The sequence below is a fragment of the Phragmites australis genome, chromosome 6 (genome assembly GCF_958298935.1).
Source record: "Phragmites australis chromosome 6, lpPhrAust1.1, whole genome shotgun sequence".
NCBI lineage: Eukaryota > Viridiplantae > Streptophyta > Magnoliopsida > Poales > Poaceae > Phragmites > Phragmites australis.
Window position 1 is genome coordinate 13,868,774 of NC_084926.1, and position 69,534 is coordinate 13,938,307.

A 69,534-nucleotide genomic window follows, 5' to 3' on the forward strand; every position below is an offset into this window, starting at 1 on the left:
CTGTTTACAATAGATATAGCAAATGCATACGAATAATTTATATTGTATTCAACCTTGTCCATCGGTTTATGTCCAATGAGCCGTTTGGCAACATGTGTTGTAGGCTTCCATTGATAACCTCATCAGTTTTGCTATTCATTTTGGAAAATTAATCAAGTTTCTCACGGTTTGATTTTGTGCCACAATCCATATTCCAACTTGCCTCTAACTTCTATCTCCAGTGAAGACCAAACAAGTTAGGATCTAGATTCATCGAAATCTTTAATAGTAAAAAAAAGAAAAGAGTAGATAAATGGTCGTTAGACATGTGTAAGGATGACAAATGTGATGAGTTAAGAGATAAGATAGATGATTGACATCATTTGAACCAGAGCCAAGACGAAGGAAGGTGTAGGAGAAGGGCAAGACACTTGCACCGCTCTGAATCTCGAGAAATGTGTTGTTAGGTTGGATTTTTTTGAGGGTGAGGGTGTTGGTGGGGAAAGGATGGGTGGTCCTTGCTTGATAGGAGGAACTAGTTTGATTGGCGTGCGTACGTCACGTTTATTTTTATTTTACTGTATAAAGCACGACAAAGAAGACTAAAAAATTAAGTTCCCAAATTTTGTACATTTCAATATTTATTTATAAAATTATTAATGTTAAACACATTAAATTAATTATAGAGAAAATAATAGTACTTTTATGCATGCACATAGTTTTAACATGTAGGTGAAAGTAATACTAACCTAAAAAAATTTGTTTCATATTTTTTTGAGTTTTAGATATTTTTCTTTGCATTTTAGATTTTTTCAGCTGATTTATTAATGTAACTAATATTCATTTCAATATTTTTCTAGAATTTTTTGGAAAAGAAAATTACATATGTATGTATATAAGTATATATATACATGTATATATATGTATACATATATACCTATACGTATATATACGTGTATGTATGTATATGTACTTGAACTCACTGCTACAGTAGCAGGGTGTCTGAGAGAGCGTCGTTTCCTTCACCGTTAGGATATAGATATTGATATGTTGTTTGTCTATTTACTAGTGATATAACTATTGATTTTTCATCTTACAATCAAAATATAATATTATTTTAATATTGTGCATCTGTACAACTTACAAATTGAAGCCAAATCAAGATGCAATTAGCTTCGTGTAATCAATTCTTGTACCGGCAAAGTCAAGAAACCCAGTAAAATTGTCCTATTGCATGCAGTATATCAGATCTGAACCACTTCGGCTGCCCCAATCCTGCTCTCAAATTGCACCTGGAAGAAGTTATTAGACAAAACCATATGGAGTTTTATGCGATTTATAACGCGTTTCCATGGCTCTTTGGTCTGCACGGAAATACTTCAAAAAAAATCACGTTCGCGTTCTGCCAATGAATAGCAATGCGCACAGATCATACCAAGACACAGATTGCAAGAATCACCGCAGGGCTAGCATTCTGACAGCTGCGTGTAATGTGCTGAATCCTTATTGAAACACAAAGCTACAATACGCTACATCGTCAGAAAGAATCTCAGATGCATGCTCGCTTGCTTGTTCAGTTGTTTGGAACCGGAACACATGAGATGCAGAATTGCAGATAGGCATAGCAGGCTGCAGTGTGTGTCATCTTTCGTGTAAAAGCCTTCACGATTCAGACGACTTGACGACGAAGTTCTGGCGGCTGATCGGGTTCATGGCGACCGGCGGCCCAGCGGTGCGGGGCCACGCCTGGAACTTCTTGTCCGTCTCCTGCCACCACTCGTTCGTCGCCACGGTCCGAGGAGTCGTGCCTGCAGGTTTGTCAAGAAACAAAGCAGTCAGGTCAGGGTGCCTTTTTCTTCCACAGGTGAAGAAGAGAGCCGCAAGAGATTGAAGTCATCTCAGTGATCTCACCTCCAAGGACCTTCCTGTCGGCGACGTAGACGCCGCAAGCGTAGGCGAAGGCGAAGGACGCTGCCACCGATCCGATGATGTACTTGGTGGCCATGTGTGATTACGGTGACGAGGGCCTGCTAAATGTACCGCATTTTCGCATGAACTTACGAAGCATCAGATATGGCAGTACTCTGCCAAATAAATGTTTCCAAAAATCACATGTAGAGTACCAAGAAAAATGAACATCAGAGCGACTGGCTGAGCACTCACCCGGGCAAACAAGGGCGATTACAGAGCTGCTCCAGTAGCAATAGAGCAAAACGTTGGCCAGTCAAGGACGCCTTGCTTCTGACCTTGTGAGGCGTTGGTAGCGTACCGTGCGGTTTATACTACAAGGCAGCAGGCCAACTTGTAGCTATCATATTGGTTTCCGATATCTTAATATCTGTTTGTTTTAATTTTATATTGTAAGAATTTAGTCTAGTATGTAGAATTTATAAGAATTATTTATAATCAGATTATAGGTTGTGGCATTTTATAGTATAATTTAACTTATAGAGTGTGAGAATTAGTTTTTATATTATAATTATTTGTTTTTTACTTTTGCTTTTAGATCTAGAATTGATAATCAAAATAAAAAAAAACATACAAGCCTTTTGGTCCAACGAAACTGTACCTGGTATGCATAGTTCGCAACCTGTTGTTCATGATGTCGCTTTTGAACTGTCTTTGGAAACCAGGGGCGCCCGCTGTATCGTCGAGGATAAACAAATTAGTTACCAGCATCGTTTGCAAATTGTTTAGTTGCATCATCCTCGCTATTTTCGTCAAGGTTCCACGCATTTCTCTCGGTGAAATCATGTGGTTAGCTCTGCGAATTCCAGTCGATCCAGTCTTTGACTCTCTCTCTCTCTCTCTCTCTCTCTCTCTCTCTCTCTCTCTCTCTCTCTCTCTCTCTCTCGACGAGTGAGCGCGCCCGTTTCTCGATCGAGCACCCTTTGGTTGCTGCTGCCGCCCCGCGCCCGCGCTGAGATCGAGCCCCCGTCGGCCCGACGTACCCGCTCACGAGTCGATTCGCGGCGCCAGCAGCGTGGTCTCGACTCTCGCGGGCCGTGGCGCCCGGGCACGAGAGCGTCTGGACGACCGGTGGCCTCGCCCGCGTGCGTGCAGACCCCGTGCGGCGGCGGTTGAAGCATAAGCTGCGACGCCGGGACGAGGCCGGCCGGCGGGCATGTCACGTGGATATACGGCTGCCGGTGGGACCTCCGTGGGAATGGGATATCGGTGAAAAGCACGGACGGATGGTACATTTTGGTTAGGTTTCTGCAACGTCTGCATCGAACAAGTTTACGGTAGGCGTACTTCTCATTCTGGCACGTATTCCGAGCCGTCGTCGCACCTACGGTTTGAAGAGATAATTAACCAAATCAAGCCAGACCAGAAGCTTTGGCAACGAAGTTTACAACGACTGGTGCTGAAAGAGTTAGTACTATATTTGACGCAATATTTGCAGTGCATGTTTTGCTGTTCCGAGCTTTACGGTAAAAGTGATTAATATTAATAACAGGACTAACCTTAATTTTTTACGATAATATTTGATTAATTATATTTTACATGAACTATTTATTTAGGTATTTGAATTTTTCAAAGACTATATTTGATATGGATCTTTCTTTTTACTATTCTAACTCTAATTTCAATTATTATTTATTTTATTTCATTTGAACTTTTATTTAGATATTTGTTTCCCAAACTATATGAAAATCAAACTGCTATTTTTATAATTTTTATTATTTATTAATCGTATTTGATATGAACTCTTTGATTTAATCTAGATCATTAGATGTTTAACGATAAGTGGTCTAAATATTTTTCTTTTTTGATTAATATGATAATTTTGTGATCTTAAAAATAAATATAGCGATTCCTTTTAACACTTAAATAACAGTATAATAGATCCGAGAGCGAATTCTGTTGTCTTGAAGTGTTGCACTGTACATGGCGACCATTTCTCCAATTAACTGATTTAAAAAATCGCAAAAATACTTGATTCTTTGTTCGACGATGACTCAACTGATGTTACTTGCTGGCCCATCTAATCTGCATCGATCTGCAGGAGAATTGAAGAAGGTGGGTCAGTAGGTGTTGCGCGTCAGCTCGGCCCCTCTATCATTGTGGATGGTTTATTCCCCGGGAATATGCTCTTACCCCGCTGGCATCATCCGCAGCATATATGCTCAGTCTCGTCTTCCAGCTCGGTTCAGATAGGTGCAGAGCGCGACGCTTTCTTTGCTGTTCGTCTAACTGGCTAGCAGCTTCGTCCCACCGTTTCTTTCGTTCCTCGCTGATCGAGGAGGTTACTGCACCTCCGAACTTGTTTTGTTGATGGTCATATAACCATGTTTACAACGCAGATGATCATGATCACGCATGCATGCATGGTTAGATGACCATCAGCAAACATGTTCATGAGGCATGCAAGCAGATCGATGGTTTCCTACTACTCCTGATCGCACAGTTCCTGAAGATGGCGTGCTAGTACTGTTCATGGTTGTAGGGTAATATATACGGATTTAATCTCTTTCTTCTTCTCAACGTTACATTCCTTGGAAAAGGCAAAGGTGATCGAACTCTTTGCGTGCTCGTGTCGTCAGTTTTGCTTCTCAGTTTTGTGCTTGTTGTGTGCAGATGCAGTGTGTGTGTTCTGGAGATGCGAGTAGCGCTTATATCACTTGCACCCCCCTTCAATCCATGGAAATTGTTCATCCTTGACCATGTAGCTACATCTGAAACAGGGAATATCTCTTGTTTTCCCCGGGTTATCTCGGAGTAGTTTGATTCTCTTACGGATTCGGCGACGAACTGATGAGCAATGTGCTGCCCCATGCTTATGGCAGATGCTCGATTTGAACTAGATATAGTTTGAGCACAGAGCGTGTTGCTATGTACAATCATGCAGTGACACAGATGCAGTTAGTTAACCTGATATAATGATGTGCGGTCAGCTTGCAAAACTGGTGAAGATCTGCTTTGTTAGATGTGGAACATGAATGCTGATTTTCCATATGAACTCTCAGTTATGTTTACACTCGTAGCCACAAAAGTATGACATCTATAACACATAGAATTCGATATCAGTATGTTGTGCTTTTTTAGTGTAAGTAAAAATTAGTGGCCATTGGATTAGTATAGAGATTGATGTTGTTTGATCGGATGTCGGTCCAATGGATAAGACTGTAACTTAAGCTTGCTATCAGAGATACATTTCTAACGTTATTAGAAATGAAACTCAGTTTGTGTTGTTAGAAAATATATAATGGCGATAGAAATGACATAAAGATGCTCCTTTGAGTAACATCAATTGGCACATCAAACATGGGCATGCATTGCAACAGGTAAAAGTTTGAACTACAGGTAGAGTTGATGCAGCCTGTTAAGGTATTTCAAAACAGATATGCACAACAATTCGATTTCACCCCCCAAAATGGACCAGATAAGGGCACAATTTCCATGTTACCAGACTAGTGGCACGAGACATTGCAGGTCACATCAACAATACACCGAAGAGGTTTCAATGAGGCTTTGATATATATAATGTGGAACATTAGGAAAGAATGAAATCGATGTATTTTTTAAGATTCATTCGGAAAAAAAAGAGATGGCTTGACTCATTATAGATGACATCGATATGAGATCGCACATAATGCTTTTAGAGGGGAGAGACGTTTATTTTACTGGTTTATTTGTGCACTCTGTTTTGTAGGTCTCAAAATAATAGAGGTTGTTCACTAACTGTAATTAGACTTTATATTCCCTTCCTCTTAATTAATTTAGACAGAACTTCTACCATTACCCGAAAAAAAAAACACAATTGTGCTAAGCATATCAAAATTAAGATATCCATGTATTCCATTGCATAAGCGTTTGTTTTGAGAACGGTTTTTTGTGATATTACGCAACTATTTATCTTATATCATACAATTACAATGTGTCTGTTTTGTAGAGCTTATATAGTTGAATCAGTAAGAGTTTTTGTTAAACAGTAATTTACAGTTTTCAGTTTTTAGAGTGATTCGGTAGAAATAATTCTCTGAACTTAACTTGTTGAGGGTTGTCCATGATAATGATACTGGGGTATACTTAATGATGGGCGTGTGATCCGTGACCTGGGGCCGTATGTCCTAGCTGCGTGCGTGTGATGAACTCAAGAACACCAGAGCTTATCCAGGTTCGGACCTCCTTTAAAATAATAATCCTACATCATATGTATTTTTTTTAATATAAGTATGAATAAACTAGATACACTTACCTTCTTCTCTATGTTTCCCCCTTTATATATTTAAGGAAGAGAGAATTTACATAGGGACCCAAGCTAGATCCAGATCTACCTGATCTTTCTAACATATGCCTATCATTACAGCGAGTGGTCGTATTCCAATTGCCATGTCGGTCTGCAGGGTTTGTGCCATCGGTCTCACGCTCGCACCATCCTTATCGCCTGGTATGCCAAGTCTCGTCTCCACGCGCTGTCTGCGCTCATATAAAACCTACTGTCATACTTTGTCAGGTCATCCGGTAGTGTTTAATGCTATGGGACGGGACACGGCAAGTCTATGCCTTTTACGCCTAGGTCGCTCAGAAGGATGACCTAGGTAAGAGATAACACTTGAGTGAAAATGTATGTAATGTAATTAGACTGATTATGTAACGTAATTAGACCAATTTTACAAATTAGAGAAAATTGGTCGTGGGGTTTCTCTCTAAGATCTGGAGACTAGTTGGAGAAACTGATCGTGTGGTCGTTGGTTGGACGCGCCAGGGACCCATATTCCTGCCCAATCATAACATGTAGAAAAGTTTGATATTGACTGTTGTGGGTCCCTTGCTAGGGGATTATATTATACTTTACACCGACAGAACTAGATGCTGAAAGCTAAAAAAATCAGTTTTTTTTATTCATTTTTCTCGTAGAATTATTTCTCTCTTAATAAATTGAATTAGAAAGAACCCTAACAAATACATCCTATAACTGCTCCCTTGTTCATTATGAAAAATTAACTTAGCAACTCTAAGAACAATGTAATAAGCATACTTTTTAAATATTTTCATGGAAGAGTACAAGATCTAGTAGCAATGACAGATGACAAATAGCATAGTTCCATTTTTTCCAAAGATCCACTATGGAACATATCCGACCCAATCGATCAAGAATACCACCAATTGGATGATACTTATGCATTTACTAATAGGTTGCTCTAATATTAAAAAGTTGAACTTTAAATAACGGATCCAACAGGTGTAAAAGAGGGTAGATAACAAAGCTTGAGTGGAGTGGAGATCCAACCCACAACCTCACACTTGTCCTTCACCTCTCCGTAACTTATCCGGGCTCAGTTCATATATACCGGAGTCATGCACGAATTGATCACAGATAGTGACAGACGTGAACTCGGTAGGTATTTTTTTTTTATCTTTCTCCTTTATCTCTAATCTTTAATAGAGTTTTAGCTGATAGAGCCCGTAGATTTGTCACTGAGCATGAAAGCATTACAAAGCTATAAAAAATCAAAAGGCATTGGAAGTTTGTGACTTTTAGAAGGGCTCGTATCTTTTTTAAATAATAAAGATCGAAAAGGCATTGAAAGTTTGTGACTTTTAGAAGGGCTGGCATCTTTTTTAATAAAGATAATACTTCCTCTATTAAAAATAATAGACGTATTTTTTGCTCGGTTTTTAAAACTAAATTTTAACTAAGATTTTTTTACAAAATATATTATTTATAACTACAAAATCTATATAGCGTGAAATTATTGTAAATTTTGAAGTTAGTTGTATAACTTTTATATACTAGATATTCTTATAGTTTAATTAAATGGTAATTAAAATATGTAAAGTTTGATTTTTTTTAAAAACATTTATTATTTTTGAACTGAGGGAACGGACTTGCGTTTTGCAAATAGACTCCCGTGCCTCATGCGACAATGTCAAAAGAAGCTTACATCACATGCTAACGCATAAGATATTTTATTCGAAGACCATATAACGAGTAAGAATTTCCGTTTTTTTACACATCCAAAATTTCAGACCCGATTCACGTTTGAAATCGTGTTAAAAAAGGCCGTCACCTCATGAGTCACACCAGGACCCAAAGCTATATTAGCGCAACCGAGTACACTAACATTGAAAGCATTAGAAAAAACATCTCGGCTATTAGAAATTTAATTTTACTTTTTCTACATCATATAATCTTAAATATATATAGAGCCTGGCCGCTGAGTCACACAAGTACAGTACAAATACCAGCTGCCAGCAAGTAGGGCTGTACTCAAGAATAGCCAATTATCCCAGGTCCTAAATCTAAAACCACCGACCGAAGATTCCAAAGGGCCTGTTTGTTTCAGCTAGAGATTCTGAAAAGTAGCTTATAAAAGCTGGATTGTAAAAAGCTGGATTGTGAAAAGCTGGATTGTGAAAAGCTTTTAGACTGTAGATTCTAAAAAAATTTAATGAACAGTTTAGTAAAATTGACTTTCACAATCTATCAAAAGCTGAGGAAAACCAGCTTCTCAGATTCTTACAATCCAACCAACAGATTTTAAAAAGCTATAACCAAAAGTTGTCTGTTTGTTTCAGCTTCGGATTATAAAAGCTGAAAGACAGAATCCGAAGCTGAAACAAACAGGGCCTAAGCCTCCCGAACCCCACCCCCGAAAATTTCCCACTTCCCTCGTCCTCCATTCGATTCTTCCCACTCCGCCGCTTCGCCTCGCTTCCTCCGCCGCCCCCCATGGCCGACGCCACCGCCACCACCGCCCAGAACCCCAACCCCCTCAACCTCACCCTGCCCCCATGGCTAAGCGGGCTGCGCTGCCCCTTCACCTTCCTCTGCCCGCCCCCTCCTCCCCCTCCCCCTCCTCCCTCGCCCCCGCCGCCGCCGCCGCCCCCGCCCCCGGAGCCGGTGGTGCCGCGTTCGCGGGGGCTACCGTTTCTGCGCGTGACCACGGAGTACGACAGCGAGGAGGGCGTGTTCTCGAACAAGGTGTCGTGCAAGCTCGCGGGGGGGCTCGCCAAGCTGCGACTCTCCTTCCAGAGCGACCCGCAGGGACAGTGGCAGGGGGATGGGGAGCAGGACCTGCGGCAGCAGCTCTTCGCCGCGCCGCTTGTGGGGCTCATCACCAAGCACTTCTCCGTGCTCTTCGACGTCGAGGGACGCAACGCGCTGCTCCGCGGCGACGCCTCGCTCCCCGGCGGTGCCGTTCAGCTCCGCGCATCGCACGATGTCAAGGTGTCTCGTTGTTGTTTTGATTATTAACGTGCTTCCGCCTTTTGATAGTGGTCACTGGTCAGCTAATGATGTATGCCTATGTTAGCACTTTACACATTAATTGCGTACAAATTCCTTACGTTTGGTTTATCCAGATCATCCTTCCCTTCGTTCCCTTGACCATATGTATACTCTGTTGTGCTGAGGTACTCACATCTTTCTTCCGTCGTTTCTAATGGGGCTTTCATTGATTTCTCAGGAGCAACAAGGAGAAGTTTCAGTGATAACTAGGTTGGGTGATCCGTCTTATAAACTCGAGCTATCATCCCTGGTGCCTTACAGTAGTCTGGTGAGTATCTAGGTTCGTGTACAGGTGACTTTTTTTTTCGTCAAATAGATTAAGCGATTCCAGCATGGTGCACTTGTCCCCTCAGTTTGCAGTCATTGTTACACCTTCAAATAGTTTTTTGTTATTTTCTGATTATGGAAAAATAGTATTAAGTTCATCGCTTCTATCCTTGAGAACTCCTAGAAATGCTACTTCAGGCAAACCAAAGACATAATACTGAAAATGTCTATTCAAATGTTATTTTGATAATTTGAAAGTTCATGTTGAACATATTGATCATTGCACTTCTCTATTTTTATATCTCTTGCATGCTATTTGAAGGTTTTGTAATATTGTAGACATTTATGTTTTAGTAGCAAGGACTCATAAGTTTTTCTTTTGGTTAGAAGATGGGATGTAAACCGTGTTAGATGTAACATGAATTCTTGTAAAAAAAATTTATGTAGCCAAGGGCGACATTCCACTTTCCAATTGGTCAAGTTTCAGTGGAAGAGAGGAGAAATGAAGACGAGGAGAAAATATTGTCTATATATGGGATTGCAAAATCTGATTTTTTGGATGGTGTTCTTACTGCACAGTACAATGAGAATGATCTTTATCTAAGATATTGTTATAAGGTGATCTATCTTATTTTCACGTTTGTTCTGTTTTTTCAAACTTCCTGTTTAATTTGATTATATTCATATGTTTTCTGTGCCAGGACAATGAGTTAACTTTAATTCCAAGCGTCTACTTGCCTTCCAATGCTGTATCCATAGACTTCAAAAGGCGTTTTGGTCCTTCTGATAAGTTGAGGTCAGGCTACTGCCATTTTTCTCATGGCCATTAATAAATGTGTCCACTAGTGATTTTCTTGTCTCGAAGTCTCTACACTCATATGCTGAGGTCTTGAATTTCTCGAGTTCCTTCTAGTACACACTATGTAAATCGCATTTGCGCTCTTTGTGCTGCAAATTAGCAAAGCTTTCTTGACAATGGTGTACTCATTGGCGAAAATATCAGTAAAATTTCAGCAAAGAAAGTAAGAATAGTTTGATGTGTTTCTTCTTTCTACCTCAAATTCAATTACTGTATCTGCATGAAATGTTTGTTTCATTAAACCTGAAGGATTCAAACTATTTATAAAAGCATGTTTGCATGGAAATTCTGCTTAAGCATGATCCCCCGAGGCATTCTATGTGAGCTCTTAACATTCTTCTCTCAAAATTTTGCAATATGTAAGCTTATCTTCAGATTCTTGAATGTAAGCAAGATGCTCTACATGGAGGTTGGTGTTACCTCAGTGTTCTGTCTGTTAACTGTTTTGTTACAAAGCATAACTTAAATAACAACTACAAATGTAAATCCGTGTCTCTATTAATTGTCATTTCCCCCCTTTTATTGGTTAGTTTCATACAACTTGTTTAAGTTAACATTACAATCTACACAGTTGGTAGCACTTAGGAACATCGTACTGTCAATGGAAAACTTGAACCAAGCTAGTTGCGATGATTACCAAGGATTACTGCATGGTGCATCCATTATCCTATGATTGTTTAAACAGTTTGCCTGTTTCCCTATGGATCTTTGTAATGTTGATTCCCCGTTCCTTTCAGCTATCATTACAACTTTGACACTGATAACTGGAATGCTGTTTATAAGCATACAGTGGGTAAAAATTTCAAAGTGAAAGCTGGTTATGATTCTGATGTGCGAGTTGGATGGGCTTCCCTTTGGGTATGTGCACTACAGTTACTTCTTTTGCTACAGCAGCATATCACTAATGGAGCAGACAAATTTGAAAATTGGCATTATTTTACGCTTTCTTCCTTCTTAGTGATTGCACCCTTTGTTACACAAATTGTATTCAAGGCGACAATATAGGGGGAAATTTTACGAAACCAAATACGACATACTTAAAGAAGTTTGCTAATTCGGGTTTATTTTTGCTATATAAAGATTGTATTTGTTGACGAAATTCCATAGGCTGGCAGGTTTCAGTTATGCTTGTCCTTTATTATCTTATATAGAGGAAGCTGTTATACTAGTTACCGAGTTCTTTTCTTGTTTGAACCCTGAAATAAGGATACTTGCTGAGCCCTATGATGCCATATTGCAGTTTCTCAATTTCGCCTGGTGACTACTGATACTTTGGTCACTTAAAGACGTTTTTTACATCCTGCAATGCATTTCCTTTGGTTTTATGCAAATATAATAATGGGTACATTAAATATTAGCTATGTTTTGCACTGTGTATGGTCTTCACTCGATGATGCCTGTGGTAAAACTACGTTTTGAGAATATTGTATACTATAAGAACGATTCATTATGACACAATTCTTTAAAGCCTAAGCTTGCAAACCCTGACTTTGCATGAACAATTAGCGGCCTCTCCACCGAAGCTGTTGCCTTCAAACAGCTCGAATTGCACGTGACCTGTCTTAGCAAATACAATAATATATGAATTTTATGGCATGTTATTGGATCTTAGGTTGGACAAGAAGGGGGCAAAGCGAAGACTGCACCAATGAAGACAAAACTTCAGTTTATGCTTCAAGTACCTCAGGATAAGATCCGAAATCCTGCTTTCCTATTTCATGTGAAGAAAAGATGGGATCTGTAACCTGGTGCACCTATCCGTTCGTATGGAGACCCCGGCGCTTGGTGTTGAGGCTTAGGCCAACTTTTTGTTGTAAACTGCATAGGTCAGCACTGGCTAGTCATTTCATGAACCCTTCCTATTTATTCATGTACTTTCACATGTTGTGCATAGTATCCAGCACCAGAGGCAACCTGACTTCATAAAAGTAGTGTATTGTGGATCGAGGTACAGCCCGCACATTCTTTTAAGCATGATTGTCTTGGCCACTGGGACGCCTTGTTCTTATTTTTTGACGCTTTAATCGGTTGGGCTCAGAAGCTGAGGCTCCATTCAAATCAGGAATTATGGGGTCTATGTAAGAAACTTATGTCTGCCATATGGTATTACTTTTTGTCCAATTGTAAAATGATGCATGCTTCATCATTTTTCAAATGTGCATCTCTCGTCCTAGAAAGTAGCAACTTCCGTCGTTCATTGCAGTAGATCAAATGAAGTTATTTTCTGTTTCCAAATTTGTTCTAAAGAGATTAGTCCTGTGGGACATGAATGGTGTCTGTCGCTAGCCAGCGGCTTGAAATATCAAGGGGGTACCGAAGCGAATTCTTCCACAAGGCAAACCAATATGGCAATTCGATTGGGGTCTCTAGCTAATCTCACCAAGAAATAAGTGGGGCCACAACAGGTCCCAGCAACTTTATGAATGTTTTAGGTTACCCTGAGAAGATACTTCAAAATGAAACAACTCATCTCATTCAGTGCAAAATTTCCAATTATGTGCTAAACCTAAAACTCTGAGAAATTGTACTGCCAAATTCTATGGCATTTTTGTGGTTATTGAAACAGAACCGAACAACAAAGAGAAATAAGGTTCCAGGATAACAGCAGTGACCATGACAGTGGACAGTGAACATTTTCTCATCCAAGGTATCTCATAAAGTTTGCAGATACATTGGCAAATATGATAGCATAAGATACTTGTACAAATGCACATGCTTATCAAGGCTCTCGTCTGAAACAGGAGGAAATGCACATATTATAGAGTAGAACTGGAGTTGAGGTCCAAGTATGGTGATTGAACACCCTCAAACCTGCCTAGCAGAATATATTTTTCTGCATCATGGCCAGGCATGATTATTCTGCGTTTGATGGGCTTGGAGGTTTCTCCTTTGGATGCTTTGAACCATAGTGATCAATCAACTGTTTTTCATTAGCCAGTTGCACCTACACAAATAGCAATGTTGCATAAGCTGATACATTCGTCCAGTGCTACTCACACAAAAAAGCATACCATCCTGAATTATAATGAACCTATGGTTTTTACCGATGAATTCAAATGGAATCTGAAAATGGGGAGATGTGAATCAATATGCAATAATAGTCTGTGTGTTATGCTATCGAGAAAATTTTCAATGATGAAAGAGTACAGCTGAAACTTGTTTAGGCAAACCCACACAAGATTTCACTTCTTCTAAGAAAAATGATTTATTCTGGGTGGTCAATTAATGCTAGTTTGTAGCAGCAGTTCATGTGGCACCTTCTCTACTAGTTCGTGCTGGTCCCAGTAACACATTCTAATCATCCTAGTTTTGGTCTAGGTATTTATTGCTCGCAGCCCCTTTTATCTTCTAGTACAAATTTTGCCAAATAAAGCGATCCACTAGCTCTTGCAGAGCAGTTCTTGCCGTAACGCTGCTGGTCTAGCGCCGCCTTCTTGAGCGGCTACTCTGATCTCTGTAGCTGCACTGCTCCGTGTATCTGCATAGTACCCTAGTGCCTGACGAAAAGAAGAACAAAGCGCATCTAGACCCAATTCGACCAAGAATTCAGGTTCCGGATGAAGACGGCGCCCGTTCTTGGTACAGAGGCGCTCACGGATCGGCCGGATCGACAAGCAAGTGCGCGAGCTGGCAGGAAAAAGGTGAGGGGAAAGGAGCTGTGGTTACTGGATTACCTTGCAGATAGGGCAAACGACCTTGAGGCCACCGGCGCGGGCCTCGAGCTGGGACCCCTTGGACTTCTGGTTCCGCTCCGCGTTCCGCCGCTGCGCGTCGATCTTCTGCTTCCCACGTGTCATCCTCCTCCGCGATCTCCCCTTCCTCTCCGATGACCGTGATTGGGAACTTCTGGTCGGTGCCCTCGAAGGAGTCGTCTGGATTCTTCTTCGCTTACCGTCCAGGTTCCCCTGATCCCCCTCCTCCCGTCGTGGGCTCTCCTTCCCCGCCCCTTTGGCAGGCCACCTCGGGCAGCTGGGCCTCAGTTGTCGAATGGAAGCCCCAGCTGCGTTGGCCCGCGGCGACCCACCGAACCCACCACACGGGCGCGTTAGCCGCCATCTCCGCAAGACCGGCCGGCCATCGGCGTGTGCAGCTGTCCAAGTCCCGCAAGCGGGGAAGTCAATGCGCGGCGCGCTGGGCAGAAAGCATCCTGGAGCGCCGCGCATGCACAAGCCGCACGTAAAACACATCTGGCGACAGCCGCGAGCGCTTATTATTCCGCTGCTCCACACGACCACGCTTTTGACGATAAAAATCTAAAATTATATAATATATCAGATCATATTTATAAAAAATAATAATATGATATTGTATTTACAAATATAGTAGTTGTATTTGGTATATGATGTGTCGAAGTATTTCGACACATGGTATGCCGAAAATATATAGGATAAATAGTATTCGACATACGGTGTACCAAATATGTAAAACCTTAAGTGTATTTGGCACACCGTATGTCAAATATATATAGATGTCCTGTATTGGGTATATGGTGTATCGAATACGAGCAATAGTGACATATTTGATATACTATATACCAAAAATGGCTTGCTCTCTGTCTTGTCTATCGGTCGGCTCTCTCCTGTGTTGAGTACAATGTGCTTCTGTCGGTCGGCCCATCCTGTCATAATTCGGTAAAAGCACAGCTCGAAGTTGATGTCAAAGGAGAAAAATATCGCAATAGATTGTTTAAGCCACAAACAATAGGATCATATGCATAGTGCATAGTGTTAAATATCTAGATCATCTCAAGAAGATGGTGGAAAGTGACGACGCAAATTAGCAGAAGAATGTGAGTTGTGCCAGTCAATGCTATCAGCGTAAAACAGTTGTCGTCTCTAATATAGTGATAAAAAGTTGTTAGGATGGGTACAAGAAAATCCATTACCATCTTCAGGGTCATCAGTGTCATTTGGAGATAGAGGTCTCGGAGGGAGAGGCCATTGTGGTATGAAATTATTGTCGTCGTCGTGAACTATCACGATAGGAGAACGTTATATTTTCTTCTTGTTTGTATGCCATCTCGATGTGATACGTGAACATCCTCTTGTAGTATTCCTTGAACCTTCTCATATATTATTACTAGAACATCGATATATTAGTGGTATGAAATCATCATCCTCACCGTTCTTATCATTTTCTAGTTGAATAGTAGAGGATGCTCCTGTACCCATTAAGTTCGCTGATCTTCGTCATGTTCTACATGAACCAGGCATCATATCCCCGTCAAATAGCATATACATCAACAAAAAGTTTAGGATGTCTTTGTTGATCAACTCTGCGTTTTTCGAGAACGCCTAACGCAAAAGAGGAGCATTCGAATCAATAAAAAAAGGTAAGTAGGGTGACCAAATATAAAATGACGAACGTGAATATGGGATATATATTGATGGGGCAATATTACTATCCTTCTTTGCTTCATAGAGAAACCTAGCATAAAAGGATAGTCGGCTAGTTCGCACACCATAAATTATTTTTGATGCCGCTCATGCAAGAGAGCCCTAAGGTCGTTGATGGTTACATATTGGAGCGGAGAGGTTACCGCAGAACACAAGTGTCTTGCATGCAATTTTGATGGCTTGCACCATATCTTCACGTCCAGAGCACCATGCCATTGCTAGGAACACGCGTGATGGCTCGCCTTCGTTCATCATCCATCGTAGTGTCGCCGCGACGATCTCCACCCTCAGTCATTGCCGTTCGCTATCGTCATGCCTTTTTGTGCCGTCTCAGGCCAAGCTGAGACCGCCTTCATCTTCACCATGATCGTGCGATGCCGAAGCCCCACCTCCCTATCGTCCATGACCACTGAAGCCCTGACATCGCCGTCAACCCGAAGCGGCGATCATCGATCCCCTCGCATCAGTCACGTGCCACCACCCTGGGTGAGCTGGTCCGTCGGGAGGTGATGGCAAGACTAGGTGAAAGAAGAGGAGGTCATTGAGGCTGGCAACAGGCGAAGCCATACGTTGATGCAGTCGGCGTGGAAGGCGTGCACGCACAACAATAGCACGTGAAGTTCGTCACCGTTGGCGAACTCCAGTAGGCACATGACGCCATTGCCAGGAACTGTGATGAGTGAAGCAATTTGATGGCCACATCGTCAAGGCCATAGTAGACCAAGAAGGTATTGTTGGCTCACCAGGTGCGCATACAACACAACCATCAGCGCCACGCCCACCACCACTAGCATCGTGAGGAGCGGCGGGCTTAGGGTCCCTCTCTACTTCGGCGTGAAGAAAGAAGAAGAAGAAAGGAAAGAGAGAATGACATGCGGCATCGCTGAGGATGAGGAAGCTGTTGAGGAGGTGGTCAGAGGTGACGAAGCCACTTTGAAGAGCAACATGCGCCTCGGGGTGGAGGAGGAGCTCAATGAGCGTGGTGTGGAGCATGTCGAGGTGGGTGAGGCTCGAACAGGCGGATGTGGGTTTAACAACCCAGGCGCAGATGACCCGAATGCTGTTCTGGAGTAGCTCCATGTACGAGCTTCTCAAGTAGCCACTGGCGCTGCCTTCTTCCTCATGGCCGGTCATGTGTGCCCATCGCTACCTTCTTCCACACCAGCTCGACCTCGTCCCATGATAGTGGAGGTAGGAGGGTTCCTGATAAGGAAATAAGAGGAGATGGTGCAGGCAGGAGGGTGGCCTGGGAGGAGGAGTAGGAGGTCAGCGGGAAGAAGCACATGGGTGGTGGATTGACAAGAGGCTGATAGGCAGTGGTAGTTGGAGTAGATTGAAGGCACGGGATAAGTATGGTTAGGGTATTTTGGTCTTTTTGTTTCACTAGAATGAAGTTTTTTATTTTGTGTCATCACCGAGGTGGTAAAAAAGCCAGGTTGGAGTCAAAATCATAGCCATGTCACCTGAAAACCGCTTTGGGCGAGCTTGGGGTATAAATTGAGCTGAAATTGATAATTGGGGGTCACAGTTACACTGTTTTGTAGTTCGTGGTCAAAATAAGACAAACTCATTATTTGAGGGGCCAAAAATGGACAATTTCCTAGGGTTTATGGGTGATGAATGAAATGACGAGTTTAACCCCACAACCCGAGAGGCTATCGCTGGGAGTGCGAATTGTGGGAGGGAAATGCAACTCCACATCTGTACCCATGGCGTCATTCATCTTTTCTACCTAATACTAGTATATTCGTTGATTCTCTTATTTGTCTTATAATATTTTTTCACATACTATTGTAACATGAATCTCAATAAAGAAATCATGGTAAGGTGTGCGTATGAAATTTTCATTTTTTCGCAATGGATCACATCAACCACGGGTGGTGGCCCACGCGGTTCCACGGATTCCATCTGGTATTTTGCCGATGTTGAGCTGATGATCGAGTCGCGCATTTCGTGGGAGCGGCACATTTTGTCCCATTCACTATCGTCTCATGCTCTATTCCGTCGTGCACCCAAGCGAAAAGCGTTACATGCATTGCAAGGTTTCTGGGTTGCATCACATCATTAGGAGCAGATCAGTGCGTTGTGCACCACAGTGGCTAATCAACCTGTCCTCTAAAGTCATGACATGCAATCACCCAGATCCATCATCCATTGTATCCAATGGTCCCTATCTCTCCCTAGCTTTCACAGAACATTACCCTCACGTCGTTGTCTCCTTTCCTTCGCGGGCCAACACATGGGAGCCGCAGTGGCGCACCTCGTTGCTGTGGAACGATAGCTTGGTTCAGACGGCCGAGGATAGTAGTAACTGCAGCTCAAGAAATCGAAAAACCTACCCTTTGAGTGTTCTATGTGTCTGGCGGTTAGACCGCCAGGGGTCGGCGGTCTGACCAACATCTGCGCAAGGGGAAGGTTCCAAGTATTATATATTTGCAGTCTAACCATGGTTATGCTGGTCTGACCACCATAGGGAACAAAGAGTTTGGACTATCTGTTTTGGCTCGTGGTCTGACTGTGGACATGCCGGTCTAACCGCCATGGAAAAAGACAGTTTGGGATCTCTATTCAGGGCTAGCAGGTTGACCATGATTAGCGGTGGTCTGACCACCATATCAAAAGTTGTGTTAGAATTAGAGCAATAATTGCTCTGAAGTAGCTGTTAGGCTAGCAACGGTCTAACCGCTAGGGACTCAGAATTGTCAAACTTCAGATAATGGCTATATTGTGAGTTGTAGCTTATAAATAGTCCTCTTGCTGGTCCAAGAAGGCTCTCTAGCATTTCTATTCAAATCTCTTGAACACTTGGCACTCTCCTCTCTCTCTCTTGGCTTAGTGATTGTATTTTTGAGAGTGTGAGAGCATCTAGTGTATTGTTTTATAGTGTTTGAGTTTTGTGGCACTAGTGATCCTTCAAACAAGTGTCATTGACTTATTACTCTTAGAGGTTACCACCTCCTAGACGGTTTGAAGTTGGTGGCACAGTTGAGCCCTTCAAAGTAGATTGTGAAGGAGCTCCGATGGTGATTGTGAGAGGTTTTGAGCATGCTTCACCAGAGTGGTAAAGTGCTACTATAGTGAAATTGAGGTATTGAATAGTTTATTATACTAATTCGTGTCAAGATCAAGTTACTTGTGGTGAGCCTCTTCTCTTATTGAGAATTGCAAACTTGATAGAGGAGCGGTTAAGAAGTTAAACTCACCTCAACATGTATTAAAGGTGATCAGTAAATCACTGATACCATGAGATAAAATTTATTGTCTCTTTCGTATGATATCTTTTGTGCTAAATTTACATTCATGCAATTTACGTTATGCAATTTATTTTTGTAGAATAAAAATTATTTCATGTCAACCTATGATTAAAAAACTTATCCCTTTTCAACATAGTTGTAGTTGCTTTATCTTCCTCTAGTGGTCTCTAGTTTAAATTCTACAAGTTTTAATGATCACTTAGCAATTAGTTTTTTAAACCACATATTCACCACCCCTCTAGTCAGTATCCTATATCATATAATATGAAGGCTTTGTTCCTCCCTGCATTTGAGCCACAATCCCTGATATACTCTTTGGGTTACTTGGGGACAGTAATTGGAGGTGGTGTCCTCCCTTTTTTAGCAATTGACTGAAGCTTATCTCCCCTCATTGGAAACCGCCCCCACCTTGTTCGACTTGGACAACTTGGAATATTCTTTGGGCTCTCCTACTCGCCTTTTCCAGTTTCCTCTGATGTTCCGAAATGTTCATCTCTTGTGAGGGTCGAGGATCCCCTTGCACTTCATTGTGACATGTCGACCTTCACCGCCAAAGGTGGCATCGACAAAACACAAGAGGAGGTCTTACGATATTGGTCGAGGGCCCGTCGAAGTGCTCGACTTGTCTTGAAGTACCTAACTGCTTTCGATGGATCACCTCCCCCACAACCTTTTATACTCTCCCGGATCATTTCGGCCCGCCCTTCAAACTTGTGTGTAGCCGTTTGAGTCGTTGGATCTTGCGAGCTGCTCTGGAGTGATGTTGTGGTTTTCTCCTCTATGTTGCCTCTTGTAGTTTTTTTTTGGTGCTCTAGGTAGAGCTCTTTAACTTAGGTTCTTAACCTGCTCTGTTGCATGGGTTTTGCTCGGTTTATTCTTAATTAACCGAGGACTTCAGTTGATCAAATTTTTTTCTTATTAATATAAGAGGTAGCTCTCCCACCGGTTTAGTTTCAAAAGAGATAGTTATGGTGATGTGCAATGTGATGGAAGGGGTAGGCTTGACTATCTTTATAATTCTTTTCAGGCTGAGGTAGTTTCGGCAATACAAGGTGTTCAAGCGGCTGTTAATCCGGGTATTGCTAGTGTTATTGTGGAGACTGATGCTTTGTTAGTGAAGCAAGCAATTCAATCGTCGAAGGATGATCGTTGTCAAGCTGGTGCGCTCGTTTGTGAGCTGAAATTTTTGTTGCATTCGAATTTCATTAGTAAGAGTTTTCAGTTTAATCATAGAGAATGCAATAATGTAAGCGCATGCTTTAGCTACGTTTGGGAGTGTGTTGCAGAAGTTGAGCCGTTGTTGGCCAGTCTACCGGTTTGTATTCAGGGATCTGGTTGCTCACGATTTAGTGGCACCGACTGGTTAATGGAATTCTGGTTCCATATAAAAAACTACGGCGTTGTGTTTTAGCATTGGTTAGGCTACTAACACAGGTAGCATAAACATGCCTACAACTAAAAAAAACCTTCACTAAAAGAACAAAAAAAAACTCTTTCCCAAAAGAAAAAACAACGTAAAAGTCTACAAGTCTTCTGTTATGCGAACTTTGCATCATCCTTTAGAAAGCTTCTTGGGAGAATGGGAGTCGTCATCGCCGAGACCTAGATGGCGACGGTGTGTTTGTTCAGATTTCTGAACCAATAATTATCGCGGAAGACTCTCTGAGGAACGAGACGACTTTGCTTCAAACGTTTTCATCTTCCATGGCCCGCCGTTTTGGTACGTACTACGTACGAGTGCACGTCACCCTCAGAGGCATCCCAAATTGATCAAACGGACAACGATAATCCACCAAGCATCATTGCAAACCACTCACATGTAATAATAATATCCATACTACTTTGCGTTTTACGAAAGATCGCACTACTTCTCCAGATCATTATACTGTGCTGGTGGCGGCGGTGGCCGAGCTGAGCCCACAACAAGCTGCGCGCATGATTTTCCACAAAACGTTGTGCTCGGTTTGCCAAATTCGCCTTGTGAGCAAGGTTCGTAGATTCGTTTCAACCTCGAAAATCAATCCCGGTGGTAACCGAAAATATACGGTTACTGTAAAAACTAGTAAAAATTCGATAATCGGACAAATTTACTCAATCAAATTTGTAATTTGGGATAAAGTCAGACCAAATCGACCGAACGATAACCGGTCGAATTCCACCGGTAACTGACCTAATTGACCAATTTATCGATCGGTTTTTTCGTATTTCCCACATTTACCGGTAACCAGTCGAATTTCCCGATTTACTGAGCGCATTTCTCGGCAACTGGTGAAGTTTAACAAAAAAAAAGCTCAATTTTCTAAAATCAATAACTAATTCATTTGAGCTTCAAATCAATAAAACAAACTTTTTGATTTTTTTAACAAGATCTACATGATAAAAATATTTATACTCATAAAAAAATTAAATATTTTTTGTGAGAAAATGTATCTGTTAAACCTAGTTAAATGCATAGTTAACTCTTTGCTAATCCAAAAATCATGAAGGTAATTTTGCTAGTCTTCTTACATGATCATATATCTTTTAAAACTATATTAACTCATGAATTAGTTATTGTAATATGCAGGATTGTGTAAATGCATTGTAACTAGATTAATTTATAACTAATTCATCACACCTCCAAAATTAGTGAAACTATTTTTATTAGTTTAATTATACTATGCTTTATGTAGGAAAAATAATGGTACACATGAATAAACTAATTACAGCGTTGTTTCTTATTATGTTCACTTTCTGCTTATGAACTTTGTAAAAAACATGGAGAAACTAATAAAACTCTAAATAAAGTGAAACCAATTTTAAAGATCCTATTAAGATATGTCCTACACGAAAAAAATGTGTTGTCATGTTAATCTTTTCCTTAATATAAGTTAATAAATGAGCTGGGCGCTTCAACTTTTTTTTTTCTTTCAAACTTTCTCCCTGTAGAATATTATGCAAATGAATTTTTTTTTGAATTTTTTCACAGAGGATCTTAGAATCATCTTTTTTTTTTGATTTTTTTAATTTTTGATTATTATTTTTGAATTTTTTGAATTTAAATTTGAAAACTGGCTGTATTATGAAATAAGTGTGAACTGGTAAGCTTGGTAATCGTGATTATCAACTGATAATCCATGAATTTTTAAACCCTGCTTGTGAGACATACAATAACAACCGAGGACTGAAACTTAAATTACAAGAGATGATATTTTTCAGGCAACAACTTTTTCTTTATTTTTAACCGACGTCCTTGACATTACGATCGGCATTTGACCGTATATATATCTTTTTCAACCTCTTGCCTCTGCTCTCTCACGTGATATGTCTCTCTTGCGCAACGACCTCCCCTCGCCCATCGTGCTCACCCCAGTCGTCTCTGGTGGCATCCCCACCATGCTAATATAATTTTATTGGGACCGTCCACTTACTTCCTCCGTCCAGATTGGTCCATCCGATGATCCTCTATCACCTACAACTAGTGGTGTCCCTGCCATCTTGTCGTGCCACTCCCACGCATGCCTCCTCTACCGGACTGCTCTGTTGCTGATGACCTCCCTCAAGGTCGAAGATGGAGAAATCCTATGGAGAAGTACGTCATGCACATTTACATTAGTTTACATATCTCGACTAAGAAGCCTCTTCTCTTATATTTAGTCGTCTGAAATTTAAGAGGACTGTTAAATTATACGTTGGCTGGCTGTGCAGTGCTGCCGCTGTGCTACGAGAGTGAAAGGACCGGCGCATTCGCCGAGCCCCGGTGCGCTCGCTATCGCTCGCGACCGCGACGCGCGCGGCCGACATGGCCACGGGCGGCAATTATCACGAGGAAGTCCAAGCCACATCCGACATATCTGTGCTGAACTGCTGATCATCCTAAGCCAGAGGACACCAAGGACTGGCTACTAACGTCGATGGCAAGGAAACCGCCACCCAACGCCAGGCCCACCTGTCGAGCTGCCATTAACAGACTACTAGTAGGCTGCAAGTCTGACGAAGAGCGAGTCCAAGTCTATTTTGCTTCGTCGCTTGCTGGAGTACTGTTGCTAACATTGCGGTTGCAATTCGACCCTTGCTGGAGCGGATCTGCACTCAGAACTGCGACGCTCTTTCTCCTTTCAATTTGCCAGTGCTTTTCTTAGACGCGCGCTAGAAAGTGCGTCGTCGGCTAATCAGATCGAGCCCACTCAGCGATCCCCATGTCTAGACACGGCAGTCGGCAACCACTTTTTCAGGCGCGCTGAAACAAAAAGAATCCCGGGAAAAGATCGGGCACAGCTCCAGAAGCTTTACGTGCTCCCCACCTTCCCTCTTTCTGAAGATTCCAAGCAATGAATGGCCAGGACCATTGTACTATAAGGCCCTGTTTGTTTCAGCTTCGGATTCTGGCTTTCAGCTTTTATAATCCGAAGCTGAAACAAACAGACAGCTTTTGGTTATAGCTTTTTAAAATCTGCTGGTTGGATTGTGAGAATCTGAGAAGCTGGTTTTCCTCAGCTTTTGATAGATTGTGAAAGTCCATTCTACTAAACTGTCCATTAAATTTTTTTAGAATCTACAGTCTAAAAGTTTTTCACAATCCAGCTTTTCACAATCCAGCTTTTAACAATCCAGCTTTTATAAGCTGCTTTTCAGAATCCCTAGCTGAAACAAACAGGCCCTAAATAGGTAGGAATGCTACCAAAACCACGAATGCACAGGCACTGGGGCTTAAAGAGAAAGTTACAAAATCTCAACAAAACCCAATACCAACAGCGAAGTTAGTGATGGCATTCAGATTCGAGCGAACGCTGGGTACCTTCTTGGCAGTTGGATCACCAAATATATAGTAGTATTAGGTCTGTTTAGTAGAGTTTTTTTTTATTTAAATTGTTTGCAGCGAGTGGTTTTTTTAATGAGAAGTGAGTATGTAATTGAAAATGGTTCTCTAGAATAAACTATATGAAGAAGTAATTCTATACGAAAAATAAATCAGAAAAGCTATTTTTTTACTCCCTAGCTTTTAGCTTATTTCAAAGAAACACTCCTACGAATTCTACTCAGTAAACTAAAAGCTGAAAGCTGCTACTTATCAGAGCCCCTAATTCCAATCGGAAAACTGCTCAATAAGCTCTACCAAACAACACTTAGTATTGTGCAGCAGTAAGAACTTCAGTTTTCAAACCATGAATAAGAAATTTAATGGATCTGCAGAAATAGTCACACCTTTTTTCGGAAAAAAGAAATAGCCATATCGAGAAAATTCAGCAGACAACAAAGTCATGGATAGTCACATAGCCCATCCAGCATTCCAGCTGGGCAAAATAAACAAACAACTGGATTACAACTGGAGTATGATACGAAGCAAAAGACAGAGAGAGAGAGAAAAATCATTGGCAAGCTTTCTCACGAAGCGAAAAAACAAACCACACCCCGAAACCCACATCTACTCTCGCCGTCAACGTACCCACTCCGAATCCGGCCCCACGTTCAGTGTCAGCCGGCTCCCCGCGTCCAGGTTGGTGACACGAGGATGCGTTTTAAAAACCCTTCTACCTCACCGCGCTTTCCCTCTCCATTTTATTCCCCCAGCTGCACGCACGCTGCTCGTCGCCTCGCCCTCCTCGTGAGAAAGCTGCTTGAGCGCTACCACTACCCCCCGACGTCCAACGCTCCCGTTTTTATATTAGTCGAGACTGGTCTCCGGTAAGTCCCCGCCCAATTGCCATTCGGGAATCGGGAGCAGAGCGTCGGCCACGCCGCCCAATCATCCGTCCCCAATCCCCAAAGGCACCCACCCCTCGCGCAGTCGAGAGATCGCACGCGCACCGACCAACCCGCGGGCTCTTCTCCCCCGAGACGCGCCGGCCGGTCGTGGTGGCTCGAGAGCGATGGACGCGGCGGCGGCGGCGAGGAAGATGACGCGGAGCATCTCGCGGCAGCTGTCGTCGGGGGCGGCGCGGCTGTGGCGGCAGCTGTCGCTGGACCCGCACACCCCGCCGGGCGGGGCGGGGCCGACGCGGTTCGCGATGGCGAGGCTGTCGTCGCTCGACCCGACGCCGCGCGCCGCGGACGATGGGGCGCAGCAGCAGCAGCTCGCGGTGCCGGAGAATCTGGACGCCACGATGCGGCTGCTGTTCGCGGCGTGCCAGGGGGACGCCGTCGGAGTGGAGGAGCTGCTCAGGGGCGGGGTGGACGTCAACAGCATCGACCTCGACAGCCGCACGGCGCTGCACATCGCCGCCTGCGAGGGCCAGGGGGAGGTCGTGCGGCTGCTGCTCGACTGGAAGGCCAACATCAACGCCCGCGACCGGTGGGGAAGCACGGTTCGTAAAGTCTAGTACTGCATTAGGTCTCTGTCTATCTCACGCGCGCGTCGCGCATGTGCGCGATCGTTCTAGTTATTGGTGTCTTGTTCTGCTCTGAATTGGATCCTATGAACACTTAGGACTTCTAATTTCGGTGTACTTCAGTTCGTAATGCGATTGGTATGTGCATCGGCAAACAATTGCGTACTTTGAACCAAACACTTATATTTAATGCATTTGTACAATTATGTCCTACCAAGAGTACACCTAGAAAGCAATGTTAGATCAATGCAGCACATGCTAAACGAATTTATGGTTTAACCTATGGAAGTAGTTACTGAAAAAAGAATAGTGAACGAGTTTGACTAAACTTTCATGATAAGAGGATGTACTTATCTAACTGAATTTAGTCTCTGCCCACCTGTATTTTTATGCGTGATTCCAGCCAGCTGCAGACGCCAAACATTACGGCCATTTTGAAGTATACAATCTTCTGAGAGCAAGAGGAGCGAGAATTCCGGTACTATATTTCATTCTCTCGAGTTTTGGAGCTATTCCTTTCACAATTAACAATAATATTTAGCACGTGTTTGTTTTGCTCCTAGAAAACCAGAAAGACTCCAATGGCTGTGTTAAATCCTAAAGAAGTTCCAGAGTATGAACTGAACCCACTTGAACTTGAGTTCCGAAGAGGAGAGGATGTCACAAAGGCATGCTTTTCTTAACTTTCTCTTTATTTTTCACTTTGATCTGTTCTTCGTGTTTTCGCGAACTTCTGGTTTTGGGTATTTAATATTACCGACATCCACTCAAGACTGAGGATTGTTACAAGCATATATATATATATGTTTAAACACCTAATTTCTATCTGGAATTACACAGTAGCAGATTATTCTCCACGTAGAAGCTCAAGCTTATGGATGATTTTTAGTATTTTCAGAACTACTTATTCTCAATATATGTGTTATATCTTATAAATTACGTTTAGCCCAAATGTGCATCTGTTTATTTTAAAGTTTGCACAGAATTTTGACAATCCTACTTGCTATATAAATTTTTCAGGGTAACTATGTGGCAAAGTGGTATGGATCCAAAGTTTTTGTTAAGATACTTGACAAAGACAGCTTCTCTGATGCAGATAGCATGTATTAGCTGCCTCCCAGAACTTTTATCCTGCGTAACCTTTGATCTCAGAACCTTGATCTTCTTTCTTCCATACCTTGCTTCATGTAACATGACATTGATTAGTCATTATTAAGAATTCTTCCTTTTCATCCAGTGAATGAAAATCAAAATATCCTTCATGCATACCACCATTCTGGCAGATGAAATTTATTATGGATGCATCTCCAAAAATGATTGTTGGGGATGTTATACTAATATAGAGCTTGATAGTAGTGTGGTGTGTATTCTAGCTTGTTATCCACTGATGTTTCATGTCGGTACTCCAAGTGTGATTATCATGTAACTAGTTCATGGTATAACCTAAATGAAGTTTGAAGTTTGGATATTTTCGATTTCCTGTTTCATAGTGGTTGGCCTAGTATTTTTAAAATTTGAACTCTGCCTTTTCATTTTCCATGCAATATCTCTAAGTTCTGTCACTATGTCAACTCAGAAATGCATTCAAACACGAGCTTACCTTACTTGAGAAAGCGCGGCATCCCAATTTGGTCCAATTTGTGGGAGCTGTTACACAGAATGTACCGATGATGATTGTTTCTGAATACCATCAAAAAGTAAGTAACGGTGCTTGATTAACAGGACAAATGCCTCTATCCACTTTTGAGTATTTCCAAGCAATTCTCATTCAAATAATACACTTTTGACTATTCACTTTTGACTGTGTCTGGTTTTCTTGATTAGGGTGATTTAGCTAGTTATATTGAGATGAAAGGTCACCTGAAGTCCCACAAAGCTATCAGATTTGCTCTTGACATTGCAAGGTGTGTGGGAACTCATGATATCTCTCTTTTTGTATCCCTGCCCTTTTATTAAAGCTGTATTTACCATGCAAACTGTTAAGTGCAGCACATTCTTGTCAGCACGATATTATAGTCTCACCTAGAAATGAGTTACTCTTTCCTTGCCTATTGATCAGAATGGCAGGATAGTTAGTTTGTTTAATTGTGTCAATAATAGATGAGTGTTTTCAGATTTTCAGTTTTATGTTGTTTCAGTAGAATACAAATGAAATCACACGAGGAACTTTCGTTTCTTCTAGTTTTGAACTCACGATGTTCTACCATTACACCGGAAGAACGTTTCTTCAGGATTTTATTCTTCTTGTTTAGGGGACTAAATTATCTCCACGAATGCAAGCCTGAGACAATCATCCATGGCAGTTTGTCAGCAAAGTAAGCTGGCTAAGCATTATTTCATCTTTAAATTTTAGCACACTTTAAATTTAAGTGTCTATATGTACACTGTACGCTATGATACTTTGGTAAGGTTGCAGAAACATCATGCGGGACGATGAAGGGAAACTGAAGGTGGCAGGTTTTGGATCACTTAATGTGATTAAAGTCTCAGAAGATAAACTACAAATGGCTCAGCCAATAACAACATTTGACGGTATGTTGCACTTATTATAACTTTTGTTGTTTGTGGAATGGCTATTGTCATAACTTTGTGGTTTCTGCGTTCAGAAAAATAAAACTTGAAGTTTTACATGTGCCATTGAACCCAAATGTCAGCATATTAAAGATTAGGCCAATGCATATGTATACTACTACTGTTAATCCTTCTAATCAGTCCTATTTCTTTATTATACTATTGTTGTGGACAATGTAATTTAAGTCTATGAATTTGTCTAGTGCCTTTCTTTCTCAAATATGTAGGAGAGTTGTGTATCTTTGTATTAAGAAGAAGTAGTAAAGTTACAGAAACTGAAACAACGACCCTCATAGGGTCAAAGGGTGGCCTAATCCAGCATTCATTTCCTTAAGAGATTACAAGAAAAGGAGGCAACTAGGCATAGCCGGCATAAACGTTTAGACAACTGTGCCGAAGCATCTCAGCTGCTCCGTGATGACGATCAAATTGTTTGCTCCGGCCTCTCGCCAGCGGATGATGTCGTCATTGATGAGAGCCACCAGGTGATCCGAAGAGATTTGGTGATTGTTGAAGATTATGTCGTTGCGTGAAAGCCAAATTCGCCAGCAGGTGAGAAGGATGAGGGAGTACAAACCCTTGCATAGCTCTTTAGCTACTTGTCATCGTAGTTCAAGCCACCAGCCGATGAGGGGGGACACTATCACAGGAATTTGAATCCCAAGAATATGCCACCAGGTCTCTCACGCCAACGTATAGTGGAGTAGCAAGTGATCAGTAGTTTCAGGGAGCTAAGAGCAATGTGTACAGGAGTCGCCGGATTGAAGTCCAAAACGTCGTCGCCTCGCCACCGTCCAAAGCTGGCCATGTAACCCTAGCTAGCCAAAGAACTTAACTTTCTGGGGAGCCCAAGTATTCCAAATTAAACTGGCACCCTCGAAATGGATGACACCTTGAAAAGGTGCGTCGATTTAGCTGAGTTTTGGTCAGTTCTTGTCCATTTCCAAATCAATCGGTCATTGGCTGAGGTCAAGTTGACAGATTCAAGGTCGCCCCAGAGCCATACATATTGTGCTATAGCTAGTAATCTCAGAAGACCGGTGATATCTCTGATCCACTTGCGATCTTGCAATGCCTTCCTTACTGTTCTTTTCTTCGAGGTTTTGGAAGGCACACGTCTGAACAGATCAGAAGCAACGACTTTGATAGCACGATCGTTAAGCCAAGAGTCAGTCAAAAGAAAGTGGAGCAGCTATTTCCAACTTCGAATTTGGTTGAGGCGTTGAAAAGACTGACCACGTCTTTGTCATGATGTAAAGGAAGATTTACCCACGGTTTGTAAGAGCCACTCCGCCGCCACCACAACCATCTAAGGCGGAGAGCAATCCCGGCCAAACGCAAATCTTGGATGCTAAGGCCGCCATACTCCAAGGGTCGGCAGACTCTAGGCCAGGAGAGGGAGCACCGACCACCTGTCGTAGCTTTGTCGCCCGCCCACAAGAAGACCTTCCTAATCTTGTTGATTTCCTTTATGACCCAAGGCAACACCGCAATGGAGATGAGGGTGTGCAAAGGTGTTGACGAGAGGACAGACCTTACCAAAGTGGCCCTGCCCAGCATGGAAATGAGCTTGGCCTACCAAGTTGGCAATTTGGCGGCAACGCGGTCCACCAAATGCTGCAGATGAGGTTTGCGGAGATGACCAGTTGAGAAGGGAATACCCAGGTATTTAATGGGGAAGAAAGAGCAACCGCATGGGAGGTTCTCGTTGATAATTTTTATGTCTGTCTCAGCACAACCGATTGGAATGACAATACTTTTGTCCAGGTTTGTCATAAGGTCGGACGACACCCAAAAAAAAAATTAAGAATGGCTAAGTGAGCCTGGATGTCCTGCTAGGTTGGCGATAAGAACACCACCATGTCATCTGCGTAAAGGGAGCAACGATGTAGAATTGAACCGTGTCCCGTAGAGTTAATCACGCCTGTCTCGTCGGCCAAGGTCAACAATCAAGCAAGAATGTCCATGACCAAGACGAACAGGAAGGGGGAGAGTGAATCTCCTTGCATCAGTCTTCTAGCATGGAAAAGAGTAGGCTCGGGAAAAGAATCAAGGAGGATTCGGGTTGTAGAAGAGCCCAAGATTGCTTTGATCCAACTGCACCATCGGGGGCCGAACCCCCAATCCCTCATGACCTCTAACAAGAAGGACCAATTGACAGAGTCAAATGCCTTTGAGATGTCCAACTTAAGCAAGAGCTTTGGCCGCTTAGCCTTCTTGAGCAACCTTGCGGTGGAGTGCACCAACTTGAAATTGTCATGTATGGAACGATCGGCGATGAAGACGCTTTGGTTATCAAAGATCATTGAATCAAGCCAAGGAGCAAGCCTGAGAGCCATAATCTTGGTGATAAGTTTGCCTACACTGTGAATGAGGCTGATCGGTCAGAAATCTGACACCGCGGAGGCTTCTTCCTTCTTTGGCAACAAGGTGATGAGAGCACTATTTAGACGAGATAAGCACCTACGAACACCGATGGCAAAGGAGCATATAGCCAGTGTCAAATCCTCCTTGATCGTAGGCCAAGCCGCCTGGTAGAAATTAGTTGTAAACCCATCAGGCTCAGGGGCTTTATTAAGCGGCAAGCTCCTTATGGCCGCCAAAATTTCATCGCTGCTGAAAGGCACATCTAGTGTGCTCAGGTCGAGGCTGGAGATTCCAACCTACTGCAGATCAATGGTGAAGTCTCGTGCAGGAGCAACTTTGAGGATGGAGTTGAAGTGGGAAAACAATGTATCCTCCATGGCATCATGGGAGGAAACATGGCCTGCTACCGTGGACAGGGAGTTAATATGATTCCTATGCGTGCATAACTTGGCGAACAAATGGAATAGCCTAGTGTCAGTGTCACCATCACGAAGCTAGGCTACTCGAGAGCGGCTCCGCATGATTGTACGTTCAAGGGAGACCAAGCCTAAGCACCTGAACTTGAGGTCTTTGTGAAGTGCAGACTCGGCCGACGAAAGCACCCTGCGTTCTTGTGCATCCTCAAGACGAGCGATGACTTCTCGAGCGATGAGGAGTTGGTCCTTTATGTTGCCAATGGATCTAGAACTCCAGCGCTGGAGCTCCTTAGCCATTCGTGTGAGCAAGATGTGTAGCCTCAGTAGAGGAGGCTTAGTTCGTTCATCAAGGTTCAATTTCCACCATTTTCAATGGCTTGAAGGAAGACAAGCATTATGACCCAGAAAGATTCTAATTGAAAATGACGACGTCTTTGAGGTTGCATCGTGGTTGAGAGAAGTAAAGGATAGTGGTTCGAGCAATTGGAGGACAACGCTTGTAGGAAGCTGTCTGGAAAGGCAGCGTCCTAGTCCGAGGACGCGAGTGCGCGGTCTAATCTGACCAAAGTAGGTGCAGCTCTCTCATTAGACCATCTGTATCGTCATCCAAAAAGGTGCAAATCATTGAGTTCGCGCTCTGTGATGAAGCGGCGGAATCTAGCAATAGAGCACACGTTGATGTTAAACATTGTTCTTGCTTGCAGTTGCAACGATCATATTGAAATCCCCAATGACCAACCAAGCACCTGATAAGGACGCTTGAACGTAGCGAGCTCGGACAGGTAATCATCTTTCCTTCCGTCATCATTTGGCCTATACACAGCAGTCAGGTGAAAGGAGCCAGACGTCTCAGAGGAGATGCAGATTATAACTAAGAACTGGTGAACTTGAATCACGGCTAGAGAGAAAAAGGTTGTCGACAGGCAACTAACACGCCTCCCCTAGTGCTGGAGGCAGGCAGATAAGAATACCCAGAGACGGTGGGGCTGCACATCTCATTGATTAGAAAGGGATTACATACCCCAACTTTGTCTCGATCAAACAAACAACCGAAGCATTATGGTTGACAATCATAGATCTAACAATGTTCTGGCATGCCTCACAATTGAGGCCGCAGACATTCCAACTAAGGATGTTTAAGTTGTCCATATGAAGAGGCAACAACACGTGGGTGCCGTTTAGGCCAAAACTTCAACGGAAGGTCTCCCCAATCGCGATAGCTTGGCTAAGGAACAACTCTCGAATTGCCTGAATGTGCTTCTCAGATAGAGGTTGATAAAAAACTGCTCGTAATCCTGATGATGCCTGGGCGATATGTCCTCATCATCCTTGATGAGACCCAAAGGGCGCATTAGTAGGATCTCCCCTCGCTTGGATGGCCGCACGACTGAGAGGTGAGCCTGAGCGATTAAACGATCACTCCTCCTCGGACCCCTGTCAGAAACTGGCGGTTGAGACAGCAAGCAAGGTGGCGTCATGAGAGGGGTAGGGATCTCCCTGGTGAGTCCAAGGAGGAAGGAGTGGACCGAGGAGGCCATCGTAATGGTCGATGTGTCCGCCGGAGTGCCAGCCATGTTCGTAGGTTCTGCGTCAATAGCAATTTCAGGTTGCAACTGGGACATTGAGCTATTGTTGATTGTCCGACAATGGACCCGGCCGCTAAGCCAAGATCCAAACCTCGACGTAGGGCTTCTTGAGGTGGAAGCGGGCTGTCTACCGTGGCATATGGTGGAAGGCCCACCGGGAGAGTGGCCCCTGACGACGTGGGAAACTAGGGCATCAGAATTCACGATCTGCACCTTGGGAGGCTTGCAGCGCCTGGAGTAAACCAACGCGAAATGCCTGACGCGTACATGCGCGCCTTGCCCGTGGGTAGGGTGAGACGTTCGACTGTTGAGTGGTCGGGATGTGTTGGAAGGCTCTCGTCATGGGTTCATAGGCCGTGAACGAATCGGCAAAAGATTCAGTTGTTCTGGCCTAGCCACGCCGAAAGTAGACCTCAAACATCCAGAGGTCGCAGCGCCCGCATGGGGCACCAGAGAGGGTGGCGACTAGTGAGTCTGGTCGCGGACCACCAGAATAATTGGAGAAAAAAAATGCTTGTTCCTCATACGGTCAAAATCCCTTGATTGACACCCATCACGGGTTGTGGGGAAAACAACGAACAGGTCTGCCTGCCCTGTCAAAGCTACGCCGAAAGGTAGACGCATGTGCCCAAGGTCCGCTGCGCCCGCATTAGGCACCGCAGTGGAGGGCATCTCGGTAGGTGGGCCACGAAAGGACCCAAAGGGGATCTGCACAGAGGTGGATGACGATGAAAGAACGCCCACCGCCCAATGGACATCATGGGAGCGGCCCTTAGCCGACGAGGCAGCCCTGACCGAAGAAGCTGGCAACGACAGGACTGAAAGGCACCTCCCAGGGGCAGGCTGGAGCGGCCCATACCACTTGCCAAATGCCCATCGAACTCACCGTCCCTATCTTCCGAAGGGATGGATCCATCGTTGTTGGGGGAAGATGGAACCTGAAACTCCGCCAGTGAGATGAGACGGATGGAGATGATGTAACGCAAGGTCCTCTTGCCTATGATGTACGATAGAAGGTTACCGAAGAGCTGCTACATGGTAGGGCCGTCATAGCGGATGACATAGTTGGGCTCTGCCACCTCCAAAACAACCTTGCTGGGGATACTCTCCAGCGAATCGCACCAAGCAACCACACAAAGGATAGCAAAGTCCTCCTAGACCGTCGAGGTAGCCTCATCCACTACTCTTTCTACCCAGTAATGGTCGCCGATGAGTTGTTGAACTGTCGAGACTGACCAGGTGTGTGGAGAAGCACCGCGTAAAGTGATAACCACCTGGTAAGCCAGGAGCCCTACAGAAGCATGGGCCAACCTCGTCCATGGCCGGAAGAACCATAGAACGTCTCGCATGAAGCGTGTCGGAGGGTGAACTCCTATCGCTGGGATCCGGAGGGACCCCTTTTTGAGATTCGGCCGGGGGGATGATTCTGAATATGTTTGCGGGAGAAATAAATGGATGTAAATACGATGACATGTGGGATGGAAGGATCGAATGCAGAATGCAGTAAATGCACTGGAGGGATTTTTAGACAGGTTCGGGCCGCACTGAGCGTAATACCCTACTCCTCTGTGGATGCTATAAATGCCCTGAGAATGTCTCTCAGGAATGTTGGTGGTTACAAGAATGTTTGTCTATTCTAGAGCTTCGAGCTCCTTATTCTTCGGTGGTCTCAGCTTCTGTGCTAGTACTAAGGGTTCTTCGAGTCTTGGCGTCTGTGCTCTCCCAGAACCTCTCCTTGTCCGTGCCCGTCGGCTCTCTTAAATACCCGCCGGCGGTAGCGTGCCCCGAAAGGGAGGGTACGAGTTTCAAGGCGCCATAAATGAAAAAATGATTATTATGGGCTGCTGCGCGAAGTGACGGCGGGGTTGAAAACGCGCCCCCCGCCCGGTCTCGGTCGTCATGATGGCGCTGGCAACGAGCGCCATGGAGAGGGCCCACCGGGCAGCCGCAGAGCAGCTTGGTATGCCCGCCCGGTCTTGTTCGCCTGACACAGCAGGGCGGCAGGCGGGGTGCCTTGGGTCTTGCGATGTTATCTTGAGGCGCGCCGGATGATGCAGGATGGGACCCGTGCATTAAATGTCTTCACGCCCTTCTGCCAGAATGTGGCAGGGACTGACACCGAGCGTGGTAGGAGCAGTTGGAGGTGACAGGCCACACGCCCTCTTAAATGCGGTATCGAGCCTTTCACTGGCTGACACCTCACCGCTGGACCCCTGTGGGGTCCACCGATGAAGGACTTCTTGGGCCGTCGGGGAACCGAGTGCTCGGGGGTCACTGTTCACATCCCCGGGCACTCTCTCCCAGAAACACCATCTCTTGGTCCTCGGGGAACCGAGTGCTCGGGGGCCGCTGTTCGCAGCCCCAAGCACTCTCTCCCGGAACTACCTTCCTTGGGTCCTCGGGGTACTCGGGGGCCACTGTTCGCGGCCCCGAGCACACCCTTCCCGGTACTCGGCTTTTCTGGTTGTCGGTGACTTGGGTGCTCGGGGACCACTGTTCATGATCCCGAGCACTCTCTTCCCGATCACTTGGTCTTCGCAGATCATCGGGGAACTCGGGTACTCGGGGACCACTGTTCATGGTCCAGAGCGCCCTCTCCCGGGACTTAGTCTTTTCGTACCTCGCGGAGATGATCCCCGCGGGAGGGCGCCGCGTGGCGGATTGCTGACCTGACCTCGGGATTCGGGGATCCCTGGTTCCTGATTCACCAACAAAACGCCTTACCACTGGCAGCAAGAATGGCATCACACGTGGGTTGGGACTTGCAAACAACTAGGAAGTTGTCGGGTGAGAAAGTCTTGATGTTGAATTCCCCCGTTGGAATCCCGAGGCCTGTCGAGAGGAGATTGGTGAGATCAGACGCCGGGAAGCTGTGTCGTGCCCGATCAGCGTATGCTAGTAGTGCCCACCGGAGTTGGTTCTCCGTCACTGAAAAGGCGTTCAACTAAGGAATGATGCGGCAAGGTGCAACTGGTGCTGGGTTTGGGAAAACAACCTCATTATTGGAGGTCTGCGAGCCAACGGCCATACTCTAGCCACGCTGCTGGTCCTACGGCGAAGGAGGAGCTAGAGTCACCGAGGGAGAACCGGGTGGGGTAGGCCCCCAGGCCAGCAACCTGGTGGGTGTGGATTTTCCAGATCCAGAAGAGAGCGTTGGAGTGGCCCTCACCAAGCCGGACTGCGCTGATGAGGAGGAAGTCGAGAGAGGGGTATCGTGCAACCATCGCTGCTCCTTGGTTCTATCGGTGCTAGAAGCTCCAAGCCAAAAGGGGCGAGCAAGCGGGGAAAGGGGAGGGGAGGTTGGTGAAGTTGTGGAATGAGCCGGCGGTGGGGTGAGGGTGGAGGCTGGGCTCGGGGTGAGCGCCGGCGAAGGCGAAAGGGGAGGAGGAGGAGAAGCGCTCATCCTCTCATTCCACCGCTAGCTCCCGTCGAGTAGATCCAAGATAATAATTCTCAAGACACGGCTGGTTCTACATGAATAGAAGTCCAGTGCCTTATTTTTGGATGTAGGTGTTAGTTTGTTCCGAACTTTCAGGTCAGAGTAAATTTCATCTCAACTTTCTTATATTATAATACCGTTTTAACTAGTGTCAGTTTTCGTTTCTCTTTGTACCCCTGAAACTGGAATTATGTCAGTTTATTTGATAACTCTGTCTTGTAATCTTGAAGATACAATATCTTTCGTTTTAAAAAGAAGAAGATACATTATCTTGATTATTTATTGTGTGTAGGTGTATACATCGCTCCTGAGATATACAGAAATGAACCATTTGACAGAAGTATAGATGTATTTGCATTTGGTCTCATTCTTTATGAGGTAAGCTAAACCTTCCAATATGCTCGTGAATCAATTTATACATGTGAATTGTGAAGAACTGGTACGCTTGAGTGCTTTGCTAGAGCGAATGAGTCCAGACTAACCATTTTCTGCAGATGTCCGATATACCGTTTAAATGAGGAGTTCTTAGATAACTTTGTGATTTCCGTGTGTTCACTGCTTCACCTTGTTATTCTATGGTCCAGATGATTGAAGGAGCCCCTGCATTTCACCCAAAGCCACCAGAGGAAGTGGTTAAGATGATTTGTTTGGAGGGGTTGAGGCCGCCTTTCAAGAACAAACCCAAATACTATCCCCACGATGTGAAGGAGTGAGTGAATACCCATGCCTTACTTAATATCACCCATACTTGAATGTTTACCGCTGCCTTGTCTTCCCATTAGCACATGGTGTGTACTATGTGAATGACCTCTCAACTCTCAAGGAGCTTTGCTTTCACTTGATCAAGCAAGTTTCCCCCCATTTGCCATTTATCAAGTGAAAGCAGTGGGTGTTGGGATCGCAAGTTGCTTGCACTAGCTGTTTACTCGGACACACTAGCAGCATGCAACCACGAGACACATGGTCACTTACAGTAGATAGTTGCATATGCAGAACAGCAGAAAAGGTTGTGTTTGGCTTCCTGCCATTTTACTGCTCACGGTGGTTCTTTGCATGCTACAGGCTAATACGAGAATGCTGGGATCCGACGCCTTCCGTGAGGCCAACGTTTGCTGAGATAATTGTACGCCTGAACAAGATTCACGCAAGCTGTGCGAAGCAAACTAGCTGGAGAGACACCTTCAAGCTTCCATGGTACAGCTCTAGCTGATTTTACCCCAAAAGCTACATCAATTATCAGCCCCCAATCCCATTCCTCTCTCAAGTACTAGACCTTTTCTGCAAATTGTACGCGTGATACAACTTGTGCTTCTCCATACTGATCCGCGTTGTTCTCCGATATTCATGGTGCATTATCTTCAGATTGATATGCCACCGAAATCCAATATTCTGTGGGTCTCATGCTCTCTCGTTTCATCCGACTCAGGAAACAAGCTTCGGAGAGACAGCCGTGAAGTTTCCGCGAGGCTGTCGTACAGATTCCCCCGGTTTTCGCATATGCAAGTAAACACGGTGAAAAAAATGTGTATCGAGTGAAGTTGCTCCTTTTGAGTTTCTATACATGTGGGAAAAAAGTGACAACAGTTTCTAATATGTACTTGTGGCATATGCCTCCGGCCAAGTTTCATTTGAGTTGTCTTCATCCAAACGGGACCGTTGTACCATAAATTTTCTGAAAAATCCATACGTGCCACTTCCTCTCTCTATTACCTGATTGGTGTCCTTTTCTTCCCCGTATGTTAAAACCTGCACGACATTATTCTGTGTTAAAATTGATCTCGATCTTATCTTCTAACACGTATCCTAATGTGATAGAGAGAGAGGGAAGTCTGTTTCCCCTCTCTTGCTTTGATCGGCAACCCAACCAATCTATGGTTGTGATCTCATCTTGTGATGCGCCATATAAACCAAAAAGAGGGGGGAATCTGGTGCCGCGCGCGATCGCAGTTCTCACGTCTAGCCTAACCTCCCCATATGTTCTAATCCGATCCTAAGAAGACACAGAGGACAAGGTGAAGACCGTTGTAGCTGCTTCGGGATCATCTTCGCCAAGCTCTCTCTCACACTGGTCACACCTACATCATCTACGTCATGCCGGCGACAATGTCACCGATGGTATGCACGGCATCAAACCTCATCTCCACGCCTATATCACAAATCCACCTCTCAGATCACTGATAGCGTCACCAAACTTAGATTTGAACTTCACTCTTCCGCAAATGATTGGGTGCTTGATGCTAGAGCTAAGTATTAGTTCTAACATTCTGAAGTCATACAGTAATATCGTAAACGATGTAATTCTACACGATGCCTTTTTTTTTGGCAGCCAACATTCAAGTTTGCCTCTAAGAAAAACATGCGAGCAGGAGCAGGATGATACGAAAAGGTCTGTGACCATGGGCGGAAGGAATATGCATGGGCTTGTGGTGTTGTTTCTATCGGTCGAGTGCGCTGAGGGAGAAGCGAGATCATATGCTCAGGAAATATGCTGCACTGCAGCGAACGAACGGGGAAGCGGGGGGCGGAGAAGGCTCACAGCTCGCAAAGTCGCAGTGGCACGGTGGGTGAGCCAGTGCCGTTTCCGTTTGGGACGTCCAAGGGCAAGTCGGAAGGATGGTGCGCGCCGCCGTATCGCAGGGCTGATTCCGATTCCATTCAAAGTCAATTCACATGTTCTTTTTAGGTGGACTACCAAGAGGTCAGTGGCGGACTCAGGATTTAACGATTGAGTATTCAGTATTAAAAGAAATGTTTAATCCAAAATACGAGAAGTATATAGTAGCATAAATTTTAAAATATAAATTGTTCATTGGAGAGAAGTTTCAACTAATTAAAAGAAATTACAAAGCATTTTAAAAAAATTACAATTTAACTTTGGGTTCCTTTTATGACTTGAAAGCGTTTAATGATATCACTATCCTTAACTTACACAAAAAATTCACGCTCAACTGCTAATTGCCGAATTGGGCAGTCACAACATAGAGATCATAAGCTCCTGATGCTTGTTGCTATATGGGCTCTTTTCAGTTAGGGAAAAATGCAACCCTCAAAAGTCACTTATATTTTAATTTTTCCCTACAAAAATTGTTTTGTTGCAAAAAAACTCCTCAAAGGTTTGATTTTTTGCAAAAACACGCCCAAAATTTTTTAAAAAAATTAAAAAATCACAAAAAAATTCTAAAAAAAAAACTAGAGACAATTATAAGACCTTTTGTGAAATTTGTTTTCAAAAATAATATCCTTTGCATCATATTACATGGAGAGTAAGTTTGAAAAAAAGAGAAAAACGTGCAACTCATTTATTAATTCGAGTTAAATGCATAGTTAATTATTTACTAATCCAAAAATTATGAAACAAAATTTTTTAGTCTTCTTACATGATCCTCTCTTGTAAAAATACATGAAATCTTGAAATAGTTATTGTAACGTGCAGGATTGAGTAAATGTGTTGCAAATAGATTAATTCATAACTAATCCATAACACCCCAAAATTAGTGAAACCACTTTTATTAGTTTACTGAAACAATTATTTGTGTAGGAAAAATAATGGTAGACATGACAAAGTTAAAATAACATGAGTTAATAAATGAGCTGCATATTTTTCTTTTTTTTTTCAAACTTCCTCTCCATGAAATATGATGCAAAGGATATTATTTTTGAAAAAAAATTTCACAGAAGGTCTTAGAATTGTCTCTAGTTTTTTTAGAATTTTTTTTTTGTGATTTTTTAATTTTTTTTTGAATTTTTAGGGTTTTTTTTTTGCAATAAAGTCAATTTTTGGGGTTTTTTTTTTTGCAACAAAACAACTTTTGGGGGGAAGTCAAAATCCAGTAACTTTTGGGGTTTTTTTTTTGCAGTTTTCCCTTTCAGTTAATAGGCCGAGTGGAGGATATATAGTAGCTTGGGCTCACGATTTGCTGGGTGGTCTGATGGATTGAAGCAGCAAAGATATATATACGTAGTATAGTTGCTATATACTCAATTTTTTTTAAAAAAAATTAGGTATTCAATTGAATACCCATACATCATGATGGGTCCGCCCATGCGAGAGGTTCGAAACAACTTGCAAAATTCAAACCCGAGCAGCTAACAAATAGGCAAACATGGTCAAAGTTAGATTACATTTGAGAACCAAACCGGCTTGGATGATCGGTGGGATAGGTTGTACACCTATCCACCAGTATCAAATCTGATGTTTATTCTTTATACGTGTTATTAAGAAAGAATTTTTTATTCAGTAGTAGCCGACGTATGGTTTGAGTAATTTCGTCAAGTTTTAAGTTTTATGATTTCAATTTTTATTTGATGTTATGTAAATACATAGTTTAATGCATATATTTTTTAAAAATAGACAATATTTCTACCAACAACTTCGTACAACCACACGGACAGTACAACACAATTGATAGTCCTTTCACATAACCACACAGGCAGTACATCACAATTAACTGTCCTCTCACAGACACGTGCGACTCACGCCCACTCCAGTCTCGAGTTCATGATTTTTGTAATATTATATTTTTTACGAATATTACAGAAATAATATCGAAAATGAGAAAATTGCATAAATAAACCTTCTTCCCTTCCTCCATTCTTCTTTTCTCTTCTCTCTTCTTCTCTCTTCTGCTGGCATGCTCCCTCTCTGCTCGCGACTCGCAGGGGTGAGTTTTTCGACCTCCCGTTTGATGAAAAATATAATTTTTACCGTACGGTTTGGCGACAGCTAATCTTCGTCAAACTGTTTGACGAAAATTACCTTGAAACTGCCTTTGGGCACCCCAAATCTTTCGCTGATGTCACGTTATCAATTTTCGCTATACAGTTTGATGAAAATAATATTTTCACCAAACCATTGAACGAACATGTAATAATTTTAAAATTTTCCCATTTTCAGTATTATTTCCGTAATATCCGTAAAAAATAATATTAAAAATTCTCGAGTACATTTCTTTCTTTCTCCACACGCCCGCTCGCCTCCGCGTCTAGTCCTTCCTCCAAATACCCCCCCTCCCCTCCCATCCATCCTCTCCCCTCAAAACCCTTAAGCCCCACCCTACCCCGCCCCCTGGAGCTCGGCGGGCTAGGCAACCAGCCCGTCGGCAGCGCGCCCCTCGCCCGGTGAGCCCCGCCCACACGCGCCCGAGGTGCTCCTTTGATCCTTCTCTGATATTCTGGGGTGTTTTCTGGGTTCCGTTTAGTGCGAGTAGAGTTTACTCCCCGTTTCCTTCGATGGTTTGATCATTTCGTTCCTCGAATCAGTTAATCAACGATGGTTTGGCGAAAAGGATTGCGACTTACTTAGCCTGCGCGCTGCTCGTCGTTGTTTTGCGATTTTTTTGGGGGAGGGGGGGGGGGGTGTTATCGGTGGCTATTAGTGGGTTTGGGGCATTTCGGGGTCTGTGCGTACTGCGGTAGCGAAGGGATCGAATTCAAACAACGCTTATCGAGCCCAAATGAAATAATTATTTAGTTTTTTTTAAAAAAAAATCAGTGACGTTCAATTGGGGTACGCGGCGTGTGCTGCCACCTTGTCTTATGTATTGGTTTGCCGTGATTGTTGGAGGTTTACGGTGGGTACTTACCCCCTGTCGTGGCTGGCATACAGGCGGATCATCCACACCTCGCCGCCGATACACCCCCTCTCCCACAACATGATGCATTCCGTAGTGGTGGTTAGGTGGTTACTGATGGATGGTGATTCTAGGGAGTAGGGAAAATCTGTTGCACATGTTTTTTCGGTAGGTTGGGTGAATTTCGCAAATTGAGTCTTGTATATTTCACTGTACCTGCCGCTGTGAGTTGTGATTATAGCGTGGAGCTTTGATGAACTGGGATGCTTGCATTTAACTGTTGCTGACTGTACAAGTGTGGAGCGTGTAGATTTGAAGTATCACCACCTTACAGATATGTGTAGTTTTTCGTTCAGATTCCTTGTTGAAATCAGCACAACACATTGAACTTTGCAAAGTAGCAATGCTTGTTTAAACCTGGAGTAAGAATGATCGGAATGATCCGCTACTGATTTCTATTCCATCTGCTATTGTGATCCACAAACTGCTAGAGGAAGTGACTTTAATTAATGGAATGGTGCCAACTCAAAACTAATTTACTACTGACCCATGATTCATTCAGAATCTTTTCATTGAGGTTCTGTAGCGTATGTGATAGTTAAGAGCGATAAACTTGGACATTTGAGGTGAATTATAAAGATGATTCTTATTTAACCTACTCACCAGCACCTATGTAAACACTTGTTTGTGTGGTTGATGATTATGAGTGCTAAATCCTGTGGTCACATGCCCAAAAACACATTGTAGACTTGCTGGTTGTGCTGGCAATTGTTTAGACTTTGCCAAGTGACTCTATGTCAAAACTGAGACTAATGGTTATTGTGGCTTGAACATACTGACTTTGAGGGCCCAGATTAATTGCTACCCATGTGAAATCTGCGCTTTACTCACTGTACTGAAATTTTTGAATCATTAAGTTTTGAGGAAAGGAAACCCAGTGAATATACTACTTTGTTATACCAGAGCAACCACCTAGGATTCCCTGAAATGAATTTACTTTTGCCTGTTGTGGAATTATCAATATATCGGCATTATAATTGTTGAGTATTATTTTCACTATGCATCTTTATTTTTTCTTCTTTTGTGGATAATTTACACTTATGCTTATGGCCAAACAATTGGATTGCTTCAGGATTCTACCATAAAAGCCTGACCTTGGTCTTCCAGTTGGGAAGTTGAGAAGCAACCAAGTATGGCTTCAGGGGCAATCATTAGGAGAAGGAAGTATCTTTTGGATCATGTTAACACACCTATCCTCTCATCTTCCTACTTCTCTACCTCTCAACATGGAAGATTTGGTTGTGAATCTGAGCCAAGAATAGCACAGCAGTTTCTTGAGCAAAGCTCTCGGGATTCCAAATGTGAAAAGGAGCAATATAGTGTGAGTTTGACAAAGGGGGATTTGCCAGGTCTTGGTAATGGGTTTCTGCGACATCCAGCTCATGGGATGCCTCTTTCTGGTTGTGGTATTGGAAGGAATGAATTTGAGTTGCCTCTGGGAGCTAGGTTCTTGCTGCAGTCAATCCGCACAGCATCAACTGCAACTGCAGGACAACCTAAGTTGGATACAGATGATGAACAGAGTGAGGATCAGAAGCAAAACAAAAAGAAAAAGGAGGCATCCCCAGAAGAATGCGATCAGGCAGTGGAAGGCCTAAGCAATGCAAAAGCAAAAGTTAAAGCTAAGCAGGTACAAGAATCTTTGAAGTCTGGCCAATCAGTTATACAGAAATTTTGGGCAAGGCTTCTAGGTACTGGTCCTGCGCTCCGAGCTATTGCTTCAATGAGCAGGTCTCAGTTCTTTTTCTTTGTACTTAAAGGTGCAGTTATAAGAATAATGTTATGTTTGGTTGTTTTCAACATATAAAACTTAACTTGTTTGTTTATTTGTCAAGGGCTGATTGGGCTGCAAAGCTTAAGCATTGGAAGGATGAATTTGTTTCTACACTGCAGCATTACTGGCTAGGGACAAAGCTACTTTGGGCAGATGTTAGGATCTCATCAAGATTGCTGGTAAAACTTGCTGGTGGAAAGAGCCTTTCAAGAAGAGAGAGACAACAGCTGACCCGCACAACAGCTGATATCTTCAGGCTGGTGCCAGTTGCTGTGTTCATCATTGTTCCATTCATGGAATTCTTACTGCCGGTGTTCCTCAAGTTGTTTCCAAACATGCTGCCATCAACTTTCCAGGACAAAATGAAAGAAGAGGTATGTGCTTGACTGTTTGTAACTACCTGAATTATATTATTGGGTGCTACATTTCTCTGCATGTGGAATGCTACCAATAGTAGTTTATGTTGCAAACTCACCGTTGCATGTTTACTATTAGTATATCAATTCTGTGGAGCAACGTACCTTGCTGTGTTGCATGTTGCAATGGATTAGTCAACTTTGTTTCATGGTACCATTTGTATCAGAACCACTGACATTATCATAGTGCAAACTGATTGGCTAAAGGATATAGTTCATTTTCCTGTATAGGAAGCATTGAAAAGGAAACTGAAAGCAAGGATAGAGTATGCAAAATTTTTGCAAGATACTGCAAAAGAAATGGCAAAGGAAGTTCAAACATCACGTAGTGGAGAAATAAAACAGACAGCTGAAGATCTGGACGAATTTTTGAACAAGGTATAAGTTCTTTATATTCTCCGTTTATTACTGGAATAATTATGTATGTGAATTACTTTCTGCTAACCTTTCATTGGATGATCTACTTAAATTGTAATTAGGTTAGGAGAGGTGAGCAGGTCTCCAATGACGAGATCTTGAGCTTCGCGAAGCTGTTTAATGATGAACTTACTCTGGATAACATGAGCAGGTTATATCTGATTTGAGTATGTGTGTAAATTTATCATCTCAATTACAATAGCGACTAAACCGTTGATTGACATTTTTTCTGCAGACCACGTTTGGTAAATATGTGCAAATATATGGGTATCCGACCTTTTGGTACAGACCACTACTTGAGGTTCATGCTTCGCAAAAAACTGCAAGAGTAAGTTTTTGGATTGAGAATGGTCACTCAATGTTAATTTGACTTGCATCTAGATCATATTGTACATCCTTATCTATTATATGCCAATATGATAGACACGGCCACTTTCAGAGTTTAAACAGTTATGGAGGCTTGGGACTAATACCATCTTTCCGAAAGCTCATAGGACAATTATCAAAAAATGAAAATTGAAGAGGTCTTGTACTGTAGATAGGAGTATAAAGACAAAAGGGCTAAAGAGTAAGTTTATATAGTTGAGCTGCAATATACGTGCAGTAATTCAAGGGAAGAGTTTGCAACAGTATATTCATTCACCGAGATGTAAATAGGCAGTATTGTTGCTGGACGTGCAAGCTAGTAGACATTAGAAATCATGTCTGTTTACTTTATGTTTGAGATTCTTTGCACCGGAGTGGATTTGAGACATGTTTATTTAAACAGTAGTATAGGTTCAGCACTTACATTTGTTTTCTCTCTCTATATATATGAGATAGTGACATGATTGTTTTTTGTTTACTCGATTTGCTAGTTGTTTTGCCCATTGTCTTGTTGTTGGTTGTGTTAACTTCACTGCCTTTTAACTGTCTTAAAATATCTGCTCATTGTTTTCGTAATGGTATCTACCTTTTCAGCATTAAGAATGATGATAAGATGATTCAAGCTGAGGGTATTGAGTCTCTTTCCGAAGAGGAGCTCCGGCAAGCCTGCCGTGAACGTGGTCACCTAGGCCTGCTGTCAACAGAAGAGATGCGCCAACAGGTTTTGTTGCACTATTATGATGATATGCACACAATTTAGCGTTGTATGGCGGTCTTGAGTCATTCATTTAGTTACTTCTTTGTGGTTACACCCTCCAGTCATAAGCAAGTTATTCTAGTCATCCATTCTTGTTTCGCACTACAGGTCACTGTTGTTCTGAGACAGATTTGCAACACTCTTTCCTTCAGACGCCCTTCATTTAATTTCAACAATATATGCATACTTAATGATTATGTGCCAAGTTACCTTAAGGCAATGTCGACTTTTGTCTTTTTAACGCGGACACACCTTAGCTCTACTAAGAGTTGGGATGACTGTATACTATTACTATGAAATGGAGTATTTTGTATTTTTATTATAGACCTGGGTCATACTCCATCCATTCCTTGTAGATCCTGATTTCTGTTCTTCCAAAGAATACATGTTTGTTCAGTCTTTTTGCTAACTGTAAGCAACTAAGCACATCTATGAGCTGCTCAGTGCAATGGTTACTTCTTCTAGTAGCTTATCTTGTTCTTTACTCTAATATTTTCTTTATTGGTTGACATGTTTATATGGTCTTATTAGAGTTTGTTCGGTCCAAAAGCTATCTGTAGTACATGCTTTTTCAAGTCTACTGTTGAAGGAAAGTTATGAGCACTTAGCTTCTTCTACTTTGAATTGAACACATCCGAAGTTGGATTGCATGGCGTCTGAGTTTTAACCACAAGTGTATAAAAAAAGGGAAAAGAAAGAAGAAAAAAACGAAGTGATACCATGTAAATGTTTATTAAACTGTGTTAACAAAATTCTTTACAACTTCATTTTTTACCCAGCTTCGAGACTGGTTGGATCTCTCACTTAATCATGCTGTGCCATCCTCACTTCTCATACTTTCAAGGTAAATATGATTGAAAATTTCCCTGCTTGTTATGTTATTATTGTTTGTGGCCATTCTTATGTTTGGTAACGCTGTCAGAGCTTTTACCGTATCTGGGAAAATGAAGCCCGAGGAGGCTGTTGTCGCAACACTATCTTCTCTACCAGATGAAGTTGTGGATACAATTGGGACAGTATTGCCATCCGAAGATTCAGTTTCTGAGAGGAGGAGAAAACTGGAATTCCTTGAGATGCAGGAAGAACTTATCAAGGTGATGTATACATTCTCATGAGTATTTTTGAACTCTTATTTTGGGCTTGTAGCCTTTGTAGCTCTATTGTAAATATTATTTTTTAATTAAAAAAAACTCAGTAGGTGATGCATACATAAGGTCCTTTTCTTTTCTTATACCGAGTATGTAGAATGAAACAATGTGATTTTTATTAACAGAGTATGGTCTTGATATCACCTGTATTGTTAGTCGATCTTTTCGTTGTTGTGTTGTCTCTACTCTCTGCATATCATCTCATCTAAACTACTTTAATATTTATACTAGATTTAATGTTGAGCGATGCTATCTTTTGTATATTTTATGTGCTAATTCAATTTGCTAGTTTACTTCATAGTTATCCAATAGTTCATAGAAGCCTGCATTGAACCCAATTATATTATTTGGTTGACATAGTGCTACAAAGTTGTGTTGTTATTGATGTTTTTGCATACAAAAAACATTTAGGACGAAGAGAAAAGGAAAGAGAAAGAAGAAAAGGCAAAACAAGAGAAGGAAGAAAAAGCAAAACAAGAGAAAGAGGAAAAGGCAAAGCTCAAAGAACTGAAGACTGCCGAAGAAGATTTAGCTTTGAAGGAAATGACTGAGGCTACTGCTAAGGAGGAAGAACTGAGAAAAGCAAAACGACATGACAAGGAAAAGCTCTGTAATATCAGCCAAGCATTGGCTGTGCTCGCATCTGCATCTGTATGCTCCTAGACTCCTTGTCAATCTGTATTTTTCTATTAGTCACTATACATGCTACCAGTGTCCCTCCCTCCCTCCCTCTCTCTCTTTCTAACCTTTTTCTAAGTTTTATCCTTGTATTACAGTCTGTTAGCAAGGAGCGCCAAGAGTTCCTGAGCCTTGTCAACAAGGAGGTATAATGTGAAACTATATAATTTTAGTCATGCAGCCACCATTTAGTTTATTGCATACATATGTACCATGGGGGTTTCATAAGACTTGGTTGTTTTCTAAATGCAGATAGAACTATATAACTCCATGCTCGAAAAAGAGGGTACAGAGGGTGAAGAAGAAGTTAAGAGAGCATACATAGCTGCTAGAGAGGAGTCAGAGCATGATTCTGAGGTCGCTGCAGAAGAGAAGGTCTCATCAGCACTGATTGAGAGGGTAAGAAATCCTTTTGCGCATGTTATAGCCATAGTTCATCACTCTCTACTCTCTAGCTAAAATCTGTAATATGTCATATAATTTCTTGCTTAAGGTACTAGTTTCCACTGCCTAACTAGTCTTAAATGTTGACAGCAAGAACTATGAACAAATATCTGAAAAGTTTTCAATAAGAGTGCCAACGGTTACTTGCCTTGCAGACAGTTCTATGGAATGATTGTAAAATTGTCCTATTATTGACGAGACTTGGGAAGAACTAGCATCTGATTTTTAATTTTGAGGGTACGGATGCATCTTAGAAGGCCTGATCAAAATTTCCAAATAGAATCATTAAGCTGCTTGGAGATAATAAACGTAACAAATGGATCCGGCAGGTAACTTGAGCAGCAACTGCTTGATTCTTTGTTGTAACATTTTCTGATGAGAGCTGGTTACTTTACCGGTAACTGTAACTACTAACAGCAAAGGCAAACTGGCAACGAGGTATATACACAACAAAATGGTTTAGATAAGAATTTAGTTCGCACAAATATTATATCCTAACATAGTAAGCTATGATCTTATTGTGTCCTCCATAAGTTGTTGCATCTGCATGCTCGAGAACAAAATCCTGAAGACATCAACTGAGTTTTAGACTTATGCTATCCCAGTTGGGTGCTGCTAGTCCTAATTTGAGTATAGGATGTCAACAAATTACACTAGAAATTTCCATTTTGCTCATGTTCACCCTCTCTTTTGAACTAGTGCTCCCTTCGTTTCAGAATATAAGACATGAAGGCATATAATTTTGACAATCTTGTTTCAAAACATAAGGTGTGCTTGTGAATTCATGGACGTTTTTTTCTCCTTATTTGCCCTTATTTATCATATCTTCTCTCTTCCGCACTCATAAGGGACCCCCTCACTAACTATTCTCTCGCACATTTCCTATACATTTATCAAATGGTAGCATGGTCATTCCGACTCATTCCCTGATGTCTTTCTCTAGGTTCTGAACTTCTATAATCCACATGCTCACTTGAAAGGAGCCTTATAATTTGAAATGGCAGGAGCATCTAATCTTGCTCGCTAGTTTATTGATATCTCGTTTCATGATTAATTTCTGCATGTACTTCCTCAGTCCTTCGTACTAGAATTTTTTGTAGTTGGAGGGGCACTGGCGGTGTTAGTAAGCTGCATAACTTGTTGAATATTTTTGAGATAGGTTATTCACATGAATTATATATAACTTTGGCCTTCTTTGCATTCAGGTTGATGCTATGCTCCAAGAATTAGAAAAGGAGATTGACAATGTGGACGCACAAATTGGAAACCGGTGGCAACTGCTAGATAGGTAAATGCCACTTCTATGTCACATGTTTTTTATGTTGCATGCTAGACAGCCAGTGTGTTTTCTTGCTGGAAAATTCTCCCTTTTAGAGAAATTTAATGTCGTATTATTGTATTGTAGCAGGTGGTAACTGTTGCCTTGCACTGCACAGTTCTTTGCCACCTGTTTCTATTATTTACAGTTACAAACTCCTGTGTTGTGTAATCTCTTTTTTATATAACTTCTTCTAAGCTAAGCCCTGGTGATGTGGGAGGAACCAGGGCAGCCCTGTTATCTCCCATGAACAATGTTTCTCTATTCTCTTTAATGCAAAGGCAGCACTCCTGCCATTTCTCATAAAGAAAATTCTATTATTTACCCAACCATGTTCAGAGAATTGATTTTAATTAAATATGCTAGCGCAATAGTTTGTAGCGTCCTTGTGGTCATGTGGAAGTCACTGCTATAGCATAGTAGAGTTGCTTCATGTAGCTAAATACTAAGATGACATGCAGGTTGCATTTACTTTACCGAGCAGATAAGTCATTCTTAATTAAGTTACACCTATATGGGTGTTTTTCCTGTATGAGATGGAAACTTGTGTTTTACTCATTTTGTATTGTGCCTTGGACCAAAACTATTTTGCTTGTGTGTCCTCGGCATGGTGATCTAAGTTGCACTTCATTTGCAGGGACCATGACGGCAAGGTGACTCCTGAGGAGGTGGCCGCGGCCGCGGCCTATCTCAAGGATACCATAGGGAAGGAAGGCGTTCATGAACTTATCACCAACCTTTCTAAAGACAAAGGTCCGCTAACCCATGACATCTACAGTCTGTTCGTTGTAGCATATGTCCGATTTTCTCGTTGCCATCTGACCCTTTTCTGTTTGTATGACCGCAGAAGGAAAGATCCTTGTGGAAGACATTGTGAAGCTGGCATCACAAACAGAGGAAAACAATGAAGAGGACGAGGAAGCACGAGAGTAGAATATTTCACGTGTTTTAGATAGGTGGGCTATTTCAGGCGAAAATACCATACATCTCAGCTACTTAATGGTAGTGCCGCTTGTAAATCGGAAGGCAATATAGCCATTTTTTGTGCCTCTGAGCTGATTTCGAATAGATCGATAGTGACTTGTGATTCGCAAGGAAGACTTGCTGTAAACATGTTGACATGAATATAGTACTCAGGCGCAGTGCTGGCTCAGCAGGTAAATCGCAACCGAAATTTCAACCGGTTGCTATGGAAGTGGAAATACAGATCGGTTAGGCTAATGCTACCCTCAAATTTACAAGTCTTGAATCTATTTCGTATTAAATATTAGTGTTCATGGATGTTTGGGTAATGCATGCTTTGCGATGTTCACGTATTTAGGGTTGCTTTATTACAACCAGCCATTTACAACACGGTGCCCTATGTCGTGGTCAACAACTCCCGGTGAGGGTGGTATCGGTTTTGATATCTAATTTAAATGTTCGTATCTGGGCAAGTAATCGAATCTGAGATTATGTAGCTTTGTTAAGAACTTGGAAGGAATGAAGGTCCAAATGTTGTCTTTGTTAAAGGGCATGTAAATGTTTACCATCAATAATTTTTTGAGCAATATATTTGGACTACAGTAAAATTTCGAGAATATCCTATGCATCTTTAAAAGAGTACATGATTTGAACTACCAATAACGCCCTTTAAAAGGGTATGTTTTTTTAATCATAAAAGGGTGTGTTTAACTGCAATGTTAATGCCCAATTACCAATCGTTCTAGGTGCGTTTATAGCCTATAGCTACCCGCTGCACTGGCAATTCGAAAGAATCTGACGATGTGTTCATGAGTCATGATAAGGCTAATCCAATCATTTACATATTATCAGGAAATGCTGTACTTCACACTGGAGCCACTGACGGTCTAAAGTTAACTTGGATGCAACTAATGTTGCCGGAATCGGCAAAAAAATTAAATGAGTTGAAACTGACTTCTACACTCAATTCCAGGATGATCCAAATGAAGATTGGCACTTTTGGTCAGCTCCATTTCTTTCCTAGTGGCAGCACACCTATGTAAAATTCCTCCTGGCAGCAAATCCACATAATTTACAGAAGTCCTGGGACGAACAATATGGTGGTGGTTAGTAGTTACACAGGTGAATCCTAAATTATCAGGCAATCACCAGCTCAGTAGATGGCTGAGCAAAGTATATCTGGTTTCAGGAGCGAATGGGAAACCTGTTCTAAATGTGAGTAGTCTCCTTAGCCAGATGAAGGTCCTGGTCCTCCATTTGACTGTTGAGATGTCTCTGTCAGCTTCTGGCCACGAGGTCGCTTCTTTTTTCCATCTGTTGAAGTATCTTGCACAGTTTCATTTGGCTTCTGGGGTACCTAGACATACCGTGATGCCATTACATGGCAACAGTTCATGTGACAATTGTCCTGACAAGATGAACACAAGAACTCGTAAACAAAAGTAAACACAAACCTGGAACATCTGCTGGTACATCACCGGCATCAAAACACCATTTCCAAAAGCATGCGGGCTGACACCACTCTGAAATTGTCAATCAACAGTAGTCAACTTAACAGCATACTCCTACAAAATGATATACTTGAGCTTAAGCATTATGAAGATAAACATGATGCATGAGTAGTATGGAGCCACAGATGTCCATGCAAGAGAAGTGTCAAAAACTTCATGGAAGCCTGGATATCTGGTGCCTTTGGAATTTCGTCAAAGATGAGTTAGTAGATATAGGCATTTGTTGCTTGACATACTGGAACCATGTACACAATGCTGGGCCGTATTGCTGCTTGATTGCCTACAAATTGCTGGACATTAGCTGGCACTCCAATGTAGCCAGTAGGAACTATAGCTTTTTCTGCTCCTCCCTGGGGTGAAAATAACAAGCAATCAATATACCCACTGCCAGATGTATCAATTGATGATGGGTAATGCACGTAACATTTATATAAAACTTAGTCCAATCTACCTTTTGGACTTGTAATGCTGGCATGGCTGCAGAAGCCTGCATTTCGCAAAACAAGATCGCTTAGATCTACCCGTTTAAGCAAATCATTTCCACCATCGATTCTAATTTCAATAAAGCTTCCAACTAAAGATAAGTATTGCTAAAAGGTTTATTACAGGTAGAGCCAGTACCTCTGGTCCTTTGATCCCATCATTTCCATTGTCAGTTGCTGCATCCACCAGATTTTGACCAGTCACTGTATTTGGTTTATTTGCTTTCGGAATGCGAGACTTGATCCTTGGCTGTGTATCATCATGTGTGTTGCTATTTAACAGAAATTTCTCCATCTCCTTCACCAACCTCAAAGCAAGGCGGTATTTATCTGATAGGACTGCAGAGTCAACAAGCTGCAGGCATCTCATCGACAAATAGTCATACCGATCCACGCGATTGTTGGGGACAACGTCACTTGAAGGGCGTCCCATCACATGCAACTGTCTAAAATCCTTTTTCCACCTATCAAGAATATAGTGTGGAGGAATTTCACGAACCAGTTGAAACTTGAGCATTGAGAGACTATGCCTACATAGTATGCCACTGAATTGGAAACCTCCACAGATACACTTTATATCCTTTTCTTCCGCGTTGTATGTCACTGCAAAAATCTTACTCATAGCCCTTTTACCGTCTTCAAGGAAAATACATTCCTTGACATTGAACGTGAAGGTCTCTCGATCAGCATTATTTAAAGATACATGGCAGTACATTATGGCTTCAATCTCATCTTGGAACTTCTTGAACATATTATGGGTGTATACCTTTGATAGCTGCTCTTCCATATAGAATTTTGATACTGGTGGACGTTGCTTATGAAATGTCTCAAAATCTGCTTGGGCCTCCTTCTCATATTTGCTCTGCAAAGCCATCTCATACTTGCCGAGAAATTGCTTCAGAGTGGTTTTTAAATCCACATATCCATCGAAAAAAGGAGTGATAGTTTCATTTCTTTGTGTAGCAGACATTCCTGCCCAAAATGTATCTTTAATAAAGACAGGAACCCATGAAGATCGACATTCATGAAGTGATCTTATCCAGTCATTACCCTGAATCCCATTATATGTAATCAAAGAGTTCCAACCTTCTTCAAACTCATCTATGGTTAAAGAATCATATACAGCCTTTTGCATTGCCTTGCTGATAGCTCTATACTCCGACAGCCCACCTAATCTTTCTGCAGCCTTCCTCATTATCTGAAACAAGCACATTCGATGACGGACTCCAGGAATAACCTCAGCAACAGCACTTTGGATGCCCCTACAACAGTCAGTGATGATAGCCTTTGGAAGATTGCCAGACATACATGCTATCCAAGCCTTAAATAGCCATGAATAGGTTTCTGCTGTTTCATCAGAAAGCAGGCCACACCCCAACAAGACAGATTGGCCATGATGGTTCACTCCAATGAATGTTGCAAGAGGCATATCATATTTACTAACCACATAGGAAGTATCAAGTGTGATGACATCGTTATAATACTCATACATAGCCCTTGACCGTGCATCTGCCCAGAAAACATTCCTGACACAGCCCTCATCATCCAAGTCAATAACATTGAAAAAGTTCGCATTTTTGGCCTGCATCCGAGTGAAGAAAAGCCGAAGGGCCTCCGAATCTCCAGGTTGGAGCTTTAAACGGCCCCTCTCCACAAAACTGTGGTGCTTGCTCTCTCCAAACAAAAGCTCCTCAAGTTCCCCCAATTTATCCACAGGCATCTTGCTTGGCTCTTCAACTGGCATGGCTCCAGGGCCACCCATACGCAGCCGCCTCTTTGCAGGGCCAGAGAGCTGCTTATAAGAGCTCAAGAACCTCGCCATTGCTGGGCTCACTGGATGATTATGATCAAGGATCGCCAACTCTACATGCAACAATTTGTCTCCCCATAACTTCACTCGAATCTTGGCAGGGCAGTTAGTGGTTGATGAGGCCCGTTTCCGGAACTTTGGCTCATAACGTGGCCGCCCTCCTTTGCAGCACATAAGCTCGAGATATAAGCAGGTTCCTTCTTGTGAGAATGAGGACCTCCTTACTGAGACACCGAAGCCAACACGGCGGGCATACTTGCGGTAGAATCGGTTGACTTCTGTGTGATTATTGAACACCATGCCAACTTCTGGAACACCAATATCCTCTCCATCGGACGACTCCTGACTGGGATCCTGAAACAAAACTTCCATCATGAAACTGCTTATATTGCAACCTACTGGAAACCAGAAGTTTCTTCCAACTGATACAAATCGAAGTCAACTAAAAAGCAACTTTTTACAACATAAGAATGGCACAGGTGACTTACCTACTTTGTGCATTTGGTTTGAACTGCAGTAAAATACTAAAACAACCATGACACTAACTGCAGTAAAATACTCCAACAACCATCCAATTTCAGTATGCCTAATATTAGTGCTTCTGAAGCAAAGGCTGCAACCCAATCGGAGAGCCACATGGTTCAAGCTCACAAGGATGAACAGAAATACAGAATTACTAGACATTAGACAGTTTCCTGGAAAAACAAAATGCTACTCCAATTCACCAAAACAGAGTTCAAAGACTAAACAGCTACCCCTTAAAACCAGATGAGGCATTCAAATCTGAAGCCTAAATCACAACCTCTGGCTGAATCACTGCCCACCCGCCCTCGTGTTTTTTTATAAAAAAAGAAATGAAAGCTGAAGCTTTCCTCCACATGTTAACACCTCAAACTCACAGAAATCTATTGGAATTTCCCCTACGTTTGCACTTATCGAACGCTCAAGATCACAAAGACCGCAAAAAAAATCGGGGAAAAAAAGGATAGAGGGGATGGTGCGACTCGGACCAGCACGTTGAGGTCCCGGCGCCGGGCGCGGCGGGGATTCTTGGAGGGTGGGAATAGCTCCTCCACCTCCATCGCCGGAGAGCCCGCCGCCGACGAGGTGGGTTTCGGATGTGTATGAAGGACGGCGGGCGGTTAGGGTCTGGATGAGGGAACTTTTACTCTCTAACAATAATAAGGGACCCTCTAGTTCTAATGAAAGATTTAGGTCCTCAAAATCTATCAAATTTCTGCTTTGTCGGATGAGGTTAAAATGGTCCAGATCTTTCCTACCTAAATAACAAGCACCATCTTCTCCTTCCACCCTTGACTTCCTCATACCCCACCGCCACCTCCCTTCCCCCTCTCATTGTGCTTCGCCTGTCTGAAACCTCATCGTCGTCATCCTGGGCACCAGCGTGGCCCTTCGGCGACTGCCTCCCCCTTTCACCCCTAGCACCCTCCTTTGGACTCCGGTCTCCACCGCCACTCGTCCCCTATTAGTTCATCTTCCACCTCTTCGCACCCTTGCCTCCATCGCCACCCGATCGGCTCCGGCAGCGTCGTAGGATCCGCCATCCTCAACCGCCACCACCGCTAACCACTACGACCACGACGCCCCCGTCACCATCCCCATCCAACCGGCGGTCCTCCGCCGCCTCGCTACCTCACCCTATGACCGCCTCCACCGCTAGACGACGACCTCCCCGGCATCCCTCTACACCGAAGGCCAAAAAAATCCCTCCAAATCTTGAATCCCTAACCCTAACCTAAATCCCTAACTTTGCTATTCTGATGCTTCGTGTGTGTGACCAACCATCGTGCCGTGACGCCTAGGGCCCAGTTGGCATCTCCCGGTACAGGGGAGGTGCTGCCCAATTTTGCCTGTACCATTGTCCCCTCTTCGGTAGTCGTCTGGTATCACTCTCGTCATCGGCCGCCATCGATGAGCCCCCCGCTGAATTTTCTGTCGTGTATAGATCCCTGGCGTGGACTTCCCATCATGAAACCTTGGCCAGAGCGTGTCACCGGAGAGCATTTCGGTGCGGCTCCACCGTAATTCCTCGTCATCGGCCGCTTTCCTCTCCCCTCCACCACCCGCGCATGTCCGTGCACCTGCGTGAACCGGCCATAGGCCGTGGCTCGATATGGCCGAGTGGGCCACGGCTCGGCCTGGTCACGGCTGGTCTCCAGGCTAGCCCAACCGCTCACTGGCCACACCCCAATGGGCCAGCCCAACTTTGTAACCCACTAGCCACCAGCCTAAACCCAAGCAGGCCTACACTGTACGACCCTGTACTGTGCAGTCCAAGCCCAGCCTGGTCTATCCAGGCCCAAACCCAACCCAACCAGTATTACTCATGTGAGTACATGCTACTGTTCAGTGGGGCACACCGAAAGGCCCCACCTATAAATAGTGCAATTTCATAATTTTCTGATTAAATTTTAGATTAAATTTTTCAGGAGTCATAACTTCTCTGTTCTGGCTCTAATTTCGACGATTCTTTCACCAAAATTCATCTAAATATGATATCTACCTATCAATCATAATGTGATATACATTAGGGCTAATTTATTTTCCATTTGGTATTATTTGATTCTTCTCTAGTGTCGTCATTATTTATCATAGTCGCAATTGCAGAACCACTAGAATTCTATGAGTGCTGCGCCGGGAGAATCAGAAGCAAGGAGGATCCTGACTATAACCAAGACTTTGAAGAAAACCTCAGAGAAGCAAGTCCTATCTCCTTGATCATATTGAACCTGTGTTTTCAACTAATCTATATGATAAACTAAAACTAGATTTATATCGCATGCGCTATGTATTGTAGTTTTACAAACTATTTGTAGTAGTTAATCCTATTAAACACTTGCTATGCCATAAAGGCTATCATCCGAAGTGCATATCACTCTAGTATTACATGTTATTATCTATATCAATGATAGACGATGTCTTGATATCTAACATTCTTAGGATTGAATACGTCTTCTCAGAGACATCGCTTTTAAAACACCTCTCCTTAGAGATAAGAATTATTGCTATCAATATTAAACTCATATACCATGGATCCTTGATGGTTATGAATTCCGTTATGTTTGTGAAATCCTTGATGTCATGTGGGATATGGTGGGAGGTGTGTAAAAATGGGTGAACACTATTTGGCGGAGGTAGGTGGAGTAGTACTTTGGATGAGGATGCTCCTAGGAGCTTGAGTCACCTCTGTTGTGTTCACTGCTAGAAGATACCTACCCTGGTCGCTTAAGGACCGAGTCTTGCGTCGTCATGCTTAGACACCTCTATGCAACCATGCGTCCTAAATGGGTAAGACTTAACTTTTCTTCACTTGACTGAGTTGGGTATCATACTAAGAGGCTAAGACCAGCGATCAGTCAAGTGTCCATCTGTCCCTCTGTTTGAAGGTTGCTAATACCGGCCTAGGCTTAAAAAGTGGATTGGCCTTCAGTACATGGACTCTGGCGCTTAGGGGTAAATCTCATAGAAAAGCCTAGCAGAAAAGGTGATTGGAGTGTCTCAATATGATTCGCTCCTCCGCTTGCAACGATTGGAAGGTGAGCATATCACATGGGTAAAGTTGTACAACCTTTGCAGAGTGTAAACCTATTTGAATAGCCGTGTCTACGGTCATGGACATGCGAAGGCAGGGTCACGCTTGAATAGACTCTGGGTGCGTATGTTTTGATGAGCGAGTGTGTGAATTAGATATCCGTATGATGAGGTTCCTAGGTCAATCTGCCAGAAGCTATGTGGTACTAGAGGTACACCAGATGTGATGATAGGGACTGCGGAGTGAGACGTAACCCCTCTCAGGATTTTGGTCCAAGTGTCTCTAGGATCTAAAGATACCCCTCAGCGGGTCAAACTAGACATACCAAAGCAAAGACTGAGCTGCAAAATGAAATGAGCCCATAAGGTCACGAAGCTCCTCTATGGTCTTCCGAACGTCGACGAAGCCTTTGGAGATCATCGGAGCGAGGCCAAGGTTAGGAAAGTGTTCGCTGATGCAAGCAAGGGCAAGGCAGGCGCCGTAGGCTATGGCCACATGTAGGTGGTCGCCGATGTTACCGCAAAGCTTCTGCTCGAGCACACTCGCCTCCTCGGAAGTCACCAAGAGCCATTAAACATGATTAGTCATGGTGTCTCCAGGAGTAGGGAGGATCTGAACGCCTACAGCCCAGAGCAGCGATCGAACAAGATAAACAAACGGCTTATGCGGTCATAGAAATACGCCCACCGCTAGTTGTCCTCCCTCGTCATTTGCTACAGGCATCTCTGCGCCATGAGTAGCTCCTCCTAGCAATGTGAGGAATCGTCCAAACAGTATTCCAATTAGTCATTAGGTCAATCATTTCCTTAATCATGACTCTCATGACTAATCTGAATACCATCCTGGTAGTCCCGGCATGTGTTTTGTGTCCAAGATCAGAATATATGCCTTTTTAACGTTTAACATCACAACATAACTTAATAAAGAGCGAGTAATTAACATTAGATTACAAGTTCTTAAACATTCACCAAGTTATTACAATTTAAAAAAAAAGAGTAAGGAGGAGATAAAAACTGACTCAACTCCTAATCAACAAAAGAAACTACACAACAGAACACTAAATACTATACAACAAAAGAATGATGGAGCCATATGCTCTTAGACTCCATCACAAAAGCACAGCCTCTGAATAGCTGCCTACTCATGCCTGCCACCACCCTTGGCAAGCGTGAAGTAGCAAAAGACCAACTCCTTCTCATCGGTAGCACATAAAATAGTAACGTGAGTATGAAGGTACTCGCAAGACTTAATCCATAATGGACACTTATAAATAGCCCGACCCTAAGGATTATGCATTTGGATGTTAGCAAGGATGTGGCCACATGGTTAAGTAAACTTCATATGCAAAAGAAATTTTGATATAAACATGTGTGGGCATCTATACTTGACCAACACGACTATCTAACCTATAACCCTCAACTGAATATATATATATGGAACCATAAGAATAATATCTGTAAAGCACCATCTCAACCCATCAAGCACCTTAATCTACATTCGTAACTCTACGACTACTGCAAATGGACAGAAGCATGTTTATGACTGAGAGCGTGATATTTTAAAATATTTTTACACCCTACAGGGGGTACTCCTTTACCTACACGACTTGAGGACCATACGGCTTGTATGACCACATAGGTCCAAACAAGGGGGTACTCTTGTCAACCTTTTCTAATAAGCTCCGACTGTTTGATCATGCGACGATAGGCGCGGGGGTCATCCAGAACTACTCACGAAGAAAAATGGATACCCAGCCGGCCTCATGCCTGACACCATTGACCTTCATGCCAAAAAGCCACAGCTACAAAGGTAATCAGTTTATCGTTCTCATATACGACATATAAGCACAGAAAGTGCTAAAGCCAACTATAATAATGATCGGTGCTTAAACGATGCAAGCGATCTACGGTGTCTAAGTCCGTCTCCCGACCTACCCAGGGGAACTCCACATCCGGACATGACAAACACACCTAACACCGCCCACATCTCGTCTCATCCTCACCACTCATTCAACCAACACCATCAACTCATCATTATGATCATTATGCAAGTAATTAAAGACTACGCTCATAAATGATAAAATATTTCACCGCTCGACTTTTACCGAGGACCTAAGCACGTGCTAAGCATCACAAATGACATTTTAAGTTAGATAATACTATATTAAACCCAGGTTACAAGGATACGGATCAACAATTATTCAATATAGAAGAATTAGTGCATCAATATAGGTTCTACCCATCATAAACCTGACATCGACTCGAACTCATGCATAACATATATAAAGCGTAATTTATCACATATCACGTATATTATCCAAATTAATGGGAGAAATATGCTTAGATGTTTGTCTTACTATTCAGGTGACTGCCTAATGCTACCCGCGCAACACTTGCAGAATTCCGATAGATCGGCGCCGCCTTCAACCACGGTCTGGTCATGTGCCGGTTTTTCATTCACTAAACAAGAACGTGTGCAATGATGATCATGAATGAAGTACAATAGAGCATGCCTCAATATGCATATGATGAAATGCATGCCATAAGCTATGCTTTATAATGAAGAAAACATCTTTCCTAGATGGCACTAATCATAATATGAATTATCCAAGTGGTTCCATTATTTTAGGACATGGTATTAATTAATTGTGATCTAATCAAGCCAAAACGTGATTAATTAATTATCAAAATTATTTTCTTGATTCCAACCTTTTTAACATGTAGTTCATACTCATAAGAAGCTAACGTAACTGGTTTCAAGATTTTTGAAGTTCGTATGAACAAATTATGAAATTTACAGACTATCAGAGCAAAAGAAAATGTCTGATGAACAGTAACTCCAGAGTCTCCGGAAAAATTCTCCGAACACTTCGGATTTATCTGGATTATTTGGATTTTTATTTGGACTTTTCGTATTTCTGCAGAAAGCAGTTCTTCACGGAGAAAAATTATCGATTTGATTTGCGAGCCTTTCCCAACCAAAGGCGAATATGTTTGAGAGAGTATATAGAGTCTAGGACTCATTCAACAACCTAGCAACTCGATTCCTGACTCAAATTTCACTCAAATTCTCTAAATTGCTTTGAAGTTCAAGAATTCAAGAATTTCACAACCCTAGCTCAAAATTCAAAATCCAACCATCCAAACTGCAGATTCTTGCCATGGATGCCTAGGAAACTTACCCAAGGAGAGGTTAGTGTTCGCCGGATGACGAAGGAGACGAAGGAAATCGTTCGGAGAAAAGGAAGAATGTCGGTGCTCCTCGTTCGTCAACTAAGAACACCAAAAGACATCAAAATCGACTCGAATCTTTCGTAAAAATGAAAATAAATTGGATGGATGGGAAGCTTATGAGCTAGGAAACACATGAGTATCACATGCATACCTCGATTCGTTCTCTTGAGGTGGGATTTTAGGGGAGAAGGAGAGAGTGCTTGAGAGAGAGGGAGAGGGGAGCTTGAGGGGTGAGGGAGAGGGGTTGCACTGGTGGGAGAGAGAGGGGGCAGGTGTGGGAGCAAGAGAGGGAGGGGAGGTGGCTGCATGTGAGGGAGAGGGAGAGAAGTGGTTGCCCACTCTAAAGGGCCCACGTGTTAGAGAAATTAGGTATTTCAATGTGATTTCTATTCTTTTCTCTCCTAAATTTTTTTCTCTCATCTTTATTAACCAAAACAAGATACTCTAGTGCCCAAAACAAAATACTCAAAACTAAACATGATGCTAACTATACATGATTATGCTGAAATATGTGATTATGGGTTTCAGCCCGTGACAGACAAGCCGGTAAAAAAAAAGGTCGCAAACCGCGCAAGGGTGAGCTGGTCGAAGTCTCACTTGGCTAGCCTAAGACCACACATGAATAAGTGGTGGTAGGGCCTGCACACCTTGAAGATCTCTCTGTAGAATCTCTTACTCGACCGCAAACCTAAGTTTACACTCGGCCACCGCTTCTGGAATGCGCTGGTCAACGAAGTCATCGGCAGGCGTGGTCGAAGGCTCAGAGTGAGAAGGAGGGGCGATCATTTCAGGGACTCTACGACCACAACGGCGACACAAGCTCATCAGAGAAATGAAAAACTTCATTCAGGTATAATACAAGCCTAAGTTACAGTTCGGGATTTACTCTTCTTCGATGGTCTCTAGCTGGAAGAGAGACCTTACGTAATCCACTGACCCTTGGCACTCCACCTCCAGCCTCTCCGTGGCTACGGGACCATCGATCATGAAACCCTCCTGGATGAGTTCGAGGTTGAAGTTGGGGTCGTGAAAGCGGTAGCACTGGAGAATGTATGTCACCGCAGTTTTTGCCGCCTTCACCACATCTTCCAATGCTTTCGTGAACAGGATGCCTGGGAGCTGGGGAAAACTTCTTCGTCAGGGCATGGATGGCATAGGCCCAGCCCACTGTAGTTCTTTCATCCTTTAGGTCGGCGGTGTCCAGCCCGATGCTCCTTGGGGGCCTCCAAATTGCCTTAAAGGCTTTCTCAAGAATGCCGACAGTCCTCCGCTCATTCTCCTGGAGCTTGGAACGTTGAGCCGTGATTGAGGCCTTTTCCTATTGAAGCTTGGCATTCTCTGGCTGAAGCAAGAGCCTCGCCTCCTTTTCTTTAGCCACCAACCACTCCAGTTTGGTGCACCTACTGTGTGTCGTCTGCTTCTCAGTGATCAATTTACGGATAGAGGAGGGGAGGATGACGACAAGGGAAAGCAGGTTGGAGGCTGAACGGGCTCCACGACCAACTCTGCAACACCAGAAGTCATAGCCAGGGCTCCTAGTGTCATAGCTACTATCGGCTGGGAGGCTAGAGTGCTTTATTAAGGTACTGGGGGAGTTACGATCATGGCCGTTGGTGAGGTCGAGGACTTGCAGCAACAACAAATCGAGTTAAGAACGAGCTCTAAGTATCTACTCCTATCCAAAGAACATACCGTGTCAACGGAGGGGTGAGAACAGTCTTGTCCTCGTAAATCCACTGGGTTGGCTAGCGCGGGGAGGTTAGGGATGTCGTCGCACCGTCAGTGGTCGATGTCCCACGGGTGCGTTTGGACGTTTCCGTGGCAGTAGAGTCCTCCACTAGTCTCTTCCCCAATTACGTGGACGCTTGACCAGTAGTAGCCTGATCACTCCTGATCTAGTAAGGGCGAGGCTAGTCGGGACGAGGCTAGTCGGAGCAAGACTGGTTGACCCTCTGCTGATCGGAATTGCTAGTAGAACCTTCACATGTGGTCAATACCCGGCTCCGAGCAGTCTGGTTACCGCCACGACCAGCTAGGTCGATACCACAACCAGATTGGCGACCAACCAGAGCGGTACTGGGCGACGAAGAGGGCATGCCGGCACCAGGTTTGTTGGAGGGTGAACTCCTCAAGCGGGGATCCGGAGGGACCCCCTTTGAGATTCGGCCGGGGGATGATTCTGAATCCGTTTTGCGGGTGAAATAAATGGGTGTAAATGCGATGTAGGTGGAATGAAATGATTGGATGCAGGAAGTAGTAAATGCTCAGGAGGTTTTAAGACAGGTTCGGGCCGCACTGAGCGTAACACCCTACTCATGTGTGTATGCTATAAATGCTCTGAGAATGTCTCTCTGAGTGTTTGCTGGGTTACAAGAATATTTGTCTAGTCTAGAGCTTCGGGCTCCTTGTTCTTCGGTGATCTGAGCTTCTGTGCTTGTCTTTGCTGCTATCTTCAACTTGTCTTCTCCGGGGAGCCCGCTCTGCCTTTATAGTCACCGGGACGTTAGCGTGCCTAGAAGGGGATGGCGCGAGTTCCAAGGCACCATAAATGGAAAGCAACCATTATGTGCTGCTGCACGAGGTGACGGGGAGGGTTGAAAACGCGTCCTCGTCCGGTCTTGTATGTCATCATGCCGTTCTTCAACGGGCGCCGCGGGGAGGGCTCACCGGGCAGCCACCAAACAGCCCGGCGTGCCCACCCGGTCAGAGCAGGCCTGACACAGCAGGGCGGCAGGCGGGGCACCTTGGGCTTCGCGACGTTATCCTGAGGCGTGCCGGATGTCCCGCGATGGAACCCGTGCATTAAATGTCCCCACGCCTCCCTGCCAGGCCATGGCAGGGACTGACAGCAAGCGTGGGGGAGCAGTTGGAGGTGACAGGCCATGTGCCCTCTTAAATGCAGCATCGAGCCTCTCACCATCTGACACCTCACCGCTGGGCCTCTGTAGGGGCCACCAGCGAAGGACTTCTCAGGCCCTCGGGGAACCGAGTGCTCAGGGGCCACTATTCACCGCCCCGAGCACTCTCTCCCGGATATGCCCTTTCTTGGTCCTCGGGGAACCGAGTGCTGGGGGCCACTGTTCACGGCCCCGAGCACTCTCTCCCGGAACTGGCTGTTCGGATCCTCAGGGAACCGAGTGCTCGGGGGGCCACTGTTCACGGCCCCGAGCACTCTCTCCCGGAAACTGACTTCCCTTGGGTCCTCGGGGGACTCGGGTGTTCGGGGGCCACTGTTCGCAGCCCCGAGCACCCTCTTCCCGGTACTTGGCTTTTCATGTCGTCGGGGGACCTGAGTGCTCGGGGGCCACTGTTCGCAGCCCCGAGCACTCTCTTCCCGGTACTTGGTCTTCTCGGGTCATCGGGGAACTCGGGTACTCGGGGACCACTGTTCATAGCCCCGAGCACCTTCTCCCGAGACTTGGTCTTCTCATCCCTTGGGGAGATAATCCCCGCGGGAGGGCGCCACGTGGCAATCTGCTGATCTGGCATCGGGACTCAGGGACCCCTGGTTCCTGTGTCACCGACAAGGTTCGATTTCCTAAATGACCTCCATGACCTCATCGACTGTTGGGCACAAGATATCAATCTCAGGAAGACCCTATAACGACGTAAACTATGAAATCCTAACCCAGGATAATGCCTAGAGGGGGAAATTCTGGAAAATGCCATACATACCAGTATGATCCGAGCCCTCTCCGACAAAGGGAGACCACACAGTGGAGAAGTACCACACGGAGGGCCATCTTTTCTCAGGGCTGCGGCCATTAGGAATTTGACCCGCGACTCAATAGCCTCATTAGGAAGATCTGGATAGTAGGGGTACTGATCCCGATAGCCTCGCTTCCGTAAGCGTTTTGACCCGTGCAGCAAGGGTCAGCATCTCCGGTGTTATCATGGGGGCGCTCCCCTAGTTCTCGTTGACATGCGCCGGTGTACCCGGCACGCGGAGGTTATCCAAGGAATCTTCTATCGTGAGGTAGAACCGGTCCTCTCTCCAGCACAACCATGATGACTTGAGGCCCATCTCGAGGTAGGCGCCTATAACACCATCGCAGAGATGAAACCCGCAGCTTCCAGTGGCCGGCCCAGTCTATAACCTGGCCGTGTAGAAAAAACTGAAGAGGTCGAGGCACAACTCGACCCCGATAAAATTCTCACATATGTGAGCAAAGACACTCAGCATGATAATAGAATTAGGGTTGAGGTAGCGGTGTCTGATGTCGTAGAAGGAGATAACGATAGCGAAGAACTCGGAGAAGGACAGCATGAGGCCGGCTAAGAAGATGGAGACGAACATCACGATCTCCCCCTTTAGTGAGTAAGCACGCTCTCCCTAGGGCGGTACCACGAAGATAGGCGTCGAGGGAGCAGGTGGTTCTCGCGCAGCTGCCTCAGTTTCACCACATTGCACTTGGATTTGGGGAAGTCTACCTCATTACTAGTGTGTGGTGCTGTCGGTGTATCAGGAATCGGGGGTCCCTGAGTCCCGAGGCCAGACCAGCCGTCTGCCACGTGTCACCATCCCGCGAGGTCCCTCCTGTGGAGTGATCTCGGGGCCACAATCTCTGGTCCCCGAGCACCCCAGTTCCCCGATGACCCGCAGAGTCTAGGTACCAGGAAGAAAGTGCTTGGGGAGGTGCCCGGTCACCCCCGAGCACCCTAGTCCCCCGATGATCAGAAGGGCTAAGTTCCGGAAGAGAGTGCTCGGGGACTGCGCGCAGCAGTCCCCGAGCGCACGGTTCCCCGAGGGCCAGTGCGAAAGTGCTCGGGAGAGAGTGCTCGGGGCTGCACGTGGCAGCCCCCGGGCTCTCGGTTCCCCGAAGGTTCGTACAGGGATAAGCATTCTCGGGAGAGAGTGCTCAGGGAGGTGAACAGTACCCCCGAGCACCCGATACCCCGAAGACAAAGATAGGCATTCCCGGGAAAGAGTGCTCAGGGAGGTGAACAGTACCCCCCGCGTACTCGGTTCCTCGACGACCCAGAGAGGCCCCCGAAGGGCCCACCGATGAGGTGTCCGCCCGTCAGAGGTCCAAGGCTGCATTAAATGAGCGCGCGTGGCCTGACACATCCAACTGCTCCCGCCGCAGCGTCAGTTCCTGCCATGCTTTGGCAGAGGGGTGTGGGGCTATTAATTGCACGGGTCCCGTTCCGTATCATCCGGTGTGTCTCGGGATAATATCACCAGGATCAAGGCATTCCGCCTGCCGTCCTGCCATGGCAGAGGAACAAGACAGGGCGGGCACGCCGGGTGGCTCTGTGGCTGCCCGGTGGGCCCTCTCAACGGCGCCCGTTGCCAGGGCGTTTATGGTGACAAGTGACCGGGCGTGCGCCGCGTTTTCCACCTCCCCGGTCACTTCGCCCAGAGGAAATGATGACGCCTTTCTCAGTCGTGGTGTCTTGGAACTTGTGCCCCCTCCTTCCCGTTCGGGGCATGTCGTAGCCAGCGAGTGCATAAAAGAGTCGGCACACAGAAGAGAACAGGCAATGAGAAAAAAGCCCAAGCAGTCAACCGTGCCGCGAACAACGAAGAAGAGACCGTAAACATCGAGCACAGAAGAACCAAACTGTAGTCCCTACTCAAGAACAAGGAGCCTCAAGCTCTTAGTTAGACACAACATTCTTGTAACCAGATACATCCTCGAGGGATCTCCCTCAGGACAGTTATTGCATCCATACAGGAGTAGGGTATTACGCCCCCGTGCGGCCCGAACCTGTCTAAACTCCGGTGCATTTATTTCCCTTTGCACTAGGTCGATCATCCCCCACCACCGGCCGTTGTGTTTACATCCACTTCCATTTATTTCTCTGACGAACTTATTCAGGATCATCCCCCCCTGGCCGAATCTCTAAAAAGGGGTCTCTCGGGATCCCTGCGACGAGAGTTAATCCTCCAACAGGTGCCATTGGAATGCAGCAGAGGTTGCGACGAAGTATGGATGACGACAGAGGGCAAAGGCTTTGCAGCGGGAGCACAGACAACGACGGAGGGCAAAGGCTTGGAGGTTAAGGGAGATGATTAAAGGATCTGCGGGGAGCCATCGACACTTCATTTATAGGACCTTCGCGGTATCTCAACCATCATGGGGACCGGTTCGTTCGAAATTTGAAAGGTCATGCATGAGGAACTGAGATTCCCTAGGGTCTGGCGGCAATCAATGTTTCTCTCTCCTACATTCTCCTTTTTTCTCTCCCACCTCCTCCTTTTCTTTCTCACATTCTCTCTCTAGACGTTTAACCTCCCCTCGGGATGTGGTTTCTTGAGCTGACCACGAAAGTGGGCCGCATCACGACCACTCCCTAGGTGAACTTATATCCCCCTATAGCCCAAGTGATGCGACCAGGCCCGACCATAATCACATAGCAAACCACTCAGTCGCTCACGTCCACGAAGGAGCTTAGGGCTACTATCGATGTAAAGAATAAGGGGTGCCCTATCATGGAGGTCCACATCAGCAAATGCCAGTTGGTAGTTGGTATTATCAAGACCGTGGCCCCGTGCGACCAGTTCCCTGATTACAGAAGGAAACCCCGTGACCAGCCCTTTCTGGTCGTGGGGCAGGTACTCACCTAACCTATCTAATCTCATTTAATGCCATCCACTCAAGTATTTTTCTTCCCCAGGTATCTCCTCTCGACGAGCAAAGTTGTGACCAACACAAAGGTGCAGTGTCCCGTCTCGTAGCATTTAATGCTACGGGATGACCTTGTAGATAGGCGTGACACCGTTGTTCGGATGAGACAGAGCCTACAGGACAGTCATGAAAGTGAGATGGTCTCATAGGCGAGCGTGCAGCGTGAGGTGGCGGGACAAGGAGTACCGATCAACTAGAGTAGGGCGAACCTACCTACCCTTCATCATAATAGGCTAGGAGTAGTTAACTATGTCCGTGTTAGGTCTCAGGGTTTGACACGGCCTGTTTGTATGTACCCCTCTCCTATTACTATATAAAGGAAGGAGGATCGGACTTGTAAAGAACGAGACATAATTTCTGTAACAAGTTCATCTAAGCCAAAAAAATATACATGACGTAGGTCTGTTATCCAACAGGAGGTCTGAACTTGGATAATTCCTTGTGTTATTACGTTTCCTTAGACACACACCCACATCTACCGGAAACATTGATCACACACCTGTCATCTGGTATACTTAAAAAACATTATCAGGGATTAACCCTTGAAATAAGTTACCTTTGTAATGAGGAAGACGGATTGATGATGGTATCGACGAAACTCCCGAAATCCTCCTCATTTTCTCCTCTCTTCTTCCTCACTCTTCCTTCTCCTTTCTTCTTCCTCTTCCTCCTCCTTCTTCTCCCTCTTCCTCTTCCTTTTCTTTCTACTTTCTTCTTTCTTCCTGGCTAGCCGGCCCCTCCTCCTCCTTGCCTGCTTCGGTCAGTGCACCCCACCGGCCCTTGTTGATCGGCTGGCGCACCGACATTGGCCACATGATAACGCGTGACATCGGTGGTGGCTGAGCACGGTGCTGCCGGCATGGTGGCACGACCTGCAAGGCGACAACAAGTTGAGTGGGGCCAACGGTCTGGGGCTCTAGGGTTTGGGGTGGGTCGACGGGTGAGACGATTGAGTAGATTGGGTGGAGATTAGGTGGGGACCGATCTTCTCTTTTTTTATCTATCCAATTATTTAGATTTATTAGATTCGCTAAGATTTCATCAAATATCAAAAACAATATATTAGATAGCAAAATAAAATCCTCAATAAAATATATGCATCTATAATCTTCAATCATACATAGGAGCAACCGTTCAGAAAGTCAAAATTTCGCACCACTTGCACCGACACCGTCCCGCCTTCCTCTACCTGATGTTGCCCCACGCCGGGCCTCCTCCTCCCCTCTTCGTCCCGTCGGCTCCCCACGCCTCGTCTCCTAGGGGAGGAAGAGTCGATGGCGCAGAGCGAAAGGGGAGAACGGTAGGCGACGGTGCAAAGCAAAGGGGGTGAGGGAGCGCCCAAAGCGGAAACCGCGGCAGCGGGAGAAGAATAGGAAAACGTCGCGCGGGAGAAGAGGAGACCACAGATGGGTTCAGACCTGCAGAGCATGGCGAGCCCGGACGCTAGTGTCTTCTCGCTCTGCCGCAGCGGAGCCGATGAGGTCGACGAGGAGGCGTTACAGTGGACCACGATGGAGCGCCTTCCGTCGTTCGAGCACCGGCGCATAGGGCTCCTGCAACTGCAACTGTGGGGATAAGGCGGCGCGGCTTGTAAGGACCCTGCAGCGGCGTGAGGAAGGCTGAGGCGGGCCCGCCTTCTGTGCCTCCCACGCGGGCCACGCCTCCGCCTCCCCCCAGCACAGAGGAGGAGCCGCGGGCGGCGGGCGGCCCTGCTTGGCTGCGAGAACGAGTGGCATCCGGCATACGGCCCTGCCTAGGACGAGATTGGCAATGGGAGGAGCGACGCCCGCGTGCAGCCATGCCTAGCCCTGGAAGGTTAGCTGGCTCATTAAGGAGCTGAGAAGGAGGGTGAACCAGAAGGCTGCCTCAGTTTGTTCCTCCCGGTTCATCTTTTTTTTTTTTTTTGGCCTTTCAACTACATTGAAACGGCACAAAATTTTCAGTTCTCTCTATAAATCGCATTTCCTTTACCATGTCAGTTTCAGTTGTAAATGTTTAGTGCGAAATAGTTTTAAGAAAGTCTGATAGGTCAGCAACGAGGAAGCTGCGGTGATAATCTTATCTGCTGGACAGGTTACTCCCTCTTCGATCATGCTTTAATCAGTCACGTATGTTCATGAGGTAAACCTTGCAAGTCTAATTAACAAAGGAAGGAGAGATCAGTTGCTACAAGTAGCAACATGCGACCTTCCTGTATCGTTTATTCACATAGCGGAGCAACATGCTTGCTGAGTATAATATAAAGTAGACTTAAATATGATCAAAGAAAAACTAGGAGAATATTGGATTCATTGATAGAAACGTAGTGATGTAGAGTGGGTTCTTCAGCAATAATTTATAGTAGATTATTTGCATATAGGTTTGTTGGTAACATAAGAAGACTAAGGTAGTGCAGGCAATGTGGGACTTAAACAATGCAGTGCTCATCAATACATCAATGAGTGTTTCTTTTTATTGGCTGATGCAAAGATTAAGCATCTTCTGCATATCCTTTCCTATTGTGATTTGATACTCTAATTAGTGACAGAATGCATTTTAGTTGTAGGATTACAATTGCCGAGTTAGGTCCATAATGAGGAAGAAAAGCCAATAGTTCCAATTGACATTTTACGTTACATTTGAGTACATCTGGTTCTCTTCACATTGACCTGAGCCTACTCAGTCTTCACATATTAATGATTTAATAAGGAGGGACATATGATGCTGCACTAGCTGAGTATCA

The 69,534-nt window shown here is 44.2% G+C and overlaps 5 protein-coding genes and 1 long non-coding RNA gene across 12 annotated transcripts; 4 read left to right on the top strand and 2 right to left on the bottom strand.

Annotated features, from left to right (window-relative positions):
- Window positions 1–1,373: 1,373 nt before the first annotated feature.
- Window positions 1,374–2,233, bottom strand: LOC133920478 (uncharacterized). 3 transcript variants are annotated; one of them, XM_062365096.1, is made up of 3 exons: window positions 2,143–2,221; window positions 1,891–2,063; window positions 1,374–1,787 (listed from the first exon to the last, which is right to left on the bottom strand). In XM_062365096.1, exons 2-3 carry the CDS (start codon window positions 1,982–1,984, stop codon window positions 1,642–1,644), a joined length of 240 nt encoding a protein of 79 aa, XP_062221080.1. In that variant the 5' UTR covers window positions 1,985–2,063; window positions 2,143–2,221; the 3' UTR covers window positions 1,374–1,641. The 3 variants fall into 3 exon arrangements, with proteins under 3 accessions (XP_062221080.1, XP_062221079.1, XP_062221078.1); XM_062365095.1 differs by having other exon boundaries at window positions 1,376–1,787; window positions 1,891–2,009; XM_062365094.1 differs by having other exon boundaries at window positions 1,386–1,787; window positions 1,891–2,006; window positions 2,143–2,233.
- A 1,917-nt stretch (window positions 2,234–4,150) lies between these two features.
- On the top strand, window positions 4,151–5,543 carry LOC133920479 (uncharacterized). The gene is made up of 2 exons (XR_009910105.1): window positions 4,151–4,430; window positions 4,561–5,543. It is a non-coding gene; the product is annotated as an uncharacterized LOC133920479 (long non-coding RNA).
- A 3,019-nt stretch (window positions 5,544–8,562) lies between these two features.
- On the top strand, window positions 8,563–12,404 carry LOC133921799 (outer envelope pore protein 37, chloroplastic). The gene is made up of 6 exons (XM_062366827.1): window positions 8,563–9,157; window positions 9,396–9,485; window positions 9,932–10,102; window positions 10,186–10,280; window positions 11,081–11,201; window positions 11,956–12,404. The coding sequence occupies exons 1-6, from the start codon at window positions 8,660–8,662 to the stop codon at window positions 12,085–12,087; spliced, it is 1,107 nt and encodes a 368-aa protein (XP_062222811.1). The 5' UTR covers window positions 8,563–8,659; the 3' UTR covers window positions 12,088–12,404.
- A 12,146-nt stretch (window positions 12,405–24,550) lies between these two features.
- LOC133921800 (integrin-linked protein kinase 1-like) lies at window positions 24,551–37,389 on the top strand. Of its 2 annotated transcripts, XR_009910322.1 has the most exons (13): window positions 24,551–25,277; window positions 25,705–25,779; window positions 25,865–25,969; window positions 26,322–26,404; window positions 26,878–26,998; window positions 27,126–27,205; window positions 27,554–27,616; window positions 27,718–27,833; window positions 35,973–36,058; window positions 36,265–36,389; window positions 36,743–36,874; window positions 37,107–37,230; window positions 37,263–37,389. XR_009910322.1 is itself a non-coding variant. In XM_062366829.1 (12 exons), exons 1-12 carry the CDS (start codon window positions 24,843–24,845, stop codon window positions 37,132–37,134), a joined length of 1,449 nt encoding a protein of 482 aa, XP_062222813.1. In that variant the 5' UTR covers window positions 24,551–24,842; the 3' UTR covers window positions 37,135–37,389. The 2 variants fall into 2 exon arrangements, 1 of the variants encoding a protein (XP_062222813.1); XM_062366829.1 differs by having other exon boundaries at window positions 37,107–37,389.
- A 3,297-nt stretch (window positions 37,390–40,686) lies between these two features.
- Window positions 40,687–49,909, top strand: LOC133921801 (uncharacterized). Of its 2 annotated transcripts, none has more exons than XM_062366830.1 (15): window positions 40,687–40,824; window positions 42,383–43,041; window positions 43,146–43,458; window positions 43,732–43,878; window positions 43,980–44,068; window positions 44,153–44,245; window positions 44,878–45,004; window positions 45,820–45,884; window positions 45,963–46,134; window positions 46,600–46,839; window positions 46,965–47,012; window positions 47,119–47,265; window positions 48,516–48,598; window positions 49,266–49,381; window positions 49,476–49,909. In XM_062366830.1, exons 2-15 carry the CDS (start codon window positions 42,443–42,445, stop codon window positions 49,559–49,561), a joined length of 2,325 nt encoding a protein of 774 aa, XP_062222814.1. In that variant the 5' UTR covers window positions 40,687–40,824; window positions 42,383–42,442; the 3' UTR covers window positions 49,562–49,909. The 2 variants fall into 2 exon arrangements, with proteins under 2 accessions (XP_062222814.1, XP_062222815.1); XM_062366831.1 differs by having other exon boundaries at window positions 40,687–40,798.
- Window positions 49,910–50,395: 486 nt separating this feature from the next.
- Window positions 50,396–54,630, bottom strand: LOC133921802 (protein FAR1-RELATED SEQUENCE 6-like). 3 transcript variants are annotated; one of them, XM_062366832.1, is made up of 7 exons: window positions 54,405–54,627; window positions 51,724–53,748; window positions 51,554–51,589; window positions 51,339–51,452; window positions 51,046–51,114; window positions 50,796–50,948; window positions 50,396–50,674 (listed from the first exon to the last, which is right to left on the bottom strand). In XM_062366832.1, the coding sequence occupies exons 1-6, from the start codon at window positions 54,474–54,476 to the stop codon at window positions 50,820–50,822; spliced, it is 2,445 nt and encodes an 814-aa protein (XP_062222816.1). In that variant the 5' UTR covers window positions 54,477–54,627; the 3' UTR covers window positions 50,396–50,674; window positions 50,796–50,819. The 3 variants fall into 3 exon arrangements, with proteins under 3 accessions (XP_062222816.1, XP_062222817.1, XP_062222818.1); XM_062366833.1 differs by lacking the exon at window positions 51,554–51,589 and having other exon boundaries at window positions 54,405–54,628; XM_062366834.1 differs by lacking the exons at window positions 50,396–50,674; window positions 50,796–50,948; window positions 51,046–51,114; window positions 51,554–51,589 and having other exon boundaries at window positions 51,121–51,452; window positions 54,405–54,630.
- Window positions 54,631–69,534: the final 14,904 nt, after the last annotated feature.

Excerpts from the sequence above, each read along its gene's own strand:
- LOC133920478 (XM_062365096.1), bottom strand. The coding sequence starts at position 1,984 with ATGGCCACCAAGTACATCATCGGATCGGTGGCAGCGTCCTTCGCCTTC. Across the intron at positions 1,788-1,890 it reads CGACAGGAAGGTCCTTGGAG|GCACGACTCCTCGGACCGTG; the intron begins GTGAGATCACTG and ends ACAAACCTGCAG.
- LOC133921799 (XM_062366827.1), top strand. The coding sequence starts at position 8,660 with ATGGCCGACGCCACCGCCACCACCGCCCAGAACCCCAACCCCCTCAAC. Across the intron at positions 9,486-9,931 it reads TGGTGCCTTACAGTAGTCTG|CCAAGGGCGACATTCCACTT; the intron begins GTGAGTATCTAG and ends AAATTTATGTAG. Across the intron at positions 10,103-10,185 it reads ATCTAAGATATTGTTATAAG|GACAATGAGTTAACTTTAAT; the intron begins GTGATCTATCTT and ends TTTCTGTGCCAG.
- LOC133921800 (XM_062366829.1), top strand. The coding sequence starts at position 24,843 with ATGGACGCGGCGGCGGCGGCGAGGAAGATGACGCGGAGCATCTCGCGG. Across the intron at positions 26,405-26,877 it reads TTCTCTGATGCAGATAGCAT|AAATGCATTCAAACACGAGC; the intron begins GTATTAGCTGCC and ends ATGTCAACTCAG. Across the intron at positions 27,834-35,972 it reads GCCAATAACAACATTTGACG|GTGTATACATCGCTCCTGAG; the intron begins GTATGTTGCACT and ends TATTGTGTGTAG.
- LOC133921801 (XM_062366830.1), top strand. The coding sequence starts at position 42,443 with ATGGCTTCAGGGGCAATCATTAGGAGAAGGAAGTATCTTTTGGATCAT. Across the intron at positions 43,879-43,979 it reads TGGACGAATTTTTGAACAAG|GTTAGGAGAGGTGAGCAGGT; the intron begins GTATAAGTTCTT and ends AATTGTAATTAG. Across the intron at positions 46,840-46,964 it reads CTGTGCTCGCATCTGCATCT|TCTGTTAGCAAGGAGCGCCA; the intron begins GTATGCTCCTAG and ends CTTGTATTACAG.
- LOC133921802 (XM_062366832.1), bottom strand. The coding sequence starts at position 54,476 with ATGGAGGTGGAGGAGCTATTCCCACCCTCCAAGAATCCCCGCCGCGCC. Across the intron at positions 53,749-54,404 it reads GCCGGGACCTCAACGTGCTG|GATCCCAGTCAGGAGTCGTC; the intron begins GTCCGAGTCGCA and ends GTTTTGTTTCAG. Across the intron at positions 51,590-51,723 it reads ATGGGATCAAAGGACCAGAG|GCTTCTGCAGCCATGCCAGC; the intron begins GTACTGGCTCTA and ends TGCGAAATGCAG.